Below are 72,089 nucleotides of genomic sequence, written 5' to 3' on the forward strand. Positions count from 1 at the left end.
CTTTGTAGTATAGTCTGACATCAGGGAGTGTGATTCCTCCAGCTTTACTCTTTTATCTCAAGATTGCTGTGGCAAGTCAAGGGTTTTCTCTTGTTCTTTCACCTGAAACAAATTCCTCTATCTTCTCATTTCGCTTAACTTTCTCTGTCTATATGAAATTAGGTGGAACAGTTACCCATTGCAGTCTTGAACAGGTGTCCTTGTATGGGAGCATCCTTATGCAGTCTGTATGTGCCCAGTGGCTTTGGTAGGAGAGCTGGATTTGATGTGAACAAAAGTCACGTCTTTCCTCAGAGTGTGCTGGCGGCTATCGTCTTGGTAGGAAGTGGGGCTGGAGATGGTGAGGCTGAGGTCAGAGCTAGGTATGAACTGGAGCTTCTCCTCTGCCCAGAGGCCATCGCTGCCTATTGGGTATGGGGCCAGGTCTTCAGAGTAGAAACCTTGAGGGTCAGGTCTGAGCTGGTTCTATTCCCTTTAAGTGTGTGCTCTCCCACTCCCAGCACCAGCATCCTCGTCCCAGAGGGAAGCAGTGCTGGAGCAAGAGGGGCTGGTGTGGCTGTTTGGTGTGGGTATGGGTATGGGCTGTGTGGCCCTGGCTGCAGTCAGCGACCCACACTGCTTCTGATGCAGTGCCTGTGTAAGTACCAGTATTGGCTTCCCCCACCCTATTCAGATGCCCCTCTGGGTCTGAGCTGCTTTTGTGCCTCACAGCTGCTTTTAAGCCTCCCCTTAGCCCCTGTGGCCTTCACCCTAGTGTGGAGCTACAGTCAGGAAGCAAGTGGGACCAGAATGGTTGCTTGGGGCAGGCGGGTCATGTGTCAGGGTGGTCACCAGAAACCTACTAGCAACACATGCAGTTTCAATCCTTCCTCTTTGCCCTATTTTGGGAGTAAGGAAGTATGTGTGCACTCCTCACAGCAGAGTCCAGGCTTCCCGCAGCCTTCCTATTAGTACCTCTGGCCCTCCAACCAGACAAGGAGACTCATATTCCCCCAGGGCTAAGGTGCCCAATATCCCAATATGAGGCTTGAACCACTTACTCCCCAGACAGAGGATGTCTACCCATATAACCCTTCTTCTTCTTAGTCTCTCGCCAGGGCACAGGTCCTCAACTAATCACCTTCTCTTCCCTTCCTACCTGATCCCATGTGTAAATCTTTCTTACAGCCTGGGTTGTACAGGAGTCTTTCTTCCAGTCTCCAGTTAGTTTTCAGTGAGAAGTGTTCCACATGTAGATGTAATTTTTGATGTATTCATGGAGGGGAGGTGAGCTCTGCTTCCTCCTAGACTGCCATATTTGGATCTCCCCGCTCAGTGATTTTATTTTATTTTGTTTTTGGTTAGAAGATTAGTCAAGAAGTTTATCAAAAAGAAGAAATTTGATTATAGTATCTTCATTCATGTAAGAAAGCACTAATAATACAGCTGTAAATAAGGTGGATGATGCCTAGCCACATGAGTTATTATCATGCTGGCAATTAAGTCTTTAAAAAACAAATAACTACACAAATAAGGTACACATATGGCAATTGTTATATGTATTAAGAGAGAAATACAGTGGAACTAATCTGGGTAGAAGGCAATGACTCATAAACTGAAAACTGAGGATGTATTAACTAGGTGCAGACAAAAAGCAAAGTCAGCCCAGATCTGCATGAAGGCTCATGTGATGTGAAGAAGCACAAGGTAAGTGAACCACTGAAAGGAGTCCAAGGTGACTATATCACAGAGAGATAAGTAAGATATGGTAAGATATGAGACTAAGATTGCAATGAGAGTGATATAATTTCAAGACCTTGTGGTTAAAAGATTTATAGAGGCTATTCTAGGAGCAATGGCAAACCATTGATGGATATTAGAATAGGGGCAACATGATAAAATCTGAGTTGTAAAGACAGACTGTGGCTGCTTAGAGAAGAAAGAAAAAAGAGGCAGGATGTTGAGGCAGCAACAGTGGATAAGAGGAGACCAAGTAAAATACAATATTGATTTAGAATAGGATGTTACATATGGAGAGATGTAAACAAAACTGAGGGAATGGCGATTAACTGAGTATGGTTGGAGACAGAAGGAGACATCAGAGATGATAACCAGGGTTCCACATTGAACAGAATATTTGATGATGGTGTAATCTATTGAGATGGAGAATCCTGGGTAAAGAGCAGGTTTGTGGTGAAAGAGAACTGATTTGATTTTGAAAAGTTGAATTTGAGGCATTTAACACATGGACCAAGTCAGCAGCTGAGTTTGAGAGATGTAGGGATAAGACATTGCCTAGAAAAAGAGCACTGAGGGAAGGGTCAGGCTCAGGGTGGAATGTCAACCTTTGAAGATTGAGCAGAAGAGGAAGAGACAGCCAGGGAGAGCAGCAAGGAGTGACCAGGGAGTTGAATGAAAGTGAGAAGTTTCTGGTGTCAGTGGAGTCAAAACAAGAAATTCTTCCAAGAACAATCAAATGCCTTGAATGTGGTTGAGATTTTAACTAAGATAATGAAAGATTACTTTTTGGATTTTGTGATACTGCGGTCATTGGTGGCCTTAGCGTGGTCAGTTTTGGAGTGGGAAGTGGAAGCAGAAGACAATTTGCAGCTCAGTAAGTGGAGACAATAAGTAGAGACAACTTCTAAAATGCTTGAGTGAGAGAGAAGATTAAAGAGCAGGAGTGGGAAGAGACATAAAATAGAGGGAGGTTTTTTTGATTTTTTTTTTTAAGATAAGAAGCAAGTTTATCTGAGATAAGAATGTTCAAGTAGGATAACAAGTTGAAGACTCTGTAGACACCAGGTAATGTAAAGTACAGTAGATAAAGTAAAGATTTCTGAGATGGCAGGAAGGGAAGGATTTGAGCAAAAGTGAAGCAACTGGGTGTGGACAGAAGATGGTGTATTACCCTCATTGTAAAAGATAGGTACATTTGGTTTCAGGAATTGAAAGCCTTCCTCTCTGGGAGCTTATACTTTATCTGTAAGGCAAAGAAGTAATCACTTATTGAGAGTGAAAACGGGTTGGAAGCCTAGAGGTTTGACAATACTGTGGACAGTAAGAAATAAACATTATGTTTAAATGGAATTTATAATTCATTTATGAAAAAGTAGCAGGATTGCCAAGCAACGCGAAGTTTCATTTAACTTTAGTGACCATGAATTAGACAGTACCAATCGGATAAGTTTTGTTACAGTGCTTTTAACAAAGTTCAGTGTGCCCAAGAATGGGAAGCACTGTTGCCCCAATGACAGAGGACCTCTCATCTCTTGCTACATTTCTGTGCGAATTTGTGTATATCCTGTAAATCACCACACCCATCCATGCACCCATGTACTGACACCATATAAACATGAGTCTCTAAGAGTCTTATCCTCAGAAAGAGTCTCGAGCCACTTTCCCTAAACCTATTTCTTATTCACAAACTATTTATTGGATCTTGGGATCATTTTGTGTTTGCAGCCACGGTTCATCTCTCAAAACATAATTTTACATTGCTTCCACTGTGATAATCATTCAGATTGTCCTTCAGATGTGCTATCTCATGCACCCATAAAGGAAATAGTTTTCATGTGAAAATTAGGAGTGCTCTTTAGTCACTGACTTAAGCCCATGAGCAGGGTAAATAACTCAGTTACACTGTCTGTACAACCCAGACTTCTTGTTTACCTTCTTCCAACACATCTTTCTTGTTACCTTAGGGTGAATAATGTTATTCATTATTTCTAACAACAAACCCCCCCATAGAAATGCCCTATCTAATATAGATTTTCCAATCCTGAAATCAAATTTGTGACCAATTCAAAGCTTGTCTAATATCAAGTGAGGGAAGGAGACTCTATAGAGGATTTGAATCAAGTTATTCTGAAGTGATCCTCTGGGACTTCACTCACTAAATCCAGGGACTAAATGGGACCAAGAAAGAGGAGCGCAGGTAAACCTTGTTTCAAGTAGACCCAAATTGTACAAATGTTAGCTTTTCAAGCCTTCTCGAGAAAGTGAACTTTAAACATTTAGGCACCATGGTTTCCTTTTGAAATCTGATGAAATTACAAATACTCTCCCTGAAAAATGCCACACACAAACTGCATATGAATTTTTATTACAGTTTAAGAGTTTCCCCGACATCCTAAGTATCATTCATGAGTATGGTTCATAGCTCTCCAAGTAAATGATCAGTATTCAGAGGAAAATCAGCACATTCTTTGAGATTTCTTCAATCAGGCATCCTAGGACCCTAACCCTGCAAACCACTCAGAATTAAATTTGTCCAAGGGGTGTGGGGAGAAAAATAATCACCTTCCACATTTTAGTAATACCTGTCCTAACAAAGTAGAATGTTTCTCATAATCCAGAACTCAAAAATTAGAGTAAACCTTTACATTTTTTAATGATACATATTGAAATTTTAAGTTTTTTTTACTTAATTATCATAATTCAGGAGTTACTCCATTGAAAAACTTGTAGAGATGGAAATGAAATTAGAGAATCACAAATCCATGCTGGAGGTGTAGATTCTGGGTAGGCTTACCAAGCATCTTGGTTTGTGCAGGTATAAGAAGTGTTCCCAGGAGACAGGATTTTCAGCACTAAACCCAGCAAATCCCTGGAAAACAGAGATGAACTGGTCATTCAAATAGGTAGATGACTTTGTTCACTCTTAACCAATGCAGCATGGCACGGAAAACTAGCCTCTGGCCTAATCAATTCAAATTTGTGCTTAGGAAAAATTACAAGGGGTAATAATAAAATTTATTGTAAGTTTACTTTGTGATAGGCAGAGATTAACACTTCCATGTGGAATATCACTTTTAAATCTAACTTATAATAGAGGTATTATTATTACTACATCTTAAGGATGAGATTCAGTAATTAGTCCAAGGTCATGTAGTGAGCAAGTAGAGAGTCCAGCATTCAAACACAAGAAACCTGACTTCTGGGCTTGAGATTTTTTTTTTTTAACATCTTTATTGCAGTATAATTGCTTTACAATGTTGTGTTAGTTTCTGCTGTATAACAAAGTGAACCAGCTATATGTATACATATAACCCCTTATCCCCTCCCTCTTGCGTCTCCCTCCCACCCTCTCTATCCCACCCCTCTAGGTGGTCACGAGGCACCAAGCTGATCTCCCTGTGTGATGCAGCTGCTTCCCACTAGCTCTCTATTTTACATTTGATAGTGTATATATGTCAATGCTACTCTCTCACTTCGTCCCAGCTTACCCTTACCCCTCCCTGTGTCCTCAAATCCATCCTCTACGTCTGTGTCTTTATTCCTGCCCTGCCCGTAGGTTCATCAGAATCTTTTTTTTGTTTAGATTCAATCTATATGTGTTAGCATACAGTACAGTACAGTATTTGTTTTTCTCTTTCTGACTTACTTCACTCTGTATGACAGACTCTAGGTCCATCCACCTCACTACAAATAACTCAATTTCATTTCTTTTTATGTCTGAGTAATATTCCATTGTATATATGTGCCACATCATCTTTGTTCGTTCATCTGTCGATAGACACTTAGGTTGCTTCCATGTCCTGGCTATTGTAAATAGTGCTGCAATGAACATTGTGGTACATGATTCTTTTTGAATTATTGTTAGATTTCTTGACTATTATTGTTTGAAAATACAATAACTAGCCTATTAAAAACCCAAGGTTGTTTTAAAAACCTTTGAGAACACATGAGGTTATTTAGGTTTGTGCTGAAGACTGGACAGTTTAAATATAAGGACAAAGGTATTCACCTCTATAGAGACAGTAGAGACTATTTCTAATTAATTCTCCCCCCAAACCTTTTTTTCTACCAAACACAGCATGAATCTCATGTATATTTTGAAAAACATGTTATTAATGTCCAAGCATAAACTGGACAACCATCTATTGGGCTGTTATATAGTAGATTTTTTCATCATGTGAGTATGAGTTGATGACTACTAATAACCTTTCCAATTAGAATTTCTCTAAGTCTGTGAATTTCTAAACTTATACAAACTCTTAATTTTCAAAATGTCATTTCCAATTCTGTACATAATTTAAGTGCAGAATTAAACCCTACTGGCATTTATGAATCAGGCTAGGGCATTCCACTTATTTCTACAGCAGCAAGTATTTGAAATGTTGGAAAGGCTTGGGAACTGTGTGAGATGAGGAGCTTCCCCCGACGCAGATAAAATATAAATGTTCTTTTAAAGTAAGGCCAACCAAAAGAAGACACCATCTGTAAAATTTTTAAATCAGGTATTCATCATTTCAATTTTAAGAATATAAAGGCAACCCAGATGGATGATTCATTGGGACAACATCACTGAAGGCAATCTGGTCTTATATTGAATACACCTGCTGGAACTGGAAGGGAGACAGAATAAGTAGAAGAATTTTTATCTTCCAATATTATCCAGAAATATTACAGTAAAAATAGTTGGCAACTTCTTTCTATACAGTCCAAATTGAATGAAGATGTCTGGCTTTGTTTCATTTTATTTCTCTTTGTAGGATGGGTCCACAATGGAAATATCCAAACTGACCTTTCTAGCTACAATAATAGTTCAGTCAAATGGTATGATCCACTAAATAAAAGAAAACAAAGGTTTAAAAGTGTTTGGTTTAATCATTCAAAGATTAAACTCATCAATCACTCAGTAGAATCAATTGTTTATGCATGTAAACATAGCTTTTATTTTAAAAATTCTCAAAGAGAATTGAACTTACATGAGGAAAAAGGATAGGCAACATTGATTATAGTCAAGAAAAAATGCAACTTTTAAGATGAGCAGTAAGTAAAATTATTAGGAGGTGAGAAGGGGGAAAAGGAGGAATTGATTTTAACTTCCAGCTCTGATTTGACTCTCCAATCACTTACCATTTCTCATACTCCTTTCCTCTTTCTATTATATGGAAATTAGAAGGAAAAAATGATAGGTTCAAAAGGAGTAAAGAAGACAAGGTTTCTAACATGTTATTAATGTCCAAGCATAAACTGGACAACCATCTATTGGGCTGTTATATAGTAGATTTTTTCATCATGTGAGTATGAAAGAAAAGGATAAATAAAGCTGGAGCCTTGTCCTGGAGCTCTCTTCCTACATGAAAAGTTTGAGGAGCATCATTTCCTTCAAGGAAACAGGGCATTTTGTCAGCATGGTGCTCCCTGATTTTTTTACTGTTAGAATTTCACTCACCACTGGCACCAGCTGGAGTCAACCCAAAGCATGCTTCCTCTCCAGAACCTGCTAAACTACCATGATGTTCCCAGCATGGCTCGTTCTCCTACCATCTACCTCCATCCTGGGTATAGATGACTTAGGAGCTTTGGGAAGCTGGGATAGAATCATATTTTCAGTTTTGTTCCTGCTAATCTTTTAAATTATGTCAGTTTACCTGCATTTTCATCTCCTTCTCTTGTGTCAGATTATTGCTAAAATGCCACATTCTCAGGGAGATTTTCCCTGACATTTAAAACATCAGCATCCACCACTACTCACCTTCCTACTCTTCATTCTGCTTGTTTTCCTCTCACATTGATTATTATTGAATGTATCATGCATGTTCATAAGTAAGTTTATAAGTAAATTTACCTATTGCTTTTCTCTCCCTACCCTGCTCATTTCCATTAAAATCCACAAGGCAGACACTTTCATCTGTCTTGTCTATTGCTGTGTCTGTGAACCTGGCACATAGTAGGCACACAATAAATGTCAGTTACTGGAATTAATTATTCGTCTTGTCCCATATGTCTGGGTCATAGCAGAAGCATCCTACTTTGGTTACCTCTATCTCTTTGAGGGCAACAGATAATATAATGATGAATATAGGGCCCATGTGTGACAGTGAGATACAGTCTGGATTTTGGAGGTTGGAGACCTGGTTTTGTATCACTACTACAACCTGAGCTTTGAACCCTGAGCTTTAGCTTCCTCTTCTGTAAAGTGAGAATTAAAATCATACCCTCTTTTCATCTCAAATAATTTATTTGAAAAATGCATACATAGTAAAATTTTATAGAAATATTGGTTATTTCTGTTTAACAAGAAAATCTGCCTGCTTTATCTGAAGTAGTAAGTAGCATATGGGAGCCTACAAACTGTATTAAGACATATCTTTCTTGGATATGATCTATGGTACTAATTGGCTGGACACCTGAAAGAATTTACTTATGTTCCCAAGCAGTCCTATTTCTCGAGTCTCTAAGTTTAGAGACTTAGTTGGCCATTGTAGCTAAATCATATAATATCATCTATCTTTTCTACATAAAGCTATGATGAACTAAAATACTTACAACTTTATATGCAGTATGCATTTTTCATATCATATAACCTGTTCTTTAGCAAATGCACTTTAAAATTTTGAGAAGGAAGTCATTCTTTGGTATGTTTATTGTCACGGGAAAAATTGGTGTGGTAAGCTTATTGTCTGGAGAGAAAATTGTTATTTGACGTTATAGAATATCCTACTTTTCATTCCATGGGTATAGCACTTCATTTTAGAAATGTGGCACTCTAATACTGTAGGAGCATGAAAAGGAGGCAATTTCAGTCACTACTTAAGAATCATGAGCTCAGAGGACATCTAAAAAGTCTTTAAGGAACAAAAAACCTGGAAATGGGGGGGGGGGCGAAATGGCTGGATTTTTTTTACCTTTTATTTGAAGTCCTTCTGACTTCCCTTCTCACTTGATTTAGATTCATTGCTCAGTATTAATTCTGAGGCTAAGGAAAAATAGGCTGCAGGGGAAGTTACAACAAGCTGAGAAGCAGATAAGTCTATACAACTACACTCTAAAGCTCATGGAAAATTTCAGTGTCATTTGCTTTCATGAGTCATGATGTCTCCTCCGCAAGTTAGTCCCTCAAAACCTGACACAAATAGTGCCTTGCTAGAGCTGTTACTTCTGCTGAGGACTGAATGTAGACTCATTTGATTCTTACCATTATCTTAGTCACTCTTTCTTATTGCTCTAGAAGCTCCTTTCACAAAGCTGATAGAGGCTTCCCATTCTGCCTTGTATTAATCTGAATGGATACAGAGTGACTCAAAGAAAAACAACCACAGATAGTAGCAGTAGGGTATATAGAGGTCACTGATCTAATCCACTCACCATAAAGAAAAGAAAACTAAGGTCAAAGAAGGATGAGTGATTTGTTCAGAGTGAGACGTGGAGACGAAATGAAGAATGACGTGTCTGTGTCATGTCTAACGCTCTTTCCAGATAATATTCTCTACCTTGAGTGTTTCTTTTGACCTACTTGAATATTGCTAAATGTTAGATTGGAGCAACAGAATAATTCATTTCATATTCATCAAAGAAAGGGCAAACTACAGAGTTGGGGTAATTAGGGTAGACGTTTATTCTTTAAATGGGAAAATACGCAGGAAGTATTTAGATCATTGGTTGGCACTTACCAATTACTCAATTAGTGTTAATCAACATACATTTATTAGGTGTTAGATCTGAGTTATTTGTGAACTGTCTTAGAATTGAACAACGGGAATCATTTATATAACCAGGCCTTAGCTCTTGTGACATTGGAAAATCTACATAACTTGTGCAATTCACTTTCCTCATCTATGAAAAAGGAAAGCCAATATGAATCATCCAGCGTTGCAAGAATAATACCTGGAATTTAAAAGATGTTCATAAATGGTGGTTGTTATTATTAAAATCTCTCATATCCTCAGCATGATAGCAACTAATGACTCACTATTTTAATCCATCTTTGATAAATTGAGACAGACTGCAATCGACAAACATCTCACATCCCTCTACCTCCTACCACAGGGAAAGACCATTTCCCTGCCCCCTTGATGTTAGGTGTGACCATGGGACTTTCTCTGACATATTAGCAGAAGTGATATGCATCATTCCTAGGTGGAAGCACATAAGAGCCACTGCATGATTCTTATACTGTCTTTCCTCTATGCTTTGACTGATATTCTGGATGATCCCAACCTACATCAACCTAGGGGCCTCAATGAGGACCGCATGGAACAGAGGGACCTGCCATTGAAAGATGGACATGTAACGTGAGCAAAACACAGCTTGTCTTATTTTCTGTCCTTGTAACTTGGAGATTTTATTTTCCTTACTGCAGTATAACCTAGACTATCCTGATAATACAAGAAGACATTTCAAAGTTAAATCTTTGATAATTATTCACCCAATGACATCTATGTAAATCCTTACTATTACTGAACTTTTCCTACAACAATTCCATATAACTTATTAATTCTGTCCCTCATATATGTCAACAGATTCATTCAATAATATTTTCCGAGAGCACACTGTATTCCCTCATTTCTAAGACAGTAGGTTTTGCATAGTAGCCATGTAGTAGATGCTTGTTAAATTAAACTGTCAAATTGAATTAGATCATGCCATTATTACTAAGAAGACCACATATTATTGTTTCTTTTAGGGTAAGTAATAACCAGTCTGCCATTCTGGATCTAGAAGAATGAAACAGACATCCATCAACCTAAAATGTTTAAGCCCAGTTTCACCTGTAGGTAGGTACTACTGATGTCCATCAGAATTCCCCTTTGTAAACTTTGAGTGTTATATATGATTGGGCTGAATGCAAAGTGGATATAAAAAACTGTATATATATATATATATATATATATATATATATATATATACCTTAGGTCAAAGTATGAAATTTATGTTTGGCTCTTGTCTGCCCTTCCAGTGTCACATTCTGCCTTCCTAGTACTCCCCAAACAACTTTGGATGTATATGTAATGGATTTTAACTGTCCATAAAACTATATGGTATTCCAGTTTTTCTTGTCCCTGATCCCCCATTTCAGTCCATGTCATTCAGCCCCAGGATTAACCAATCAAAGGTTTCTATCAACCTAATCTACATGCTTGATTTAGGAGTGGTCAACTAGAGCCAACCAGAGCCAATCAGAACCAAGGAGCATAAGTCCTGGGACTCCTGCTATTGTAAATAAGAATAAGAAATTATCTTTCTGCTGGGGACTGAACTGAGCCTGAAGCTTCTGCTGGCATCTTGCCACAGCAACATAAGAGCCTGCCTACCAAATAAACTAATACAGAGAGAGAGAGAGAGAGAGAGAGAGAGAGAGAGAGAGATTGAAATTATCCTTTTTAAATCTTCTCTCCTTTTTCAGGTCTCACCAATTCCTTTTCCAGACTTGGAGACCTGATGGCTTGGCGATTCTATTTACTGTACAACTTAAATCATTTCCTCTGGAGTCCTTTTGAGAAGTAGGGTTACTCTTCTTGCTACTCATATTGCACAGTAGGAAGGCTAAATTCGAGTCTCAAGCCCTCCACTTTCCTGTGACGTTGGCTATTAAGAATGTCTACTATTCTCTCCAAGAACCTCCTTTCTAATTTCACACCTACCTCTCCAGTCCCAGAAAATGGTTTTCTCTCCTAATTCGGATAAAAATATGAATGATTAGGAATGAATTCTTACAAATACCTATTCCCACATCGGATATACTTATGTTTAACCCACCTCTTTTCTTCCTGCCTCAGTGAAAGAATTGTCCCTTCTATTTCAAGTTAATTCTCCTACATGAACTCTAGATTTTATTCCCTCCTATTATTTCTAGGACTCCTCTTGTATTCATATTCTCTGTCTCCCTGTCTCTGTCTCTCTCTCTCCCTTTCTCTATCTCTCTCTCTTTCTCTCTCTCTCAATCTCAATCTCTCTCTGTCTCCATTCCTCTATTAACACATATGCACTCAGCTGTTGTGTTGCTAAACTTAGCCAGTAAAACTAAAAGATCCCCCAGTAAATTTCAGGTAAGCAATGAAAATTTTAATATAAGTATGTCCCAAGTATTTCATGATATATTTATACAAAAATTACTTGTTTTTTACTTCAAATTCAAATTTGACTAGATATTCTGCATTTATTCTGGGAATTCTACTTAGCTACAATGCACCACAATCCACAAAAGCAAGTAAGGCAAAGTGTCTCATTGCTTTTTTCTCATCTTCTGTATTGAGTCATTCTGAAAGAATGGTCTTGGCTTCAGTCTGGTATAATCTTACATCTCTACAGAGCTTTCGCTCACAAATATCGACCTCTCAGAGTATAACTGAGGTGTCATCATGTCAAAAGATTCTTTGCTTTTTAGGAATGAAGACTGATAGGAAAGAATAAGGAGACTGAAGGAAGCAGAAAAATCTGTCCTAATGTACATTTACATGCACTCTCTCACTCCACATATAAACTCTCATCATCTCTGGATCTCATTCTGGTCATTGCCCTGTTGTTTTCCTCTTCACAGAATTTTCTTTTACATCATTCAATTCTCAACCCTATGTTATCTGCCATCATTCCCATCATTCTAATGAGTCTAATGAAAATAAGGTTATTAACCAACTTCCAATCATGAAATTCAGCAGGCATATTTAGTCCTTACCTTACTTGTTCTCTGCTTTGTTTATTATGTTTTACTCACCTTTCTTCCTGAAACATTAATTATTATGAATAGAATTGTGCCCCCCCAAAAAAGATATAATGAAGTCCTATTCTCCAGTACCTGTGCCTATCACCTTATTTGGAAAAAGGACTTTGCAGATGTAATTCAGTTATGATGAAGTCATTAGGGCGGGTTCTAATCCAATATGACTGGTATCCTGATAAGAAGAGAGAAATTTTGACCCAGACATACACACAGAGAAGAACACCATGTGAATCTACAGACACAGAAGGTAGACGGCCACATGAAGATGGAAGCAGAGATGGGAGTTATGCAGCCATAGCCAAGGAATAGCTGGAGCTTCCAGAAGCTGGAAGAGCTAAGGAAATATCCTCCCCTACAGGTTTCAAAGAGAGCACGACTCTTCTCACACTTTGAATTTGTACTTCTAACCTCCAAACTGTGAGAGAATAAATTCCTCCTGTTTTAAGCCTCCCAGTTTATGGTACTTTACCAAGGCAGCCCTAGGAAACTAATAGACTCACCTACCTCAATGCTCATGACACTATTAGATTATTTTCTGATATTTTCTACTTTTTTCAGATTTTTTTCCCTATTTTTCTATTTAATACTTAAATGTTGTTACTCACCAGAGTTGGATGTTCAGCCCTACTCATTTTACATAATTTATCTAAATGACCTTATCCCTCACAAAGCTTTAACTACCATCTGTGTACTATCTATCACATATAAATACAACAATTTATTATGATTAATGTTAGTATTATTAGTCAATAAAGAGTTTTTGGTTTTTTTATACCTCTGGGTCCTAAACACAAGTAGCACTATCTTGAAAAGAGGTCACATTGAATTCCTCTTGAATTCGTGGAGGAATCCATGACTCAGGAAATGGATGCACCTTGAAAAGCTGTCCATTCTCCTTTAGTGTCCAAGAAGTGTTCCGATCAGCTTCCTCCACCCTAACTTTCCCAACGGTCATTAAAATATTTAATTCTGAAGTCAGTGTAAATACTTATTCTAACAATTATTGTGGGGCATAACAAGTGATAGAATGAGAAACTATTGAGAGAGACTGATTCTGGTTTCTTCCTAATAAGCAGAAACAGCACCAAAGAATCCAAGTTCTAATCATGATTATTTTATTACCACTACCTAAGCAATATTTATTTACTTATTTACTTATTTTTTATTCTTTTTTTTGTGTGTGTGGAGATTTTCCCTCCATTGCCAGGTTTATTTATTTTTTTTTTTTAAAAGAGTATTAGTCATTTTATTTTTATTTATTTATTTATGGCTGTGTTGGGTCTTCGTTTCTGTGCGAGGGCTTTCTCTAGTTGTGGCGAGCGGGAGCCACTCTTCATCGCGGTGCGCGGGCCTCTCACTATCGCGGCCTCTCTTGTTGTGGAGCACAGGCTCCAGACGCGCAGGCTCAGTAATTGTGGCTCACGGGCCCAGTTGCTCTGTGGCATGTGGGGTCTTCCCAGACCAGGGCTCGAACCCGTGTCCCCTGCATTGGCAGGGAGATTCTCAACCACTGCGCCAACAGGGAAGCCCTATTCTTTATTTATTTATTTAATTTCCATTTTATCCCTTCAAGGTTTTGAGGTGATTCATAAAAAATATATACAATAAAATAATAACAAAATTAATAACCTTATAAAATGCACTTACCAACTAAAGTTCCCAAGAGTGCTATGTTGCTTAAATGAGAAAACATGTGAAACTGGGCTTTATATTATAAAGTAATAAAAACATGTAAGGTGTTATTATTCTGAGAAAAAGAAAGTTGTTTTTTGAAGAAATAAACTATTATCAATGTATTACTACATGAGTTTCCAAAATCTAGTATGTTTACCCAATGTGTGAATCTAGCATGAATTTAACAAATGGCTCAACCTCTCCGTTCTTAAAAGACAGAGTGGAACAACCCGAGATCGGCTAACTTCTGGAAATAGGTGGAAGAGAGAATGCAATGAGAACAAACAATAGCCAGATAATGATTCTCTCTTTTGTAGACAACATTCTTATATTACCACGTTTATGAGGATTATAGAGGCCTCCATAATCCTTAATAGATCAACCTGTTTTTGATTTTTTAAAATTTGAGGTGGTACTTATTAACCTGATTTATATTTGAAAAATACCATCATAATGGAGCTGATGCACACGAGTCTTCACGGTGGATGCATTCCATCCCAGTCCCCTACTCATACCCCCAAGCACATGATTGCATTGTCTCAGGTGAAACACACCTGTGACTTTCCCGGCATTTGGCATGGAACTTGCCTGGTATAAGCCCATTTCTGAATGGCACATTACCCCTTTGCTCCTTTTCTCTCAAAATGTCTTCTTTTAGGAAAACAGAAAAACACACCTAGACAAATAACAAAGCATGCTGCCATAAAAGACCTTCAGCATGCATGAGGCAGCCAAGATCTGTACGTGTTTGATTACTGCCAGTACATTCATCCAGCAAACAGATGCAAATGGGACTTGAAGGGACACAGAGCAATAAAGTTTTCCATTGTGCTATGCTGCACAACACTGCAATTATAGGCACATCTGCAGTAACTCATATTCTGGGAATCTAATAGAAAGTCTTTGATTTCATTTTTCTACCTGCACTGAAAGCCAAATATTGCTATTTCATACATTTCAGTATCCTGGTTTTATGTTGATCAAAGCTGGTGACAAGGTGACTTCCTATTTTCACAGACTCCCCTCTGTCACTCCCCCATCCCTGTCATGGCCAGCAAATACTGGCCTCTGATCATCAAACCTCTGTTCACAGATTCGGAGAAAATCTGCTGACTGGAGGATATTTCTTCTACAGTAGGCCGAGGAACAAAACAACATAGAGGGAAATAATGAAATAAAGGATAAAGGAACTGGCAACCAGGAGCTTGGCCAGCAGAAAAGAATTTTCTAGTTAATAAATTAAGGTTGAACATGACAGAGCTGAAATGTAACCTTTACAAGTAAAATCCACAAGAATTCAAACTTGAAATTTTGGAAAATACAATGACAGAGCTGTCTTTGTTTAATGGTAACCTCAATGATTTAAGGAGAATTTTAAATTCCAGTGAAACTAGAAGAGAAGGAAAGAATTAAAAGAGTACTTTTTCAATGTTTCTAGAATAAAATGGATTAGAAAAATATTTGTGAGAATGCTCAAACAAATAAGACACATATGTATCTACCTTGAATTGATTTTCATAAAATGACTTCTGAAAACTATGCAATTCAAATATACTTCAGATCTGCCTACATTTCTAAATTTTAAAAAATCCTTATATACTAAAGTCAAAGTGTACAGACTTTGAATTACTAAAGCAACTCTTCAGCCTGCTTCTCTTATGTATGGGTTTCCTGTCGATTTTAAATTTGTAATTTTTGTAGATATTTTCCTACCATCTTGCATAAGTTATAAAGGAATAAAAGAAGGAATTTTAGGTAGCAGTCCCTTTACCAAGTGGAAAGATTATATTAATTAATGTTAATCCCATTAATCGCTGCATTTCTTGTTTCAACTATAAAATCTAAAGTTAATATCAGAACCATGGAAACATGTAATAGTTCATCAGAAGGAAGTAGAATCTATAACCTAATACCTTTATTTCATAGACGGGGAACATGAGGCCCAAAAAGAATGATTGTTACACAATACAGCACAACTTCAGACTTGGATATATTTAAACAAAATTGTCCCATCACAGATCCTTCAGACACATTGTCCACTAATCTCAGGTTTTATCTGTTTTACTCATGAACTGACAAAAATAAAGATGTCTTAGTATCTCAGAAATGGAAGGCCAATCAGAGACCAGCTTATCCCGCTGACTAGTAGATGGAGACATGAATAGTTTCAGAAACAAAAAATTATTTCCTATGCAAATCAAAACTACACTGAGGTACCACTTCACACTGATCAGAATGGCCATCATTAAAACGTCTACAAATAACAAATGCTAGAGAGGGTGTGGAGAAAAGGAAACCCTCCTACACTGTTGGTGGGTATGTAAGTTGGTGCAGCCACTATGGAAACCAGTATGGAGATTCCTCAAAAAGCTAAAAATAAGGTTGCCATATGATCCAGAAATCTCACTCCTGGGCATGTATCCAGACCAAACTATAATTCTAAAAGATACATGCACCCCTATGTTGATAACAGCACTCTTCACAATAGCCAAATCATAGAAGCAACCTAAATGTCCATCGACAGATGAATGGACAAGGAAGATGTGGTACATATATACAACGGAATACTACTCAGCCATAAAAAATAATGAAATAATGCCATTTGCAACAACATGGATGTAACTAGATATTATCATACTAAGTGAATTAAGTTTGAAAGACAAAGACAAATATTATATGATATCACTGATATGTGAAACCTAAAATACGACACAAATGAACCTATCTATGAAATAGAAACAGACTCATAGACATAGAGAACAGACTTGTGGTTGTCAAGGGGGAGACTGGATGAGGGAGGGATGGAGTGGGAGATGATTGGGGTTAGTAGATGTAAGCTATTATATACAGAATGGATAAAAAACAAAGTCCTCTGTATAACACAGGGAGCTATATTCAATATCCTGTGATAAACCGTAATGGAATAGAATATAAAAAATAATGTATGTATAGGTACAACTGAATCATTTTGCTGTACAGCAGAAATTAACACAACATTGTAAATCAACTATACTCCAATTAAATATTTTTAATTAAAAAAAGAAACTATTTCCTTAAGGCTATGTAATTAGTTAACTAGTTAATAATGGGAGTTGATGATCTTTTACCCTCTATTCTGTAGTTCATCTAAGCAAATAGAGTTCAGTCTCATTCTAAGTACAATGAACTCTGGGAAATGTGCTTAGTTTATATGGGGACTTACCTACCTAAACTAAGATCAAAATGCTTTATTATATAATGTGAGACAAAGGGTTCTACCCACCAACTTTGTGGATGACAAAGAAAGAGGGACTGTGGGTGGTAAATCCTCCTTCTTACATACACACACACACACACACACACACACACCCCGAAGTCCTGAACTCATTAAATTGCATTGGAGAGAGATACTTCATTGAATGCCCTCAAGTTCTTCTTTGTATTTAAACTCCTGCACTGGCACCCTCAACTTCCTCTTTATCAGGTTTGCAGTGCCTCTGCACTGATATCTCCACATATACTCTCAGAAAAAGGATTGCTATTATTCATATCTTAATGGACTTTTAAATATCAGGGTCCAACTTTTTCCAAAGGAATTTGCATTTTAAGCCATGTATGTATTTGTAGAAAGAAAGTTGTGGGGTTTTATTTTCTTTTCTCCTAGTAAAATCAGCGACAATTAGGTAGGAAAAGCATTTGGGAGCACATACAAAGTTTTCCCTGACATCCTCAAAATAACACCATATGGCTCACTTCCTTCGTTGCCTTTGAGTAAGCCAAAATCTGATCCCATACCGCCTGCTGGCTCACCAAGGCTCAGTCACATGGCCACGTATTTGTGGAGTACATCTTCCTGGTGTGGCCTGAAACCTGAAGGGTCATCTGTTTTTAGTGACGCTCCCAGAATTCCCTTTGTCAATATGTAACAGGTGACTGACTAGCACTGAAGGATTAGTATGACTGCACAGTTTAATTCAACTTTTTTCTTAAAATATCACTGGAAAGTTTGAGGTGAATGCCTGAAACTCTGTTATAATTACTTTCTGTACAATAATGTATTTTTAGTTTGCAAATATCAATAGCATACCCTTCAATTTGCAAACTATAAAACCGTTACCACCTTATTAAATATGTAAAAGAGAGGCATGTTCTAGAAATATTGTGTTACAATTTAGTTCCAGCTTTGCAACTAATGTATTCACTCATTCATTCATTCATTTATTCATTCAACAGCCTGTATTGAGCTCAAATTACATCTACCCTGTGAAAGTTGCATTCTAATAGAGGTGACAGCCAACAGAAGTAATGAATAAGTAAAACCCATTTTATGTTACAAGGTGATACGTGCCATAGGAAAAAAAAAATTTAAGTACATTAAGAATAGAGGAATGAAGAGAGGCCAGAATTTGGCAAGGTTTCAAGGGAAGTTAAAATTGCAATAACCAGGAAGGAAGGGGTAATTGTGGAAGACAAGACTTAAGGCATAAGCATGAGCTATACTGACAAAGCTCTGAGTTTTCTAATTTTTGAAAGGAGAACATTTAACTTAAAATGATGGCTGAAGGAGAGTAAGAATTATAATTAACATCTATCTATGTAAACCATGTTATGGAATGGGAAAGCTGTAGTTTTCTATCCTCACCAGCCTTACTCCATACCCCACTTCATTTTTAATTATGTGCCTCAAAACATAGCCTCATAATTTGTCTATTCTCTTCTGGGAGATATTTTAGTCCCTTTTTTTTAACTCTTTCACTTTATTCTGTACTCAATGGTTAGATTTACGCTCTTCAAAGATGACTCTGCACATGATTCACATCTTCAAAATGCTTCCATTGCTCCATTGCCTATAGAAATTCAAAAGTCTGAACTAGTGTGTAGGGTGTCTTAATTGCAACCAAAAGAACTTTGTAAGAAATGTCGCCCATGACTTTCTCAAATTCTGTCCAATTTGGACTGACCACACTTATATTCACCTATGGACTGCCTTGTCATAGAACTTGTTCCATATCCCGCCCACCGAAAATCGTAGCTCAAGTACCACCTCCTCCTAACAAACTTTATGATTTCCTTTGCCCTTAAAGCCAAAAAAACTCTCTCCCTTCTATGAAGTTTGTTCCATTAGACTATTAACTATATTTTGCTATGTAAAATAATTATTTGTGTGCGTGTGCATTTTTTTATCCTCCCAGAGTAAAACATGAGAAAACTAGGCCAAAGTTTGCAAAGCATCTATTTTCAAACTAAGTTGTATAGAGTTTCCCAGAGGGTAATCTGAGAACTACTGAGCACATAACATAGTCAATGAAGAGAAAAAGTGTTATAGTTAAAAATGATTACGAAATAAATAGATTAAATATGTTTAGGCCCTATGGTTTAAATAGATACACTGTGTATACTTCCTAATATTTATATAGTAGTGCATAAAAAGTTCTGAGTTAGAGTCTTGCTTAACTCTGTATATTCCTAAATTCATCTGATCATGGAACCTTTTTTTTTTTTCTTTGCCTTACTTATATGAACGTATTTTGAAACTATTGTTCAGATAAAAAATTTTTGATAAATGTTAAGGTAAAAATCATGAACTATGAGTTACTACACCTCCCATCTCCTTTTGTCTGTTACTTAATTTCTGAAATGCCGTACAAATAAAAAATTTTAATTCAGCTGCCTTGAAACTCTGTGTTTCAGGATGACATCAAAATTTCCCAGATGTTAAAACACTCTGTGATCATTTTGTAATGTATAGAACTATTGGGCCACTATGTTCAGCACCTGGAACTAACATAATACTGTGGGTTATTTACACTTCAATTAAAAAAATTAAAATAAATAAAGAAAAATAAAGGAAAAAAGTAAATGGAAGAAAAATTGTAAAGTAACCATCAGTGATAACATAATGCAGTTAGTTTTTATTTGAGGCTCAAATATTGGGTTAAGAATTTTATGTACTTATCATTTGGACACTGAAGTATACTGTCTGAGATTTATAATTTAGGCAATAATAATGTGCCCTAGTAAAATTTCACTGTACAAAGTCTAAGATAGAGGCTCTTTCCAGGGCCAATTTTACCAATAAATTAAAATATATTCAATTTAAAAAGAAAGCACAGCCTGGGCTCTCTGTTTGCCAATGATGACAGGTTGACCTGGTAGATGTGGCTACCTAAAGGTGTTTTATTGGTAAAGACAGCCTCCCCAAAGGATATTAAGTCTGCCGATTGGAGCCAAACACATGCCCAAATAGTGAGAATTGTACAAGTGAATGTAGGAATGAACAAATAATGAATTCTCTGTGTTTATAAGTGGTCAGAGGGGAAGAGGATAAGAAGACACTCTGCTTGTCATGAGTAGTGGCTGATCACTGAGCTGAAAGAAAAAAGTATAAAAAGCAGAGAACAGGGATAAATAAAAGAGGACAAACTTCAGATGTCCCATCTTTGCCTACTTCAGCAGCTCTTAATCAAGGGCAATATTGCCCACTAGAAGGCACTTGGAAATGTCTGGCGAAATTTTTGCTTGTTGTAAGTGGAGTGGGGTAAGGGATGCTACTGACATCTGTTTGTAGACGTTAGAGACGTCATTCAACATCTTCTAATGCACAGGACAGGTCCCCACAGAAAAGAATCATCTGTCTCAAAACGTTAATAGTGCTGCTGTTGAGAAACCCTTGACTATACTGAGTTCAGAAGTTGTGAATTGAGGTATATTTTGTGTAATGGAGAAGGTACATATAACATTGCTTCATGGAATGTATGAAGATTTTCCCTTTGTTTTAGTGTTTCTACACGGCATTTTTTGTATGAAGAGGCTTCTTCTCCAAGGGGATCATTGTTAGAATCAGCACAACCAAACATAAGGGCAAATAGGCACAAAGCAATTAATAATATGAGATACATGCAATGATGCCATTAGGTTCTCATGGTGATTACTCACAGCTTTGAGGAGAAGTTTTAAATGCTCAGTGAGGGTTTTATAATTCTTCCTTTAATTCATTGCCATTTCCTCAGATTTTCTCCTAAAAAATTTAAAAATGAGTCCTTAAATAATCTTATTGAAAATAAAATATATTTGCTTAATGTTTGTCAAAAGTCTGAATAACATGATCTCCCTTATTTAGGTATTGTGGATGTGTATGAATATGCTATCCTTAAAAATATACCTCTCTTCTCTTGAGTCTTCTAAATTGTTTCATGGTTGAAGCAAAAATTATAACACTGTCTGATGTGTTTCTAAATGTATGTAAAGGGACCCTTTATGACAATTATATTTTAAATAGGCAAGGATACAGAGATGAGGTAAGGTTGCTATACTTCATTTGAACTGGTAGTATGGTGACAATAGTAGACTGTGTTATGTATAAAAAGTAATACCGAGAACAACCATTATAAAAGACACACAAAGAGATACTCAAAAATACCATACATAAATCAAAATATTTTTTTAATGTTCAAGTAGTTCACCAAAAGGAAAGAAAAAAAAAAACAGAGGAAAAAAGTCAGAAAAAACAAATAGAAAACAAAAAATAAAATGGCAGACTTAAGCCCCAACATTTAATTATATTAAATGTAAATAGTCTTAATACACCAACTATAAGACAGATTGGTGGATCATATTTAAAAACATGATCCAACTATGTGCTATCTACAAGAAACTTATTTCAAATATAACAATATAAGCAGGTTGAAAGCAGAAGTGTGGGAAAGATACACCCTGCAAACACTGATTGAAGAAAGCAAGAGTGTGCCTACTAGTATCAGATAAAGTAGATTTTAGAGCAAAGAATATTACCAGAGTGGCATTATTATAATGCCATAATGCATTATCATAATCAGAAAAGTGTCAGTCCCCCAAGAAGACATAGCAATCAAGTGCATATGAGTCAAACGACAGAGCTGCAAAATGTGTGAACCAAAACTGATCGAACTGAAAGGAGAAATGGACAAACCTTATACTTGAAAACCTCAACAATCGCCAGAACAACTAGATAAAAAGTCAGCATGGATACAGGACTTAGAAACACCATTAACCAACCGGATCTAATCAACATTTATAGAACACTCCATCTGACAGCAGAATGCACATTCTTTTCAAGCAAGAGAGACCACATCCTGGGCCATAAAACAAAACTCAATAAATTTAAAAGAATTCCATTGTGTCTGGACTATATTCTTCAAATATGTGAGATGAAACTAGAAATCAATAACAGAAAGATAACAAAAATTTCCAAATGTTTTGTGAATAAACAAGCACTTTTAAATAATGCATTATCAAATCAGAACTCTCAAAGGAAATTAAAAAATACAGTTAACTGATGGAAAATGAAACTACAACATATCAAATTGTAGGACACAGATAAAGCAGTGCTGAGAGAGAAATTTGTAGCACTAAAGGAAATTAGAAAAGGGGAAAACATTGAAATTAGTCATTCAAACTTCTACTTCAAAAACCAAGAAAACAGAAGATCATAAAAAAACTAAAAGCAAACAGAAGGAAGGAAATAATAAAAAGTAGAAATCAATAAAATTGAAAACAGAAAAACAATAGAGAAAATCAATGAAGCAAAGGGTTGGTTCTTTGAAAAGTTTAGTAAAATTGCCAAGCCTACTATAAGACTGACACAGAAAAAAAAAAGAGTGCAATAGAGAGGTAACACACATGTTACCAATATCAGAAGTAAAACAGGAGATATAACCACGACCCTGAAGATAGTAAAAGGATACTTAAGGAATACCACAAACAACTCTACACAGGAATTTTAAAATTTAAAATACACAGGAATTTTAAAATTTAGAGAAAATGGATCACTTTCTCAAAAAAAAAGAAACAATCACAACTCATCCCCTATGAAATAGGTAATTTGACTAATTCTTATAACTATTAAGGAAATTGTATTTAAAAATCCCTGAAACAGAAATCTCCGTGTCTATGTGGTTTCACTGTGTAATGTGAGCTATAAAGTTTTTGCAGATGATCTTTATTAAGTTAAGAAAATTCCCTGGTATTCCTAGATTTGCTCTTTGAAAGACCCTGTTAATGAGATCGAAAGACAGGATACAGAGTGGGAGAAAATATTTGCAAACCATAAACCTTGATAATCATCCTATCCAGAATATATAATGAACTCTCAATACTCAACAGCAAAAGAAACCAAACAACCCAACTAGAATATGGTCAAAAACATGAAAAAACATTTCACTGAAAACGATATACAGATTGCAAATAAGCATATAAAAGATTTCCAATATCATTATCCATTAGAGAAATGCAAATTAGAACATCAATGAGATGTAGTTACACACCTATCAGAATGGTTAAAATTTTAAATATTGACAACACCAAATACTGGGAAACATATGGGGAAACTAACATTATCCATACATTGTTGGTGGCAATGTAAAATAGTACAGCCATCTGGAAAACAGTTTAGCAGTTTCTCAAAAATCTATCATACGCAACTACTTTATGACCCAGCCAATTGCACTTTTAGGCATTTATCCTAGAGAAATGAAGACATGTGTTTACACAAATCATGTAAACAACTGTTTATAGCAGTTTTCTTCCTAATATTCCACAACTGGAAACAACTCATATGTCCTTTAATGGGTGAATGATTAAACAAACTGTGGTACATCCATACCATGGAACAATACTCACAAAAAAGAATAAACTATTGACACAGAAACAACCTGAGTGAATCTCCAGAGAATTATGCTGAGTGAAAAAGGCCAATCCCAAGTTATATACTGTAAGATATATATATCTTACATTTATATAACATTCTTGAAATGACAAATGCTATAGAAATGGAGAACAGATCAGTAGTTGCTATGGATTAAGGAGGGGGTGGGTATGGGAGAAAAGTGTGAGTGGCTATGAAAGGGCAACATGAGGGATTCTTGGGTTGATAGAAAATTTCTGTATCTTAACTGCACCAATGTCAATATCTTGGTTGTGATATTGTACCATAGTTTTGCAAGATGTTACCATTGAACTAAACTGCGTAAAAGGTTCATGGGATTCCTCCATATTATATCTTATAACTGCATATGAATCTACAAATAAATTAAAAGTTTATTTTTTTTGAAAAAGCCACATTTGCCCTCTTTTAGGTTGTTTCCCTTAATCCAATTAATATTTGTCAGGTTTTGACCATCTGTCAATCTCTACTCTTCAGAGACAGTTCAATGACTTACTGGCAAGCATTTATAATCTCCCAAGCCAAATAGTCAGTTAGTGGTGGTTCCCTAGAGTAATTTGCTGAACTGTGTAGCCATCCCACATAGGCCAAGCAGGAAGAAGTGCCATAATTGATTATCAGTGTCTACAGTGGATGTGGAGATAAGGGATGGCAGGAGACATCTTTGATTTGTTGAGCAGCAGAAACACATAAACAGAATATTTACAATATTAGAGTGTAAATAGTAATAAGCAGAAGTAATAAATAATTCTGCCTGGTGATGTAGAGAAGACACCAAAATCATAGAAGCATTTTTTTTTTAATTTTTATTTATTTATTTATTTATGGCTGTGTTGGGTCTTCGTTTCTGTGCGAGGGCTTTCTCCAGTTGCTGCAAACGGGGGCCACTCTTCATCGCGGTGCGCGGGCCTCTTATTATCGCGGCCTCTCCTGTTGCGGAGCACAGGCTCCAGATGCGCAGGCTCAGTAATTGTGGCGCACAGGCCCAGCCGCTCCGCGGCATGTGGGATCCTCCCAGACCAGGGCCCGAACCCGTGTCCCCTGCATTGGCAGGCAGACTCCCAACCACTGCGCCACCAGGGAAGCCCAGAAGCATTTTAAAAAGGCATAATATAAGGGAAAGAACTTTCCATAGAGAGGAAATCATGCACAGAAGCAGAGTGAAAAGCACTCGTTGATTATAACATAGCAATCCTACATAAGGATGGCAGGAAGTGAAGCAGAACAGACAGCTTGGGTTTACCTGGTCTTGGGCTCCTTACAGCATGCTAAGGATTTCAATTATTCATAATTTTTAATGGTACTTAGAATTTAATGGTACTTATAATTTCAAAGATTTTTTTCTTTTTAGAAATGTATAGACTAGGTGTTTTTATCTGAAATATCATCATCATTTTTATATACATAAGCAGCATCACTTGCAGAAAATCAGATGGAGGGAATCTACTTCATCCTGGAGTACTGGCACCATTCCCTGAAGAGTCAATCCTTTTTTGAAGACTGCTGGCTTGTTTGAAACTATCATAGGTCAGAAAAATGCTTGAGAAGAATTAAACTGAATTGATTTTTACAATTGGTACATAAAGATGCAAACACCATGCCTTTGAAGAGTCACATATGGTGCGTCACACACATTAGTCTGGATTTCTTGGTATGCAGCATTTAGATACATGATAGAACAATAGCTCCTAACCTGGTTGACCATCATTCTTATCCAGGGAACTTTAAAAATCTAAACTCCCAGGCCATACTGCCAATTTACTCAGTGAATCTCTTAAAAAGGACCTAACTTCTCAAGTGGTCCTAACTTTGGGCAAGTTTGAAAAGCACCATATTAAAACTTAAAGCTTGTTATGTATGGGCTGAACTGTATCCCCCAAAATTCGTATGTTGAAGCCTTAACTCCTAGAACCTCATAATATAACTGTATTTGGAGATAAGTCCTCTAAAGAGGTAAGAAGTTAAAAATGAAGCCATTAGGATGGGCCCTAAACCAATCTGACTCGTGTCCTTATAAGAAGAGGAAATTTGATGGAGAAACACCATGAATAAACACACACAGAAGGACAACCATATGAACACGTAGCAAGAAGGCAGCCATCTGCATATCATGGAAAGAAGACTAAGAAGAAACCAAACCTGCCAACACCTTGACCTTGGACTCCAGAACTGAGAAAATTAATTTCTGTTGTTTAAGCCACCCAGTCTCTGGTATTTTGTTATGGAAGCCTTAGCACACTAATAAAGGCTGGTTTATGTTGAATAAAATGATGTTAGAGTACTTGGCCTAGTAGGAAAAGTGAAGCTCATGGCAAAAGTAGAGACGATCTAGCAACAGCCAGAAGATAAATGAATAGGGAATCATCTACTAGAACCAGAATGTGCAAACTACAGCCCACTGGACAAATCTGCCTCATCACCTATTCTTGTCAATCAAATTTTATTGGAAAACATAGCCATGCTCATGAACGTCTATGGATGTCTATGGCAGCTCTCAGGTACAATGGCAAAGTTGAGTATTTGAAAAAGAAACCATTTGGCCAATAAAGCCTAAAATATTTACTATTGGGCCCTTTACAGAAAAAAATTTGTCAACTTCACACTAGAATATAAACTACAGGAGGGCAGGGACTTTCTGTCTAGCATAGCATTGTCAATAGAACTTTCTGCAATGATCAAAATATACTATCTGTACTGTCAACATGGTAGCCACCAGACACATGAGGATATTTAAATTTTAATCAGTTATAATAAATTAAAATTGAGAATTTAGTTCCTCAGTCTCATTAGCCACTATCAAGTTTGCAATGACCGTGTATGTGGCCAGTGGCTACCATCTTGGATAACACAGTTCTAGTCTCACTCCTTATTGTATTCTTGGTGCTTAGATCAGTGCCTGGTAAATAATACACAGGCATTCCAGAAATATTGATAATTGATAAAGGAGTAAATGAATGAATCAGTGAGGAAGGAGAGTTTCTCACGCATATATAAGCATTAAAATTCACACTGAATTAAATTCCAAACTATGCCACTGTGGTGGGCAGAATTATAAAGAGATGTCCCCCAAAACCCCCATCTCATGGTTATTCAACCCTAATCTAGGTACTTTTTTGAAGGGACTTTCCAATTGTAATAATTAAGGTTATAAATCCTAAGATAAGGAGATGAAACTAGAACATCCACGTGAGCCTAATCTAATGTGAATCCTTAAAAGCAGAGAAATTTCTCTAGCTGGAGTCAGAAGGCAGATGTTGCAGAAGAGGAAGGCAGGTGAGATGAGGCAGAAGGGGAGCCAGAGAAATTAGAAGAGTAAAAAGAATTTCTTAACCTTCCATTGTTGACTTGAAGGAGGCCACAGCCCTTCAAATGCAAGTGGCCACTAGAAACTGAGAACAGCCTTCAGCCAACAGTTGCATAGCATTGAATTCAATCAGTAACCTGGACTCAATGAGCCTGGAAATGAATTTCCCCCCATAGCCTCCAGACAGGGACACAACCATGTTCTGAGTCTCTAAGCGTGGAACCAATAGAGCCACCTGTGCCTGAACTTCTGACTCACAGATACCGTGAGATCATAAAGCTGCTAAACTTGTGGTCATTTGTCATTTATATAGCCACAATGCAGGAATTAAGTCTCCAAAAATTAGGTTCTTGGAGTGACTATAAAGAAAGCATGAATAATTATACATCTGAGAGGAAAATAAACCCCCAGCCCATTCTCCACATATCCCTTCTGAAGGGATTTGGGGGAAAGGCAAGTACTCAGCTTATGTAAGGCAACCCTTCCTGGTTCAAAAATACATCTTTGGAGCCAGTGCATAAATCAGCTGTGCTGGCCAAGTCAGATGGAACACAAGAGCACCAGAAGACACCTCCTCTCAATTCCCACACCCCACCAAGTTCTACACTGACTAAAGGCTTTGTAAAGAAAATTTCAAGCCAAACTGGACTGGAGCACCTCTGTCTAAGGTGACGCACACACACACACACACACACACACACACACACACACACACAAAAAATATCACAAGCCATGTAACTATGCCCCCATCCTATCTTTTATCTTAATTTCCTCTGGAGTAGTTGATTTTCTTTCATATATCTCTTGAGATATGCAGTTAATCATGTTTAACACATAATTATGTCATTCCCCAGGGACACCAAACAAATATACATATGACAAAATCATCAAAAACACTTAGCATCTAGTAAATTATTTCCAAATACCTTTAAGGTAATGGCATATATTTAGAAATAGAAATGGTCTTAATGATAATCTGTCACTCTGATTCTAATTCCCCATCTTTCTCTTCCAAACACACAAAAACAAAGGGTGGTGGGTGTGGAACTCTGCCGCTGAGGAGAACTTTGCTCCTTGTGAGTCTATGAAAAGGGCATGTGAGCGGAATATTGGTGGAATTTGTAGACACCCAAAGAAGTAGAAGAAACCACTCATGTTGGAAACAGGGGAGGCCTAGGAAAAGATTATCCAGCATCTCCAGCCTCTGTAATGGAGCATGAGTTTGTCCATAAGGAAGAAATGAGAGGGGAATGGTTATCAAGTACACAGCCAAGAGGATCTAACCCAGATACATGTGTAGTTTAATTAATGTGTAGAGAGTCTTATAGTGGTTTCCCAGTTGTCTAGAGAATCTTAGAGTGAACCATCATCCAGCTCCCTGAAGAGAAGGTAAAGAAGTGGTAGATCCTTAAATCCTAATATTATAAAAGGAAAGGAGAGGGAAATAAATGTTTTACAAAGCAACAGAGGAAAATATAAACAAGGGGAGAAATGGTATATACGACTGAAGCCAGATCATGGGAGCCTGTGTACTAGATCCTATTAGTTGTCCCCCCACACAGATTCCCTTTACTAGTTTGGTGCACTCATCCTCTAGCTGGCATGACTATTGACGATAAAGGCTCACAGCCTCACCAATCTCTAGAAAATTGCCCATGGCTAAAGGGAGCCACCTCAGCTGAAAATGCCTAGGATCTGCAGTATTTGTGATGGCCTGCAGGTGTAAAAGGTGGTCTCCTTGCCTCAAGATGGAAAACTCACTGGTGCCATTTACACTTCAGAGCTCCCCATGGGATCAGGCTAAGGTTAGATGTCAGCTGAAACCACATCTTTGCTTAACTTCTTCCTTTATTTTCTCCTGCTTCCTTCTCTTTCTTACAGTTTTCTGCTAAAAACATCTCCTTAAATATTATTCAGGCATAAAAAAGAATGAAAAGTGCCATTTGCAGCAACAAGAATAGACCTAGAGATTATCATACTAAGTGAAGTAAGCCAGACAGAGAAAGACAAATATCATATGACATCACTTATATGTGGAATCTCAAAAAGTTTTTTGAATGATACAAATGAATTTAGTTACAAAACAGAAACAGACTCACAGACATAGAAAACAAATTTATGGTTAATAAAGGGGAAGGGGGGAGGGATAAATTAGGAATTTGGGATTAACAGATTTATATATATAGTATAGATAAACAATAAGGATCTACTGTATAGCACAGGAAACTATATTCAATATCTTGTAATAACCTATAATGAAAAAGAACAAGGTAAGTTTTATATATATATATAGGTAGATAGATAACTTATCTATCTATCTATATAAAACTGAATCACTTTGTTGTACATCTGAAATTTTGTAAATCAACTCTACTTCAATTTTTTAAAAAAATCTCCTTAATCATTTATTTGCAGAAGAATCCTTATCTCATATTTATTTCTAGGGGATCTGACCTAAGATAGGCAGGAGTGCCAAGATAAGAAGTTTGGATTGTATTATATAAATAATGGGGAGCTACTGAAGGTTTTAGAGAAACTGTGCTTTACAATGATTAGCCTGGAAACCAGCAGCCTGTAGAAAGAATTAAGGGAATAAATCCCCCTCCATTACTAATTATCACACAAAAGTCATGGTCTTAAAATTAAATATTAAAGAGAGAGAGAGAGAGAAGAAACACTCAAAATCCCTGCTTTATGACTATATAGATTTACTCAAAAAAGAGTTATAATATTTTTATTACAAAAATCTCTGATAAGAATTTCTATGGCTATTATTTGCCAGAAGTTTGTAGTTTGAAAGTTTGCTTTCGTGCCTTGTGTATAATCCTGAAGTACCTTTTTTTTTTCTTCCTGTGACATTGCCCACCCATATCCACTAAGGACTAAACAGTAGAAAATAAATTTACCTTTAGCAAGAATGACTTAAGCTAGATATAGATTTTTTAAAGGCAAGATTTAAACTCAAGAGTGAAAGTAGGCCCTTGTAGATTTTCTGACGCTGGCTGGGAAACCTTAAAAAAACAAGGCTAAAAATCTACCTGTGTTTGGTGGTTTGGGTGTAAATTAACCTAAGTTCATGACCATTACCAGAATTCCCTCAGGAAATTTCCTCTGATGGCTGATTCCAGGTAATCAGGGCTTAAAAGTCACAGAGCTTAAATGTCAAGCATAAGACAGATGAAAAAGGAATATATGTGACTTTCATGCAAAATGCTTACCGTTGATATGCTAAATATCTCTAAATAATGAATTTGCCAGAAACCAATGGAAGATAGAGATTTTTATTCATGTTCAGAGGGGTCGCAAACAAATTCTATTATTGTAAAAATCTAAAAATATACACCAATTTATTTTATCTCCCCTCAGTGAGATAAAACTAACTATGTAGCAACAAAATTTAGGTCTTCTACTTGTATCACGAAAGACTGGAAACTATTTACTAACGTGACCCTCTATTCAGATAACTTTCAACCCCATTGTCCTAGGAACAAGCCCTGATAGAAAGAGGAAAAACAACAAAAACAATAACATTCCCTTCTCTTATTCACTCAGATAGTCATGGAGTGTGATATTTAAGGTATTAAATTAAGGTATTTAAGGTATTTAAGATATTTAAGGTATTAAGCATCGTGCTTTTGGTCCACTCCCTAAACAAAATTTTACTAACCCCCTAATATGTACATAGTCTTAAATCTGGTGCTGTGAGTTTATATTACAGAGACTTACATATAGTAAGTACTTAAAAATTCACTCACTGGCATTAAAACATTATACATATACTATAAGGAATTTTAATTTTCCAAGCATGATGCAAAGCAAAAGAACTTTTTGATGACTCCAAATCTCCCGGAACTCCTAGTTTTGTAAGACATGGTAGTAAAGTGAGTTCTTGTTCATTCCTATATTTATTGCACAATTTTTTTTAAGTATCTATATATCTTAGGCACTGTTGTAGTCACTAGAGATAGAGCAGTAAGCAGAATAGACAAAAATCCTTGCATTATAGTAAGGGAAACAGACATCAATGAAAATGAATAAGGAAAAAAATACAAATAATATGATCAATAGCAACAAATCCCATTGGAACAAATATAATAATGCAAGAAAGGAGTAGGTTATGTCTGGGTTTGAGAGAGGGGAACAGTTACATATTTAAAAAAACAGTCAGGGAAGATCTCATTAGGAAAATTAGATCTTCTCAAATGAAATACCTAAGGGAGATAAAAAAGTAGTCAAGCAAATATCTGGAGGAAATAATTATTCAAGCAGAAGAATGGTAATTTCAAATGCAAATGCCTGGAAGCACAAAAAACAACCAGCATGCCACTAGGTCTTAGGCGAGTGAAAGTGTAATAAGAGAAAAGTAAGAGAGGTAATGGCAAGATCAAATAGGGCATTGTCAGCAACTTTGACTTTTACTTGTGTCCTATAGAAGCCATTGGAGGTTTTAAACAGAGTCATGACTTATCTTTAAAAAAAAAAAAGAAAGAAAAGAACTTCAATGACATTAAAAGATACCAACCCCACAATTTTGGCTGTAATCAACTAAAAAGATAACAGTGACATTGACTAGGGTAGTGGCTGTGGATGCAGTGAGAAACATGGAGATTCTAGTAAATTTAAAGTAGATCCAAAAGCATGTTTCAGATGGTTGGATATAGAGTAGGAGAGAAGTAGTCAAAGATGATGTCAAGGTTTCCTGCCAGAGCTTTGGAAGAATGGAGCTGGAAGGATTAACTAGGATGGGGAAAATGATTAAGGGAGCAGGTTTGGAGAGGATATGAGGAGTTTAGATTTGGACATTGTATTAGTTTGCTGGGGCTGCTGTAACAAAGAATCACAAAAGATGGCTCAAACAACAGAAATTTATTGTCCTAGAGGCTAGAAGTTCAAAATCAAGGAGTCAGCAGGGTTGGTTCCTTCCGAGGTTGTGAGGGAAGTATCTCTTCCAGGTCTTTCTCTTTGGCTTGTAGGTAGCTATCTTTTGTCCACATCTCTTCACCTGTCTTCCCTCCTTGGGTATCTCTGTCTAAATTTCCCCTTTTTATAAGGATGCTAGTCACATTGGACTAGAGTCCACTCTAGTGATCTCAGTTCAACTTGATTACCTCTGAAAAGATCTTATCTCCAAATAAGGTCACATTTTGGGGAATTAGGATTTAGGAGTTCAACATACTGTCGGTAGGGACACAATTTAATACATAACAGACATGGCAAGATCAGGTTGACAAAATGCTATGTTACCTATGTCCACTCTAGGTTAAATGTTAATATTATAATGACATATTATATATTCTGGAAACAGAATGTCCCAAATAATGTCAAAATACATTTCTTGAGGACAGGATTTGTCATTCTTTTTGTTTGTTTGGTTGGTTGGTTTTAAACTCTACATGCTTTTTAGCATAGAGGCTTTAATATATTAGAAAATATTATCTGAGAAATTCTTTAGCAGCAATTCACAGCTAATTGAGGCTTTTTAAATAAGAACATTTATAATATTCCCTAAAAAGAAGTGTGATGGCAGACAGATACAGGATTAAAGAATTCAGCCACTCAGTTATGTCACCAAGAACTTTGGGCTGTTCATTTTTCATTTCTGCCATTCACAGAACATTGTTATCATTATATGACTATCCCCTCATCACCCCAAGATGGCTGCCACAGCTCCAGGCATTACATCCTCATACAACCATGGCCAAAGAGAAGGAGAGCTACTTCTAACAGTTTCTTATTCATCACAGATTCAATCTTTCCCAGAAAACTTATATCCACCAGCTCTTACAGGCTTCCTGTCAGAGACCCAAGACTGTATCATGTTCTATTTTCAGTGGAAACAAGGAACTGAGAGTCTTGTAGTTTCCATTTTTAACAAGGAAAAGAGACTTTGTCCTTAAATTGCAAGAAGGATGGGAAGGACAATGTCTTCCACAATAAGTCTTCAATAAATATCTAATGGGTGAATGATATACAGTCATGGTTATGGAAGGTCAGTGATGTCAATGATTACCCGCTATTTTCTTAGAGTGAACTCTAGACTCCATAGGATACCTCTTTAATATTAGATATTTGACTTTATAATTTCCAACTAAAGAAGAGTAGCATAAGCACTACCTCCAGTTTACTTTACTTAGATTCCCAATTTAGAATTTCTGAAAAAAATTAGCATAGGAAAAGAGTCAAAAATGAAGCAAGATATCATACAACAAATAGAAAATTTGACTAGAAGCAGTAGTACCATGATGTTTCTAATTATACTACCATCTGATAAGTAATTGTTAGTCAGTAGGTAATACCAAAAAGAATGGATGAAAATTTTATGAGAAGGAAAACTTATGTACAGTATGAGAGTTGTAAGAGTGAACTGGTGGTGCTATCAAAAGTCCTCCAAGTAAGAAACAAGATTAATTGACTCAAGGACCGCTTCTTAAATTTTATAGTATGTTTTGGCTGTCCCACTTAGCATTGAATCATCTTCTTAATACTGTTACTGACTTAACTATTTAATAAGTGTACTATTTCTTTTCCCATTGAGTAGAAAACTCTTTGAAGATAAAGGATATATCTTTTACAGCAGCATCTCAACCAGAGATGATTTTGCCCCTCAGGAGACATTTAGAAAAGTCTGGAGACATGTTTGGTTGTCACAATTCAGGATGAGTGCTATTGGCATGTAGTGGATAGAGGCCAAGAAGGCTAATAAATAATCTTCAGCGCAAAGGATAGCTCCCTCCAATATCAACAACAAAAAGCTGTCTGAACCATAAGATAAGTAGTGCTGAGGTTGAGAAACCCTCTTTTTACAGTGATCCTCAAAATTCCTCATTTAATATTATAGACATTTGAATTGTGCCAATTCTTATAACTAAGAATTCAGCGAACAGCCACTAATGTTTTCTTCTAACACCTTGTAATGTGAACAGTTTGGGCTCAACAGATTTCTCCATGCATGGATATTTCAGTGCTCTCCAAGAATGTGGAGCCCTTCTGCATGCATAACTCAGTTCTAAGCTGACTGTAGATGTTCTGGAAATATTTGCTGAACAGAATTGAAATTAATTTGATGTTCAGACTAATAAAACATCTTTGGGCCCTTGCAACTGTCTCAGCTTGTGGTTCAAACTAGTTGAAAGGGCTTAAACTGAATGCAAAATTATGTTGTGAAGTTCTAACAGCAGTGCTTTTAAAAACTGTTAAATGATTGCAGATGACACATCTATTTCAGTTTCAATGAGAACATCTGAGAGAGATAACAAAGTGGTTTGAAGCAATTTCCACCAACAATTTGAGGAAATTAGAAAATATGCCAGAAAACTATACTGCAACAGAGGGAGATGAAATGCATGACTTCCCTGAGAAACCAGGAAAGGGAAAGTGCTGTGCTCTCTTGCTGTTCTAAAGGTCCTTTCAATGATTGGCCCCATATGTTGTAAGTTTCATGGAAATAGTATTTAGATATCTCATTCTGACCAAGCGTTACTTGGCTTTTTTCAATTTCCAGTGGAAGACATTAAGAAGGATGTGTTGCATGAGTAGCTGTTCTGTGTTACGATTTCTAGTAAAAGTTGTTGCATTTGTTTGCAATTTTCTTAAATTGTGAAAAATAAAAGGAAGAAAGATACAAGTAGAGCTTTTCTCCATTATGTTCAAGTGTTTGGCCAGAAGCTCCCCCGAGATTCTGTGATAGTTCATCTATAATATGGTACAATTGGATCATCATTATACTTACATACCATCTGCTCACTTCTCTAATTCTGCTTTTTTACCCATTTGTTTCCATTTCAACTATTTTCATCTGAAGTGATACACATTTGCTAAGAAAAATCCCAAGCATATTGGATGTAGGAGGACTTCTGGACAAGTGGCTTTCAGCGTGTTAGAAGATAGAATTTCATTTAACATGCCTGTATCTATTTCATTTAGAGCTGGTTTTTGAGGTCCTATATTTGGGAAGTTCATTAAACTGCACATTTCACAGTTTTGCTGTTCTTTTCTCTTTAATGATGCTATTTGGATTCAGGCACACATTCAGGAGAGTTGGAATGGAGCCAGTTTGTGAAATTTGGTATCTGAATTTCTAATCATTTTAGATTATGAATTCTGTATCACACATCACATTCTGCCCCCTGATACACATATGCTCTCCTTGCAGAGCCCCCTTGCCACGGTTGATCTTTCTCAACCCACTTTCAAATAAAAAAATAAGACTAGGAAATATGGCTATCTCATCACGCTTTCTAGTACAAATCCTTTCCACCACCCCACAAGAAAAATGCTGTATTTTCCAGTTGAGAGTAGTATTTCTTTCTATTGCATTCAGTAATAGTTGAAAAACTCTAGTGTTAAACACTAAATTCATTGTGTTACCTGAAAATTGACCAGGTGACAAACATGAGAGCAACTAACACAAGGCACTGTACTCTATATGCCTGCTCTTATACTAAGCACTTCATGTGTGTTCAGTGATTCAAGCACATAAGAACTTTAGGAGGTAGGTATTAGTATTTTCACCATTTTAAAAACATAAGTATATTGAGGTTCAGTGATAGTAAGAAATTCAACAAGTTTTCATGGCTAGTAAATCTTGGAGCTAGAGTAAACCAGATTTTTCTAATCTCAAAACCATGTTCTTAACAACTAAGTTCTAATTGGCTTGTGTGATACAAGGTTTCCTATCAATAGCAATGACACTATCACTATCTCAGGGAATCTGCCCCACAAGATGAGACTTACCTGGTCTCTTTCTTTCCCATTACCAAGACAGACAAGCATTTCCATTCTTCTGAGACTGAAAGCAAGTTGGTAAGAGAGGAAGTCCTTAAGGCAAGAACTGACTTAAATAAATTAGATGCTGAGTCATGTTTGTGAGTGAAAGAACCCTGAACTCAAAATGATAAGGTTATAGATTCCTCTTCAGGCAAACTACAAGAGAAAAAGAGCCCTATAATTCTAAACCCGTTTTCTGAATCTATGAGCTGAAATAGTCTTAAAAGTTATTGGACACAAAAATCAGCTGTTTCTATATACTAACAAGGAGCAATCCAAAAGGAAATTAAGAAAACAATTCAATTTACAATAGCATCAGAAGAGTAAAATACTTAGGAATAAACCTTATCAAGGAGACAAAAGATTTTACACTTCAAACCACAAAATGTTGCCGAAAGAAATTAAAGAAGACACAAATAAATGGAAAGACATTCCATGTTCATGGATTGGAAGATTTAATATTGTTAAGATGTCAATACTACCAAAGTGAGCTACAGATATAATGCAATACTTATCAAAATCCCAATGGTGTTTTCTGTAGAAAAATTCATTCTAAAACTCATATGGAATCTCAAATAGCCAAATAGCCAAAACAATCTTTAAAAAGAACAAAGTTGGAGGTTTCATACTTCCTGATTTCAAAACTTATTACAGAGCTACTGTTATCAAAACAGTGTGGAACTGGCACAAAGACAGACATATAGACCAAAGGAATAGGAAACAGAGCCCAGAAATAAACCCTCACGTATATGGTCAAATGATTTTCGACAAGGGTGCCAATACAATTCAATGAGGAAAGGACAGTCTTTTTAACAAATAGTGTTGCCACATGCAAAAGAATGAAGTTGGACCATTACTTTACACTAGTACATATACAATAGTAAACTCAAAATGGGTCAAAAAGGTAAATGTAAAACTAAAATTATAAAGAAGAGTTTTAAGTTTTATAAAACTACAAAACTTAGAAAGAGAGGTAGGGAAAAAGCTTCACAGCATTTGACGTGACAATGATTTCTTGGATATGATACCAAAAGCACAAGCAACAAAATTAAAAATAGATAAATTGGACTAGATAAAAATTTAAAACTACTCTGCACCAAAGGACACAATTAACAGAGTGAAAAGGTAACCTATGAAATGGAAGAAAATATTTGTATGTCATATATCTGACAACCAGTTAATACCCAGAATTTATAAAGAACTGTTACAAGTCAACAATGAAAAAACAAATAACCTGACTTAAAAATGGGAAAAGGACTTGAACAGACATTTCTACAAAGAAAATATACAAACGCCCAACAAGCATGAGAAAAGTTGCTCAACATTACTAATTATTAGCAAAATGTAAATCAAAATGACAATAAGATATCATCTCACACCCATTAGGATGGCTACTATCAAAAAAGAAAACAAAATACAAAATAACAAGTTTGGGAAGGATGTGGAGAAATTGGAACTCTTTGTGTATTTTTGATGGGAAAGTAAAATGGTATAGCTACTATGGAAAAAATTATGTCAGTTTCTCAAAAAATTAAAAATAAAATTAGAAAGTCCAGCAATTTCACTTTGGGGCATACATCCAAATTAATTGAAATTAAGGTCTTGAAGAGAAATTTGTACATTCATATTCATAGCACTGTAATTCATAATAGCCAAAACGTGAAAGTAACCCCAGGTCTCCATTGTCAGATAAATAGATAAACATAACGTGGTGTGTATATACAATGGAATATTACTTGGCCTACACAAGGAAGGAAATTCTGACATATGCTACAACATAAACGAATGGTGAGGATATTAGACTAAGTTAAGGAAACTGTTCACATAAAAAGAAATACTGTAGGATACCATTGATATGATGTGTCTAGAGCAGATAAATTCATAGAAATGGAAACTAGAATGGTGGTTTCCAGGGGCTGGAGAGAGAAGAAAGAAGGAACAGTTGTTTAATGAGTATAGAGTTTCAGTTTTGCAAAATAAGAAACTTTTGAGATTGGTTGCACAACAATATGAATACACTTAACCCCACTAAACCATACACTTAAAAATGGTTAAAATGGTAAATTTTATAAGTATTTTGCCACAATTTAAAAAAGTCTGGGGAGTTAATAAAATACCCCCCCCCAAAAAACCCCAGTAACAATGATAGGGATACGGCACAGGGATACAAAAGTCAACTGGAAGAGCTCAAATTGCAACAATTTAAGTAACAAAATAAAGTAGCATTAGATGCTAACCAAAAGTATAAAATAAATATTCATGAGTCTATAGTAAGGATGTAATATCTACATAAATTATTTGAAATTCCTCTGTACCGGTTATTTGTCTATTATTAGTTAGTTAATTAGTTTTGACAGTTTTGAGATATATTGGTCAGGTGTTTTGTAGAAGGTCTCTTAGTTGGGATTTATCTGATATTTTTCTCATAATTAGATTAGGGTAATGGGTTTGGGGGAAGAAAACCACAGAGGTAAAGTGCCATTCGCATTATATCGTATCAAGGGTACATACTATCAACATGACTTATAACTGTTGATGTTGACCTTGATCATCTGGCTTGTGATAGTGTTTTTCTGGCTATTCCACTGTAAAATTACTCTTTATATGTAGGGACATTCTACAAAATACCTGACTAGTAGGCCTCGAAACTGTAAAGGTCATAAAAAACAAAGAAAGTCTGAGAACCTCTCACAGTCAAGAGGAACTTAAGGAGACGTGAGGCCTAAGTAAAATGTGGTATCTTGGATGGAATCCAGGGACAGAAAAATGACATTAGGTAAAAACTAAGGAAATCTGAATAAACTATACACTTTAGTTAGCAATAATTTATCAGTTTGGGGTAATTAAGTGTGACAAGTATTCCATACTAATGAAGTGTATTAATAATAAGGGAAACTTGGTGTGGGGAAAACAGAAGCTCTCTGTACTACCTTCATAATAATTCTGGAAATCCAAAAGTTTTCTAAAATGAAACTTGTTGAAAAGAAAAGAAGAAAAAAATGTAACTGGAGTTAAGTGTGAGGAAAAGGCAAACATCATTGCTTGTTTAAATAATATTCACTCACCTCAAGCCTTCTTTCCCAACGTTTTTGCCTACCGATTTTCTCCTAGATTCAGATTTAAGGACCATTTAAAATGAAAATAACAAATGAACAAAAAAAAAACACAGTACATAAAAAGGAAATTAATATTTTGAAAGAGAAGAAAAACAACTGAAAATGGAATAATCTGTATTTAAAGATCATGGTGGCAGGTTGATTATGAATATGTTTAAATCATCCATGGCCCTGGGTCAAAGCCTCCATGTGTTTGTAAGTGAGATATACAAAAAGATCACCATCCCTGCTGTATGGAGCCATGTGATGAAAATCAGCACATTCAGCAGCCTTCCCACATGATTTCAGCTCAACAAGGAAGGAAGGCAAACGTCAAATTTAAGCCTTGTGACTCTGGACCCTCCGTGCAGTCAGATCTCTGTGAAAAGTAGGCTAACGCGGTGTTATTTCCTCCTCTATGACAACCCACAGTACACCTGCTTTCTACAAGCTATAAAGGGATGGAGTTTTGTATCAGAGCATCAACCCCTCTGCTATCTAGTTGTCCATCTTCAGTAATCCAAAGGGATGTCAAACACACTAATAACCACCAAAACAATGTCAAGGTCAGCTAATGGTCTGTCAGCTTGCAAAAGCCATAAGGACTGTATCAACTGGCATTTCTCTTCTCCCCATCTCAAGAAACAGCTGCTTTCCCATTTGCCTGGCGGCTTGCCAAAGAAACACAGTTAGTTAACACAGAGCTGTCAATAATCCAGAGTAGCTGGACTTGATAAAGTAATCAGGAGGGGATATCATTTAATCAAGGTCCTCGAAACAGGGAAAAGCAATTGGGATTGCTAATCAGGTAATTGCAGGAGGAATTGCTCAAAAATAATTTGTATTGAACTGATGGAACGGCAAGTCCAGCCTACAATCAGGAGGAAGGATTTTTTCATGCTAGTGTCATCCTTACTATGACTGCTAATCTTTGTGCACTGTGCAAATGAGATAAGAATCCATCTTCCATGGCACTCAGATCTCTAGATGTCACATTTCTGGCTTGTGCAAGACACAGATATTGACTAGACTGTCTCTGGAGAAAACAGACTTTGCTGTACCTTTGAAGGAAAATATAGACACAGTGGATCACATTCAAAGTCACTTACATATTGACCTGATTATATCCAAATATGTGATTATGAACAACATGAGCTTCCATCCCAACAGGGAATTTAACATACTGTGGATTTTTCTCAGAAATTTTGAGGAAGTGTCGTAAGTAGATTCTTCTTGATTTACAATACATCTTCAAAAAGGGTTACCAGGGAATATAAAAATTATAAATAATACAACAGTAAGCATTTCTGAATTATGCTCTGTAAATTGACTCACATGATTTAAGATTGAATATAATTGTTTACAACCCCTTCATCATTACAAAGATAATTTAAGGTAGCTTCCAATTCTTCATAAGATATAGCAAGATAAAAATTAACTCAATATCAGCCATAACATGAAAAAAATAAAATAAAATAAAATAGATTAACAATAGTAATGATTAAAGAAACTTTCCAGAGAGAGAAAATATTGAACACTTGATGTGTACTAGAAAGAGTACTGTTTTTCTTCACTGAATTTTTTGTGGATATTTTACAATAGTTGCTTTTACTCTTCCATTGCCCTAATTTGTCTATATTCTGTATATTGAAATTATTATAAATATGGAGTCAGAGACCATACATTAGAAGATTAATTCACTACTTCATAGTTATGTGCTTTAAGTTCTGATTATCTGATTATTTGTTTCCTCCTTGAAAAATTGGGATAAAAACAAATACTGACACAAAGTTTTCTTGTTTTAGAATACAAAGTGCTTAGCCCACTGTGTCGTAGAATGTAATAATCACTTAATAAATGATTGCTATTAATATCTCTTCCTATCTTTTGTCTTATTTCTTCCCAAGCTGTGCTTCAGAAAACTGCTATCCTTTCCTTAAGTAAAAGATGGAAATAATTACTAATGTCTTGGTCCTTTGACAGGGGCCAGTTATAATTCCACAACTTGATATGACCTAGACAGGATTCTATTAATCTGTACAAATATAAAAGGGAAAAATTATTTAATGTGCAAGTATCCTTAACCTTGAACTATCTCTGCCTTACCCATTCCATCTGTCAAAGAGAATCTTGTACTTGCCCATCACACTTCTTCCTCCCACCCCCAATCTTTACTCTTTAAAAAAGAATTCCATCTGATTAGTTTATGAAATCAGGTGATGCATGGGGACAAATTTAACTAGACTTACTCATTCTAGTTGGGTCACAAGAAATCTCTCACTGATTTTTACTTTTATAATTAAGCTGGTTGTCATCAGAAAGAGCTATTGCACTCAAACAAAACTAAATACAACTACAAGAATAGCTCAACTGGTGATCCGTTTGTAAGACAGGAGGAAGAGGAAAGACTGTCACTGTCATGTAAGATATGTGTTAATAACATTCTGTGTTATTTTGTGATATATAGGCACAAAGTCTTTGAAAACAAATCTGTTGTTATGCTGGATTTAATGTGCTATTCTCCTAGGATTCTGACTGCTGTAGACTCAAAGGGGGACTGATTTTAACTCCCCTTTCAAAAACTCACCCATCCATTAATAACTCTACAGAGAGCTACCCAGGCTTTAGTATACAAATATTTATTAACAGTTTTGTAGTGAAACTTTAGGAGATACATATAATTAGAAGATAGCTTCCTTAAAAAAAAAAACTCCAAACATAGCAGAAATAAAGTTATGTGTCCTTCGCTCTTCCTCAGACTGACTATTGATCTAAAGCAGAGAGCTTACCTCTAAAAGTTTCTATTTCTTTATAATAACTTCCCTATAATATGTCAGGAAGCCCTGCTTAACATTAAGGTCTCTACACTCAATAATGTATATTACTCCATACTTGTATTCATGTAGATTGACAAAAGATTCTAAATGTCATCTAAAAAATAAATGTGAAAATAGACATGAGCATTTAGAAAAAAAAAGTACAATGAGAGTGACCTTACCAGCTATTTATGATTAACACAATCAGATATCAAATTGATTATAAATCCAAAGTAATTTTAAAAGTTTAATAATGGCACAGAATAGACAAAACAGAAAGAACAGAAGCAAACTGTTGTACAAGAAGGATTACATTTGAAGTCAATGGGAGAAGAGTGGATGGTGCTGAAATACTGGGTAAATAACAGCCAAAAAAAGGTTAATTTATTTTTCATGCCCTTTGTTACAAATAATTCTTGTTGGAAAACAAAGTAAAATATAATTCATAAAATTAATAGAAGAAAATAGTTTTCTTTCAGAATTGAAATTATAAAGGAAGATATTGATAGATTTAACTACATAAAAATATAGTTTCTTTATTTTGAGAGTCATTTTAAGATTTATTTTTTTTTTTTTTTTTGGTTTTGTTTTGGCCATGCCGCACAGCATGGCATGTGGGATCTTAGTTCCCCAACCAGGGATTGAACCCTTGCCCCCTGCAGTGGAAGCACAGAGTCTTAACCACTGGACCACCAGGGAATTCCCCAAAAGGCATTTTAAATTAATGAGAAAATAATGACTTATTATGTAAGTTCTAATAGCACAATTGGCTAGCAATGCAGGGGAAAAAATGGGGCTGATCATTACCTCACTCATCAAAAAAATCCTTCCAAATGGATCAAAAATGTAATTTAAAAAAATCCATAAAGCAACTGAAGGAAATATAAATGTAGACTTTTATTATCTTATATTGAGAATTTCTATGTATAATATCAATGGAAGTTTCTGTAAAGGACATATTTATTTCTAAAAAAATATTTTATATTATAAAACTATAAAAAGGATCAAAAGATAAGTGATAAACTGAGGAAAGGATTTGTAATATATGTTCAAATAGTCAATAACATTAATATATAAAGCACTTTTGTAAATTAAAAAGACCAATACCCCAAATGAGAAATTGACATAAAACAAATCTTTTTTGCAGAAGAAATATAAATACTCAGTAAATTTACAGAAAGGTGTTAAACCATGTTGATAGCTGATTAAAAGCTCATTAAATAATTAGATACCAATAATTGCATTTTAGTTTAAAAAATTAAAATAAAACATACTTTGTTGAAAATGGTATAAATAAATAGTTCTATCATATATTATTGATGGGAATAAAATCTGTATAGTTTTTCTTGTGGGCAGTTTAGCAATCCATATCAAAGCTTTAAATGTTCATATCCTTTGCCTTAGCAATTCCATAAGAATTTATTGCAAGGGGGTAATGAGATAAATATACAAATTTATACGCAAATATAAAAATATATTTAAAATATATATAACGATGTTTTCATTATCTCTTATGGTCATCCATAAGAGATTGATCAAATATATAATGTTATACCATCAAAATACCATTTAGCTAATAAAAATTACTTAAATCCATTTATTGATGGATTTCCATTTATTGATATGAAAAATTCTATACGATACATTAAGTGAATAAAGTCTGTTAGCAAACATTATACATAGTATGATCTCATTGCAGTGTAATTTTAATATGTTCTTATGAATAGGATACTCATCCTCATATAAAATATGTTTATGAGTAGGCACACTAAACTTAAGGATTTATAACTAAATACTGATTATTCATGGGAACACAGATGATTTTCATTTTCTTTCTTATACATTTTTTGTATTATATAATCTTTTTAATAACATGTACTACTTTTGTACTCAGAAAACAATATCCATTCTGTAAACTACTAATTAGGGCATCAGGCAGTATTTGCATTTTGTTAACTTGTATTTTAGACCTTGATTTGTTGGGACTTGGTTTTCCTCAGCCAATTTATTTGAATTGATAATATATTCTTTAATTGTATTAAGGCTTTTTAACAATAATCTAGAAGTATTACTCAATTATTTTCTCTTTTCATGTTATGAAATTTGTGACTTGATAGGAGACAAAGAGAAGTTTAATATCTAAAGTTTCCAATACGCTTCTAACAACAGCAACTTGACTTTTCCTATTTATACTTACACACCTATTTTTTATTTTCCTCACTCTTCTTCCCTCCTTCTCATAAAAAAGGGCCACCATCCTGTTACACAGCTAACATTATTCCAAACATTTGTAGTCTCACTTTTTTCTGAGGTTGAATTCATCAACTTTGTATATTTCATTATTTCTTAAATCACTTTTTAGTGCTAGTCTAGTCTCTGTAAAATCATATAGCTTTGGCCTATCAAGCAAGGTTCTCTGGACTAGATGATGTAGTTCAACTTCATTGTTTTTCAGGTAAAAACACCAGAACCTGGAAAGGCTCTGTGAACTGCTATGGATCACCCAGCTTGCTAGGGGCAGAGCCAGACAGGCCCCTTAAGTACGTTGACATGGTCCCCTTCTTCATACAGCTGATCCACAACACGTAACCCAGGTAATAAAATCCTCAGAGGAAAGCCATCTTATATGTCCCTTTACTTTATAGATGGGAAAGTTAAAGCCCAAAGAAATAACTGGCAACTAGCTTAGAGTCAATTTATTATTTGTTGCCAGAGATAAGAAGAGAGATCTCACATTCTTTTCTCACCAAACTCACAGAGAAGTTCTGTATAAATCAGAGATAAGGCTTAGTATGGTGCAATGGAACCAAAGTATGTCTTGTGGAACACTGTTTCCCTGTAACAAATGACTTTGGAAAATTCTGAAAACTTTGTGCTGCCCTCTGGGATATGCACAGAACCCATTGGTGCGTTAAATTAAAGCTGAGAAGTCCTGCCATAAATGATCCAATTATACACTGTATAACACAGAATTGTCCAAATGTATGTGACAATGGAACTCTCTGTCTCATAAAAATTGTCATCATCTTGTAGATCTAGTGTTTCATTGAACATTTTGTGATATTTTTTGGTTGAGAGCAGAGAGACCTGAGATCAAATCTCATAACTGCCAGTCTCTGCATAGGTGTCCCCGGGCATATAATTTAATTTTCTTCATGTGTGACAAAAAGGGATGGGGAGGTGGTTAAAGTCTCTCTCATCGTTATTAGTGTTTTGTTGAACACTATATATAGTGTTATGCTGAATGTATATATCTTCAAGCTAAGATTACTCTTCAAGATCCATAAGAATGTGTGTTTATCTGTGTATATGAAATATATCCTCTCTTTCTCTTTCTCCCTCTTTCTCCTTCCACTTCACACCCTCTCTCCCTTGTCCTTTCTCCACCCTTCTAAAACATCTGATCCTCATTAGGAAGGAAGCATATAGACAGTGGTTATTTAAATTGAAAGCTGCAAACAACCTAAGTGTCCAAAAACAGATGAATGGATAAAGAAGACATGTTCATATATATATATATATATATATATACACATATACACACACACATATATCCACACAATGGAATATTATTCAGCCATAAAAAAGAATGAAATAATGCCATTTGCAGCAACATGGATGGACCTGGAGATTATCCTACTAAGTGAAGTAAGTCAGAAAGAGAAAGACAAAGATCATATGATATCACTTATATGAGGAATCTAAAACTGCTGGCTCATGCACTTTGAGTAGCAGGGCCAAATATATTTCACTCTCTCTCTCTCTGGTTCTAGGCTTTGGTATCTACTATTTCTGTCTTGTTTTGTTTTGTTTTGTTTTGTTCTATTCTTCCCTATCTGCTTTACCTACATAATTCCTAGATTTCTGCATGGTAGTCACTTGCTTCAGGAAGCCTCTCCTACTATTCCCTGAGTTTTAGAAAATGAAGCCTCTCTAACACACATAGGTTTTTAAATGCATAATGGTTCAAACACAGCAGAAGCTTAATTCTCACTTATGTAATTGTTTTAGTTCCTGTTTAAAGTATCCCTGGTTAGCTTTCTTATGTGGTGATTCAAGGACAGAGACTTCTTCCATTTTGTGGCTCCAACATTCCCTGTAGTCATCTTAACCCAGATGGTAGAGAGCAAAAGGGAATTGGAGATGGTGCATGACCATTCTATTCACATTCCATTGGTTGGACCTCATGCCCATGGCCATACCTAACTGCAAGAGAGCTTGGAAAATGTGGCCTAGTTGTGTGTCCAGGAAGAAAATATGGATATTAGAAGCAGGGAGTAACCTTTAACCTTCTCTGAGTAGAACTGGTATTCAATCCAATTGTGGGTCCCCATCGTAAGGTAACCCAGAGTGTCCTAACTGCACTTATCATGGGGCCTAGGGGGTGATAGATGCTTAATAAATCCTCTATAATAAACTAATTATCAAATGAATAGTGTGAGATGCTATGATTTGTACTGATATGAGACTTGAAATATTAGACTAGAATTCAGACACCTGGCTCTTTATTTCTAATATGTGATAATGCAGGAAGCTTAATCTGTCTGAGTTTCAGTTTCTTTAGATGGAAAGAGTGATAATAACTACTTTTGCTATTAAAAGAACTATTCTGAAGATCAAATGAGTTGTGTATGTAACAGTTTTTACAACAGTAAAGCAATTGTAAAGAAATTATTATGCAATCATATTTTTAATAATGGATGTAATATATTCTAGCCACATTAGTAGAAGATTTTTGGCCTTATGAACTTATCTTTGAGAAATAAATTATGAAAGAGTATTTAATATATATCACTTTAGCAATCAGCTGGCAAAGGTTACGCTAAACTTCCTGTGTTATGTTTAGCATTTTGAGAACCTAGTAGGGTTTGTTGAGAGGATAAAATGAGCTAAGCCACATGAAGTCCTTAGGACAACACCTGCAATAGTAGGTGCTGAATAATTGTTACCATCATTAGAACTAACATGTGTTGAATATGATTTGCCCCAAGTGCAATGCTAAGCACTTTATATATTATCTTACTTCATTGTCATAACAACTCTACAATGTAGGTATTATTATCCCATTTTATAAATTAAGATAATTTTCCCCTTTATTTCCAACTGTGAGTGTCAATATTCATTCATGTTCTGAACGTCAGACGTGAAATGGTACCTATGAAGCCACATCTTCCATCAAAGGACGTCTTTTATCAATCCTGAAGCCATTTAACAGTAGCTGACTAAACATATTATAAATACTACAACAACTTGATGCAGGAAGTTTGATATTGTTGTTTGCAAAACTTTCCTTTTTTAGTCCCAGATTCCTCTTTAGTGAAACTCAGGTTGCTTGCTCACAGCATCCTTGTGACAAATAAACTTCTTTACTTCTTTACTTTGACATTGCTTATAAACAAATGTTTTTCACAAATCAACAACCAATCCATCTAAATCCACCTAGATTCCATAATGATATATTACTGTCCTGTACTCTTTATAGTTCAGGTTATGATGAAAACAAATTCAATAGATGATCACTTTGGGTGATTTCTCAATTACTTTGTCTAGTCAAAATTCTTTATCTTGTCCTGGGTCTCTTGGAGGAACCGATAGAGGGCACAGAACACTCAAGAAGGTATCAAGTTAGTTGGAGGAGCCTGAAACCTTTGCTGATGAAAGCACTTTCCTAGGCTTCTTATGTTATGTGTAAAAGCAAACAAAATGCCTACTGCAATTGAATACGGGGAGGAATAAATTGTAGATAGAGAATCAGAAGGGAGGAAAACCTGTAGGATGTTAGATGGGAAAAGTAGTCTAGGAAAAGATTGTTATAAACAGTATGAATCAGTTCCCTAGATGGCAACTTTAAATCTCTTGATAAAGCTAAAGTCTAGGGAACCTATCAAATGGTATACTGCCCTTATGCTGGCTACACAGCCCTCCCATACAATCATGCATATATATCTAGTTTAAACATTATCTCCAGCACATAATTAAAATGTCAATGTAAGTACTTCACCTGGGGGAAAAAAATCATCAGTATACAAGACCAGAGAAGGATCTCAGGAGCTCTTGGATGTCAATGAAGGGCACCAAAGGTAAAATGTACATGAAATACGTTCAGCTGCTTGGAAAGAGCAATTGTTCCTGATAATTAGACTTAAGACTCAATGCTAAGGAGGGAAGCTGAAGGCTGTCAGCTCCTCTAGAGGGTCCCGCAGAGAGGCAGGGACATGGGGAGGATAGGAAGGACATGTGCACAGCTGAGAAACACAGAATGCATGTCATGGAGTGCAGGATCCAGTGGAGCTGTACCAAATAGCTACCAGATGTGCTCTTTTGTCAACGATCTCATCTGAAAGAGCTCTAAAATGGATACAACAAAGCAACATTTTTAGGGCTGTGAGGTTCATACCAGTTGAGCCAAAGAACTACCACCTTGAGAGAGATAATTCTTCCTCATGGGGGCAGTTCGTCTTAAGAGATATGTACGAACAATGTCATTAGCTTTGGAGATGTGAACAGAAAGTGGAATAGGCATTGCACCCTGTTGGCAGGAGATTGGGGTCCCCAGGGCACAAGGGACAATAGAAGTGTGGGTACAGATCTGCAGCACAAGTAATACATTATCCTACAGATTCAAAGACCATAGACCCATGACATGCTCCCCTGTGAGAAATTAGAGAGCGTGAGGTATTTATTCCTTTAAGCACTTAGAGGAGCAAAAATTACTGCCTAGAAAGACTTGTAGAGATGGAATTCCCATAAAACTGGTTGAAGAGCTGATTGAAAGCCAGGACCCTTATTTTTTCCCTCACTAGTAGTCTAGAAATCAAGACCTACCAATATTAAACATGTTATTTTCTCCTTCTCCAAAAAAATCTATAGAACGAAGTGCCAAATTATTATATTTTGGAAAAACTACCATTTGCAACATATGGGTAAACAATTACAGACTCAAACACTGATGTTGCCTCTATCAGCTGCAGTGCATACGTTCCTTAGGATCGACACTGGTATATATTTATTTTAATCTTTTAGCACCGCTGTATAAATATAGCCTGTCAATGTTACAACATACTTTATGCTGAATACCAGCTAAACCCCGACCTTTAGTTTGCTGACTACATGAACCATGAATGCACCATAGCATTCCAAAGGACATAAGGATGTTAAATCTCCCCTACATTTTAAAGTTTAGATGGATTTAACTTCCTCTTCCACTTGTATTCATTCCAGCCATGCAGATACTGCACAACTCAGTGGAATGTGTGAGGAAAGGGGTCAAAGAGAGTGCATCGTGGTGAAAAAAGTACTGAATGAGCTGCACGTTTTCCGGACTAGATTTTACCTTTCTCGCCATCATTTTGGTTAACTTAGGCAATCACAACTTTGGGGAATCACTTTTTTTATTTGTAAGGTGAAAAAAGGTAAACTTGGTGAGTGGGTTAAAATTCAAATTTTAATGGTCTAAATTCTCAAGTAAACAGAAATGCAGGAAGACCAAAGGAAAGACTTGAAGGAACTGAATTCTAACTGCTGGAGCAGAAGTGAGTCCGAGTAGACATAAGGTGTCAAATATGTGTTCCGTTAGTTTGCAAAACACACTGGGTTAAATAACATTGGTTAGAAAATCCTGAAGATTTTCTCCTTATCTAAAATCCTATGACCATAATATTATGCATGTCCAAGTCACTGACTCGTTAATCTTCCTGGTAACATAGGAACAGATCTTTAATGCAAAAAGATTGTGTCCCTCGATTTGTTTCTGTTTTTTTTTTTTATTTTAATCTGTACTTTCAATGTCTAAAATAATATCCAAAATTTGGAAGTGACTCTTTGTAAGAGAAGTTCCAAATGGGTTCTTACTTTTTCATTTTCTTTCATTTACTTAGAGAAGAAAGCTACACCCAGTCCATGCTGCCTAGTTTGCAGATACCACTCAGATTGCTCCCTTTAGGTGATTTACTTATAAACCAAGAACTCTATTTCTATTTTAGCAACCCTGGATGGTGTTTGATCTTTACTTGAAACCTATACAAGAGGTCTGTAGAGTGGAAGACTATTCTATGTGATTTGAACATTACCAACTTGCAGACGAGCCTAACACTTTCCTTCCCATCAACTCCACTTATATCCTGGTCTTGGGGCATGGGACCCTCACAATATCATCCTTTCCCCATTTGCCCGTGTATTCAACAACTATTCATTTATTCCTTTGACATCTATTAGTTGAGAACATACTGTTTGCCAGGCACTGAGCTTCATATTGAGAATGAAGTGGTTCATAAAACACAAAAGTTTTTGCCCTCTGAGAACATGGATTCCAGTGAAGCCAGGAAACAGGCAATGACATCAACATATGATAAGAATCAAGGAAATAAAACCACAAAGTGCTATGTGCACCCAGAAGAGAGTTACCTAAGCTTCTCTTACAGGGCCTAAGTAGGCTTTCCAAAAAAAAATGATACGTAAAATAAGAACCAAGGAACAAGTGGAAACTTAATTCTACTACTACTAGGAGTGGAAGGAGGCTTTCCTTCCAGGCAGAAAAACCTAAGGCCTAAGAGTGATATAATATGTTATATTCAGAAATATAAGTACAATTTTGAAAGAAGCATAGTGTTGGGGTATAGGGAGAAAAAGGGATGTGGTTGATGAGATGGGCAGGGCGTAGCTAACATAGAACCATTTAGGTATGACATATGTTATACGTTAGATTCTACACAAGGTTCCACGAGACTATTCATCTCATATTCAATATAAGTTATATATTTCCACAATAATGCTGAGTAACCAACTGTCCCAACTCTCAGTGGCTTAAAACAATGAATATTTATTTTGATCATGAATCTTCAGTTGGGTGATTTAGTCTGCGCTAGGCTGCATAATATCCTGGTCTCAGCTGGACCTCTTGACATGTCTAAGGGTTGACTGGACATTACGTGGCTGATCTAGGATGGCTTTGGCTGGGGAGGCTATTTCAAATGTCTCAATTCTGTCCACGCCTGTTCTCATGAGAAGACAGAGGAACCAAAGGAGAAGCAGAAATGTATAAGAGTTTTTTCAAGTTTCTATAAGAGTCATATCTGCTAACATTCTTATGTCCAGAGCGAGAAACGTGGCCAACTGAGAATGAAGAGCTTGGGGAAACATGTTCCTCCTATTTCAGGAGAAGCACTGCAAGTCATGTGGCAAAGAGAACAGTTACAGGGATAGCTGAAGAATCATGACCACTAATGCCATCAATCAATCAAATATGCAATTCCTGCTGGGCGCTGGAGTCTTTGCTTCCCAAGATGACGACTAATCTAAAAGATGACAATGATTTCATGGGATGAGATCATTTCCTAAATGGACCACTCACCCACACCCCCTCACCAGCACACACATGCCCTATGAATCTATATGCTTTGTCTTCAACTTCTCTGAGACAGTACCCTGCCTTCTCCTAAAAGAATCAAGTAATGGTTGCACTTGGAGGAAATTTGAGGAGAAGAGAAAAGTAAGATATAAGTCGAAGGGAAATATATTCATACAAATAGATGTTTTAGCAAACTTTAGAAAACTATTTAGTGTAATTAAACCTAAATTAAAAAGTGCATTAGTTAAGAATAAATAATGTACCAAACACTGCTCTAAGTACTTTTACCAAGATTTTCTCAGTTCTCTCTTTCTCTTTCTCTCTCTTACACACACACACACACACACACACACACACAAACACACACACACATTAGATAAATACTATCATCATATTATCCTCCTAATTTCACTTTTGAGAAAACTGAGTCTTAGTGAGGTTATAAAACACATAGCACCTGAATTTTAAGCCCAGCAGTTCGATTCCAGAACCCATTTGTTTAAATAATGTGTGCCAAATTGTCTTATCCCAAAATGTTCTAAATCCTGCCCTTAGAGAAGAGTATGCTTGAGAAGACATTCCAAAGTCTATTTATTATACATTTTTCCTAAAAGTAAATGCCAAGACCCATGAAAACTTCCTATAAATGAATAATGCAGTGAAAACCTCAGAAATGTATAGATTGGTGTCATGGAAAGTCTGCTTTCCTAACAAGTTTATCTTTGATTAGTGATTCATTTACATAGATTTTGTCTGTGTGTCAATCCTCATGATTTGTGGCACTGCATATTTTAGACCTTGACATATGCATTCTTTTCACAAGCCATGTTTCTCAGCAGCCTCCATTGTCTATGATAATGAAGAAAGCACGTCAGTAATATAGAAAGCCCAGTTTCTTTCCAAACTACATTAGGACAATTATTCAGACAAGTTTAACAATTGCCCTACCTTCCTGTGTGTTCACTAGACTGCCATGTTGACTGCCCCTTTCCCTGTGGATAAAATAGCCATTTATTCAAGAGCATATCTACTGAGCATCCACTCTGTGCCATGCACTGAGCCTAGTTTAAGAAGTACAATGGGGAACAAATCATTATTTTACAGTTAAGTAGGGGAAACAGACCCAAAAAACCCCATAACTAAGAATAATTACTATTTAAAATAAAACCTATAGAGGCCAACCTATACTGTACACCTATACCTGTATGCCTGTAACAACCTTACTTTTTTTAGAATGGTCAGGGGAATCCTTTCTAGAGTGGTAGCATTGAGGCTCACTCTAACAAGCTCAGAAGAATGAGAAGACGTGTGTGCAAGGAGTTGTCTTTAATCAAAATGCTGAGGAGATGTCAAATCTGGGATATTCAAATGCTGTGAAAATTGAGTTGACCAGGAAGCAACTTTTGTTTCTGCCCTTTTTATGGAAATATAATAGTCCTCATTCCTTCCTTGGCTACATGTACTGTATGATGAACTGTGGCAAGATGACCTGTGTTCTGGTTAATCAGGACCCCACAAGGCCCAGTGGCATAGTTCCCCTCCTAAGTCTGGACTTTGTGCTACCTTCGGGTTTGAAATGGGGCACACCTACCAGGAGGAGGAGGTGATGTGAATAAAGGCATAGTCGGGTGGCTGAAAGAGTTTGGAGCCCTCAGACCTACAGGCCAAGACCCCAGAACAGGGTCTGGCACATAACTGACACTCAATATCAGCTAAAAATAAAGAAGGAATGGATGAAACATCCTGAGAACCAATCCCCTCACTTGTGATGTCAGACCAATAATAAACAACTGATAAGTTTGCACAAGGCTTAAATTAAACTAAGGTGTTTAGTTCAGGGCTAAGCTCATGGAAAGTACTAAAGAGACAGTAGCCACTGTGATGAAGAGGCGGAGACTAGGAAGACATTTATGATGTCATTCATATGTATTTCTCTGCAGTGAGAAGCACATTGCCCTTGCTTGCAAGCTAATTAGGTGTTAGCACTTACAAGACATATACATGGGGTTTGAGGATTTCATTCCTTGTGGACAAGCCCTCCAGTATATTATTCACTTTTGTGTCTCAGGCACCTACATACACTACATGCTTAATAAATATCTGACACATAATTAGTTTATTTAGTTCTTTCCTGGTCCCTACAGAGTATCACTCTTCTGGAAAGTGACCTCTGTAGTTCTTTTTTTTTGGCTGGGCTATGTTTTCTTCGTCGTAGTGAAAGTACGTGGAAAGCATGGGAGTCTCTGTCCCCAAATGGAATTCACTTACTTCAATGTCATCGTCCATCAGTGACCAAAATGTACCTTGTAACTGCCACAGCTTTCCCCAAGCCCAGCTAAGGAATGAGTTACACTTTGGGTGGGTTGTGCAAGAAGAAAAGCCTGCCTGTTCCAGGAATAGCCATATCCAGGAGAAACGGCAGCAGCTGTGGGTGGCTCTCAGTGACTTGACTCTGGCCGTGAGGAAGACCGAGAGGCATAAATCCTGAGGCTGGCTTTAGAGCCAGTTAAGCTCCTGAAGGGGAAGCCCAGTGGATGGAAAAGACCATAATCTGTTGCTGCCTGATAAGAATATGAGTTGGGCTCCTTAGAAACTAGAACCCTGCTTAATTTACCTGTCAAATAGCCTGATGGATTTGTCCATAGAGTTTTTAAATAGAAGATATAGCTCTTCACTCTACATGCTTCTTCCCTGCAGTGGGGAACATATCTATCACTTGCCCAGATCGATGTGGCTAATTCAGGGTTTTAGCCCCACCCCGTTGAGTATCTCTACTGTGTAAATATCATTATTTGGAGTGGAATTTAAAGATGGCCCATTGTGCTCTCAGTTTGTTTTCCAATGAAGGTTCTCGGGAGCCAAATCCACAGTCGCCTCTCGTTGGTGGTCTGCTGGCATGCCCAGTGGTGGCAGCCTGGAATGCCACCATCAAAGAGTCCCAGACATAAAGACCTAGAAGGGCTCGGGGAAAAGGGAGAGCTTACAGAGGTGGAATGCTCAGCCCACATCATGGTTTCTCACTAATTTTCAAACTTCTTTAGTCCACTCCCCAAAGAATTCTGTACATTTTTATCCTCTTATTAGGAAGCATGCTTTGAGGGCAGGGATTAAAAAACAGACAATTCTTAGAGATTCCTAGTCTCCATGGAATATAAGGAAAAGAAACATGAACTCTGGGTGCAGCATATTCATTAATTTGCAACTCTTGGACTATGCCTTTCAATAGAGACTGAAGAATCCCATGTAAAATCACTAATAAATACTGATTTTGCCTGTTTGATTCATGGTTTTATAGCAACTGTAACTGTAAGCATGGATGTGAATTTATATAACATCCTAATCCTTCAGTTGTCAGCAATAATGTATAATTCTAGTTATTTCAGCAAGGTGAACTGAATATAAAAATTTACCTATTTAATAGAATATTTGTTTTGTTTCTTTTAAAAACTGCTTATTTTTTTAACAATGGAAACAAATAATAGAATTCAAGTTCTTCTGGCAGAAAAAAATATTGAGAACAAAACACTTATATTCATATGACTGATGAGTAATCGTTTTCAAATATCAACATTGATAGAAAATGAAAGAATTCAAAGTACTTTTTTCTCCTCTTTAAACAATAAATTAAAAGTTTAAAGGGTCCCCTACAAATTGTTTAAGCTTTAAAATCTTATTTCGATTACAAATAAAAAGATACCTGGTTCTAAGATGGCAATTTGAACTCAAATGCTCATATACTTAGCCCTCGTACCACTAATACACTCCAAAACATAAGCATATGTTCTTAATGCAACATAAGTATGAACTAAGATGGAATTTTTCTTTTATTTTTTTTAACATGACACCAATACCAGAAGTCATAATGGAAAAGACTGATTACATCGAAAATAAAAGTTTTCTAGTAAAAAAAAATTACCAGAAAGAAAGTCAAAAACCTAATGACTCACTAGAAAAGCATTGGCAATTTATGATAGAGTGATAATATCCTTAATATACAATTAATTTTTATATATCAAGAAGAAAAACAACTTAAAATTCACAATATAAAAATAGCACAGGAAGATGAAAAAGCAATTCACCAACGTAGGGCAAATAGTCATTATATTCCTGAAAAGATGTTTATACTCACTGATAATAAAGAAGAAAATCAAATTAAAGTTCAGATTAGCAAAAATGTAAAAGAATGATATTATACAATATTAGTGCACATGTGGGGGAATCAGTTATTTTCACATATTCTTGATACAAGTATAAATTTGCTATGTTTCTGGAGAGCACTTTAGAAACATGAAATAAAATTTTACCTATCCACATTGAAACAGAAATTTCACTTGTAGGAATCTATACTTAAATATTTAGGCAAATAATATTCAAGGATGTTCAGTAAAGTATTGTTGAGTACATCATGAGAAATAATACAAATATCCATTAAAAATGATTTAGCTAATTAATTGTGGCGCTATATAATGCTACAGGGGGATAACAGGTAGCCATTTGAAATGTCATGAATATATAGATATTGAAACAGATATTTATGTAGGGTTGTAACATAAAAATGCAATTAAGAAAAATCATGTATTGCTTTTAGTTTTGCTTTCTGCTTACTAAAAATATCCAAGAACTTTAAAGAACATTGAGAGAAAATGTCACGATGCAACTGATTCTTTTGTCTCTCTTATAGCCCAACCTTGAATATATATGCATAGTTATTTGCATATGCAATTTGTGTTCATTTCTTAAATACCTTATTTTAAATATATTTACTTATCTTTGGGGCTAAGGACAGATTTTTAAAGGTGGTTTTTATTTATTGCTTGTGTATAGTGAAATTTAGCTTTTATTTCTCAGGACCACTAATGACAGTGCTGTGCTTTCTATTTGAGAGTAATATGGCTGAACTTCCCCACCAAATTCTACTCCTAGGAAAGGGAAATCACCATGGATGCTATCTCTACTCGCAGATTAATGTTGATTCACTCACAGTTTCTTAAATATATGCATTCATGCATAAGTAAGCAGATAAATAGATAGGATGTAATTAGGTGATTCATGTTATGGGAAATAAAAGTGAGTGAAGGATGTGGGCACTCAGGGATGTGTATGGGCAATATTACGAAAGACTGGCTGATATATTCCCTTGCTTTGAAACTGAGAAGGCCTTAAAGCAAAAATACCCCCAGAGCAACAAGTATATCCAGAGTCCAGATCTTGGTTTCTTATCCCAGTCTTCAATAAAAAGGACCAAAACTCCTTTGAGAAATAGATAACTCTAGGGCTGGGGTAGAGAATACACGAGATAAGCCTGGAGCATATTATTGTGCCAAAAAGTAAGGAAGTGTTAAGCATTCCAACATACACACACACACAATGATGGACTTATCTCAAAGGGACGCAGGAGCTAACTGAAATAAGTCCCAATGGCCAAAGCTGGAACAATTTGAGCCCAATAAGTAACACAGTATCAGATTATAAGCCATAGTATAAAATACATATGGATGAGTTCACACAGATGTAAATATATGATCAAATAGATAGATATACAGATAATCTCCCACACAGAATTCCAGATAATTTATGTAGATACTCTGTCCTTAAGAGGATAGAGCATAACTCTTCACTTCTTCAGTGTGAGCTGAGTCTAGTGACTTCCTTTGGAGAATACTGTTTGGAAGGCAGGAACAAAAGAATAATTCTACACTGGAGAAACCTGATAAACAAGACCTTCACCAGGCGATGGAGTCAACATGAGAAGTGGTAAGTCATGTTGGTAGTATGTATCCGTGGTATGATGTGATGAAAATGGAACTTTACCTCTGTGGTTTTCAACCCCCCAAAAAATTTCTCCAGCCCAGTCATGAGAAAAACAGCATAAAAATCTCAACTGAGAGACATTCTACAGAGTACCTGACCAGGATGCCTCAAAACTGTTAATGTCTTCAAAAACAAGGAAAGTCTGAGCAACTCCCACAGTCAAGAGGAGAATCAGGAGACATGCGGGCTAAATGTAATGTGGTGTCCTGGAGGAGATTCTAGAACAGAAAAAGAGCCTTAGGTAAAAATTAAGAAATCTGAATAAAGTATGGACTACAGTGAATAATAATGTATAATAATTGGTTTGTTCCTTGTGACAAACTACCATACTAATATAGGTTAACAACAGAGGAAATTGGGAATGAGGTAGGTGGGAACTCTGTACTATCTCTGCAACTTTTCTGTAAATCTGAAAACTGTACTAAAATAAAATGGTTGTTTTGGTTAAAAAGGGTGGTCAAGGTAGACCTCATTTAGGCAATCATATTGAGCAAAGACTGAAAAACCATGAGAGCGCCAGTCATGTGGGCATCTAGGGAACAGGCCTCATAAAGGGAGCATGCTTGGCAAGTTCAAGGAAGAGCAAAGAGTCGTGGTCGGAGGTGAGAGAAGCAGGAGAAGGTAATGAGAGAAGTCAGAGAAGACCTAGGGTGGAGGTGGGGCACAGCATAAATATACAACCTGTAAGATACATGGGACTGTAGGTCATTTCAAAGTCTTTGACCTTCACTCTAAGATGAGCAGCCATTGGAAGGTTTTGAGCAAAGGAACCTAATCCTTTTGAAAGACTCACTGTCTGATGTGACCATGGGGGCAAGTATGAAATAACAGGCTGTTTCAGAAATTCAGGTCAGAGGTGATGGTGGCTTTAGCAGGTTGAACAGTGGAGGTGATAATAAGCAGTTGTATTCTGAGAAGAGTTTGAAAACAAAGTCAACCTAGTTTTCTGTCAGATTAGATGTGGGGTAACAGGAAGAGAGAAATCAAGAATAATTCAAGAAACTGTTATGCTTTGTGTTATGTATTTATACCTTCACTTATATCAAAGAAACTTTGAGGATTTGCCTCACTTCATGATTCTGTATTGTTGAAGCCCGTTAATAACCAGCCGGAAGGTGCACTCCCACCACTATTCCACCTCGAGTTTCGAGATGGCCTGCATTTGGTCTTAGAGCTTTCTCCTGGATGGTCCTTCTGTCCAACCTTTTACCTTGAGACTTCATTCCAGCTCACCCCTCCATCACTGCCACGAGTGGGCAGAAAGCAACTTTCCCACAAAGGGCAAAGCTTTGGGGTGCAAGGAGATCTTACTAGCAGGAAACTGTTCAGTTCCGAGGAAGGGAAATCACCATGATGCAAAAAACATGTTTTCTGCAAAGTGTCTCCAAATAAAACAATAAGTTAGATGTTATATTTTAAAGTGCAGAAACTTATGGATGTATAATTCCAATAACTATATTTGTCCATCAAGCACCCAATTGAGATTAATGACATCCATCCTCATCTCCATTACCATTATAGTAAATTTTCCCTTATTATTATTGTAAGTAATGGAACTTCTGTTTTTTCCAATTACTATTTTTATAAGCTAAATTAAAAGTAAAAAGACATTTAGAATTACACAAATAAGCACTGCTATATACACGAAAATGAAAATGTTCCGGAAATTGAACCATAGACATATACTTGGTACCACCATATTATAGTTCAAAACGTTCATTGACCACTGAGAAATGAAAGTCTGAATTCAACAAGTGAAAAGTGATCAGAGGCATCAGTGTAAGATGTAAAAAGTAGGGACTGCACAAAAGGAAGGTATATAGAAGTTGAGGATCGCCTGTGTAAATGCTATAGAGAAGTTTATCTTTGATAATGTCAGGTGAATCTTGGCTCTTTGCTCTGGCGTATTTGCTTCCCCCTGGGGGTGCCTGACAAACAATGAGTAACAAATTCACACTTCCTACGAGTACTTTAATACTGATCACCTTAACATAGAGAAAGTTATTTAAGTTTTCAGCCTAAATATAGCTTCCATACTTTGGAAATACAGGAAATGATACCTAGTTTTAAAATTGTTGTAAGGATCAAATGACTTCAAGCATTTAACACTATGTCTGCTACACATTCAACAGATGGTGACTTTTATCACTAATAGTTATTGTTTGTGAAATTTAGAGCACCTTGGGAAGCCCAAGAAAGACTTTCAAAACATACTGTATAGATAAGAACACACCTCTGCTAATTAAAACACTATCTTTAATATAAACTACACCTCCTTATTCAGCTTTGCAAGGACATCACAGGAACAGTAATATGAGAGACAAAATTGTTAAGGCACTGTAAACATGGCCATTGAAAATCCTAATTCCAGGCATTCTCTTTGCTTGTTTCCATATACAATATCTTAGTGTCAGCATCTCCCAGCTTGCCTCTGACACAAAATTCACATAAAACATCTTTGACAGATCATATGCTCCAATTTCTAGTTGTCAAATAATTGTTCCCCATAATATTAAGTTTGATGATTACACACCAAGTCAAATCACCTAACATAAATGTATTTCATTTAACACCCCATGGTCCCTGCAATGCAGAAGTAGACTCCAAGAAAGAAAGGAAGTCAGCCCACATATCCCAGCTTCCAGTCCAAAGACAGTGAGTGCAGTGCAAGCAGGAAAGGCAGCATGTTACTCACAGCCTACAGCAATCAATGCAAATCTATGCCACAGTTAGGTGTTTTAATTCCAATAATAGACATCCTGTGATTGATGAATCTTTCACAACTGTTTTCTCTGTAGCTGCTTAATTCAAGCCTTCTGGCAGAGGTGGTCTAATGCTTCAGTAAGTTGCTGACCCCAGCATATCATGCTGGGCCTCCAGCAGGTTGAAAGGAGTGTCTGGGCTATGAGTTGGGTCACCTGAATGTTGATGTAAAGTCAGTGCGCAATGTGATTGGTCAAATTTCATCAGCTTCCTAAAAAACACCAATCAACTGACAAATAGAGCACTACTGGTGGCTGATTCTATGGTCATTTCTGTCCAGCCTCAGACATGGTCACCTAGAAATGCTTTGCCAGTGACCACAGATTAGTCCCACAGGAAGTCCTTGTCAAGAACTTCAACTCACCTAGCCTTGGATAATATCGTAACCTCGTCCCTGGGAGATTCTGTTTTCTTTTAAATGACTATTGTTTGCATATAAATTTATTTGGAAACTGTCCTGTGCTTCAGATGGGAGAAAAAGTTCATACAGCCATTTTGAAAAACAAATTTAAAAATGTGTATGCTTCAAGCCTTAGAGATTCCAAATCTTGCGATTAACCCCAAAGAAAATTATTTGTGCTGTAAACCTGATAGTAACAGAGATTTGGAAACACTCTCAATGCTTGTCAGTGGAGGAATAGGTAGAAAAAATGTGGTATAATTATACCATGGATTACTACACTGCAGTTAAAAGAATCAAGTTACATTGATCAACATAAACAGCTGCCAAAAACATAATACTAAATGGGAAAAAATCAAGTTGCTGTGTGTATAATTCACACCAAATAATCTATTTGTGTCAATTTTAAAATTATATATTGAGCAATATTTATATGTTGATAGACATTTACATATTTTACGTCCCTGGTTGAAGATGGATGGAAAGGACAATGCAGAGGAAAGGGATAGAACTGGGAAAAGGGCCAAAAGGGGACAAATTAGTCATGGAGTTATGATTTGAACAGTAGTAATATTGTGCTAATAACAGGGGATATAATTGATGGAGTCAATTCAACTCTGCACCTGAAGTCTAGCATGGCCACAAAAAGTTAATGAATGTCTTGTGAAGAGTACAGCTTTAAGGACAAAAGCAGTACAAGAAACTCAAGCTCTGTCTAGGTCATTCCAACCACTTCCCTCCTGTGCCTCCTGAAGTCTGACCTCTGAAAAGGATGCCGGTGGCTTAGACTCTAAACACTGTTCAAGCTTTGGCCTCTCTGTAGACAATGCCAGTGAAGATTCCAGTTTCCAGGAGAGTTGGGTACTGCAAACACATCAAAACAATCTACTACCTAACCTATTAACACTGAGGACATCTCAATGCCTATTACACTAGACCTAGGCACTTCCTACTAATCCATCACATCATCCTGTCCTCTGTAATGTCCACCCCTCTTTCTCCTAAAAAAAAAAAAATGAATGAATGAATGTGAGAAAGCAAAGATGCTTCAATTTGCTTCAATTGACCTAATAAAAGATATAGCTCTTCTAAAAATGACCACAGTGGTCAGCAGCTGGCTTTATTCACCTTTTCAGCTCAGTGATGCAGACTAAGTGCAGCTGACAATCATGTTGAGATAATTGGAATGTAAATTATTTTCAAATACTTCTTTCTTAAAATAGAGAAGGGTCTGTCCTTCATATTTGAAAATGACATTAATTATGGTTACCCTCAAGGCTGTGTGGTGAAATGACTTTATAACACTTGTTATAGTTTTGTTTAAATACGTCTTTAACAGTTATGTTCTTGTACGAAATAAAGGCCCTTTAATGGAAATTTGTTTGCCTCCAAACCAAATTTGTAAAGTGGAACAGTAATAGTGCTGACTGAAAACACTCATTGGGGCAAATCTCCATAGAAAGGAAAGGGAATTCAGAAAAGTAACCACTGGTCTGTAGCTTGTGTGTGTGTGTGTGTGTGTGTGTGTGTGTGTGTGTGTGTTTGCTTGGTTTTGTTTTGTTTTTGGTGACTCCCTGAGTTACTTCATGCATTAGGTGAGTCACTCAAGATGTAATTGTTCAATACCATGTGGCCTTATGAAAAGTCACCTCTTCATAGCTAGGCTTCTAAAAGCCTGCCTACCCTCCAGTCATTGACTCTTAGCTAGCCTTCTCTCTTGTAATCACTCTATGACTACTAACTTATTGGATTATTTCCTAAAACGAGGCCAAGGAGATCCCTGTGTTAACCAGACCTGTAGAAATACTTACACAACAGTGGCTACTCTTGCTTCATCCCCTTGATCCCTTCTCATTCTGATAAAGTACATGTGACCTCATGGACCAACCTCTATTATACCCACACTGTCAGTTTCCTTACCAAAAATGACTGAGCTGTTTTTCATTTCTCCAGATTAATGTTAAGTAAACTCAGACCTTGATGGTTTCAATTGATCTAGGGAGAGGTGTAGAATTAAGGCCAGCAGAGTTGAAGGGAAAGGCATGATTGGCCATAAGACTCTGGCCACCTATGGATTCTTATAAGAAGACGAATAGTCTGTTGGAAACCAGAGTAGAACATCCACAGCAAGACGAAACATCTGAGGAATGGTGAAATTAGCTCTGCTCATTAAAAATAATAATGAAGATAATGGTAATAGTATCAATTTAATCGTTAATTCTGAATAATGGTCAAATCATTAGTTCTGAATGATAATCAAAATAACAAGGCACTATAGGGACTTCCCTGGAAGTCCAGTGGTTAAGACTCCATGCTTCCACTGCAGTCGGCACAGGTTCGATGTCTGGTTGGGGAAATAAGATCCTGCATGCTGCATGGTGCAGCCAAATAAATAAATAAATAAAATCACAAGGCTAAATTATACAGATTAATACTAAGTCAATTGTCTTTCACAGTCATCAAATACATTTCAGCAAAAAGAGAATAGGGGTAGAGGAATTTTATGATGAAACTGTGAAAAGAAGGAGAGCTTGGGGGGATACTGAAATCAACAATGAAACCTCCTTCCAAATTTTGCTCCATGCAACCTTAGCTTCATGGAGTTCACGATATTCTTTATTCTCTTTAAGCAATGTCCAAGAAATTTATTCCCATTGACCATGAGCAAGCATGTGAAGGTGTATTGGAATAACCTAAAATGGTTTTCACACAGAATCAGGAGCTCCTTGGTCATTTCCAGTCAGACCCACAAAACTGAAAGATTCCTGAGATGGGTCATAGCTTGCATTATGGGGCTCATTTATTGTAATCTTCTCCAAACAAATAAATGGCTACAATTCTGTGTATATTACAGAACTTTTCCATCTGTCACATCTAGGACAGGCATATTATCAGATAATGTTAATTTTTGTTAATGCATTAATAATTAACAACATTCAATCATTTTAATAAAGGTCCTTTTGAATTATTGAATACATATCATCCCCCAATACCTTTTAAGGATGCTGGATGACGTTAACCAGAGGGCATTTTGCTGAGCACTGTAATAATTCAGGAGAGGCGAATTCTACATATAATAGAGGAGTGAGAGACTTGGAGACCTGAAGAAGCATTTGAGAGGAGGAGATTGTATTTAGGGGAAGGTGGGTACTTTATGGAAGGAAAGATGAAAAGGGACTAGAGGAACTTGGGAGAAGAAAACAAGTAAAGGCCAATCCATGAACTTTTCTAAGTTCTAAATGGTTTATGCTATAACCCACTCCTCTTCTTTTCCTGGCACATCTTAGTAGATTCTACACTGATGAATGTTTGATTTTCCCTTATTAGGATGGGGGATGACATGGACAGATAGTTTCAGGAGGACAATGAAGGGACAACTGACATCTGGGTCACCTATGATGTATTTCAGTAGTTTCAGCCACATCCCATGTATGGTATTAAGCCTATTTTCAAAAAAAAAATACTCAAAACCCATTAATTGATGGATATTTTTTTCTTACCCATTGTCTTTGCATTGGCCAACTAGCATCTCTTACATATTCATTCAGCAAATATACATTGGACACCAACTCTTTAAGAAACACTTAGCCAGATCTTTGAAAGATTTAGTGTTGAATCAGATGTTCACCTTGCCTTTAAAAGGAACCCAGTTCAATAAGGACAATGAGACCTGGGCACTGTTAGCCATAATTCAGGGTAGAAAGCAAGAAACCCTATAAAAATGTAAGATTAAAAGATTTGCTCCAAGGGAAAGGAATTAAGAAAGAATATGTGGAGGGGTTAGCACTTCAATTGAATCTGAGAAGAAATTTAAAATTAACCAAAATAGATTACTCAGATGTTTCCAAAAAAACAAAATGTGATCCACAACTCAGCATTTTGTTGTGCTGATAGTTACCATGGTAAAGGATTTCACCTCTTTGTGAGGTTCACAGTACAAAGAATAAGATTTGGGTGATGTAACAGATCCATTATGCAATCCACACTCCCTCCTATAGGAACCAAATGTGACATGAAGAATAACAAGAAGAAAACCCATGTACTTGTGAGATGTTAATTGTAATATGTAGTCCAGAATTATTTGACATTTTGTCTTTCCTAAGGAACAGAGGGATAACCAAATTGTTGCTGAACCATTCATTAGTTTTAATCTCTACCTTTAGAAAGAGAAACACCGCGTGTTAGATCATCCATGCTACATCCTATAAAGCCAGAGTCCCTGTGACCCAGTTAACTCATTCTCATTAAAAGTATTCTCTATAAGGTCACCTGAAATATGGTGTCTCTTCCTTCCAAAACCATGACTTGCTCTTCAAGAGTAGGGGTCAAAATGGGAAATGAGGACTCTTAGAAGTTGAAGCTCAATAACTTGGCCCCAAAGATATAAAGGCTGATAATTCTCCCAAGAAATTTTAAAAACATGTTTTACTCTATCAACTGAATTATGAAACAAAAGAAAGAATTATATTCCACAGGAAGCCACAAACTCCAACAGAAAATATAACTGTAATGAGGGGAAAGCAGATTTTTAACAAGAATATTACGCCAGTCCCATATCCAATAGTGAGAACACTTAGATTTCTTTATTGTTGCTTAATCTGGTGCTGCTTTATGGAAGTATTCCCATCTCTAACAAGCCCTGAGCACCATCCACCAACACATCCAACTACAAGTTAAATCTAATAACTGAATATTAATGAAGTTCTTGTAGAAAGAGCTATTGAGTGTTCACACATTTTCTTATTCAAAGCTGTGTCAACATCAGCAGAACGCTACCATCTGTCTTGGTACCAAATATGACTGATCATTAGATAAAGAAATGATTGAAGAATTCATCAGGCTAATTCCTTCTGGGCTTCCCACATGGCAAGAGTCAAGCCAAGCCAATGTTAGTTTGCTACTATCTCTAACTTTCTGTTGTTCTCATTACCACTGCATTCCTGATAATTACATATTTCCTCATTTTGTTAGATCTAAGTTTGTGCTCATCAGTCATGCATCCTGAACTACAATTAAAGACACTTAAGGTCATTCAGAAGTGCCTCACATTGTATGAATTGTAGATAAATTTGAACTGATAATTGAGGTTGCCCCCTCACCAAACACACACACACACACACACACACACACAAACACACACACACACACACACACACAAACACACACACACACACACACTATAATTATTCACTACATTAAATCAAATAAACAAATTAGGTCAATAAAATTTAAGTCCCTTATTCCTCTGAATGGGACTTAGGAGTAAATAATATAATAAAGGATAAGCCTGGACCATGGGAGTATCCTCCCTTGAGACCTCATATGAGCTCACCACTTTCACTGAATTACATTTACATATCATGCTCTGGGCCTCTTCCGACGACACTCCTTGATTTTACCGCTCTGATGTTTTGAGAATATTTTTCATACTATTACATCAAGATATTGCTCTGAGGAACCACTGGAAATTTTTTCTCATTCCAAGTTCCAACAATAATTGTGTTTTTCATAAGTTACTAGCTTTGTGGCATTAATGCTTCCATTTTTGTATTTATTGCTATAAAACCCAGTCTAGACAAGTTCGTGACCATATCTTCTAGGAACAACCTCAGGATCAGAGCTATGGTGAGGCCAGTAAGATGCCTAGAGCACAAGAAGCAAGGAGCCACTCAGGGTGCCTCACACTAGCCCCGGCCTTAACGTCTTGCAGCAAGCAGCATGGTTATAAGGTTATAATAAGGTCAACCCTTAGCTTACCTTATTTTTTCTTAGTTCGTAATTTCCTCACTTACATGTATTTTTATCTAGTATGAGTTTTAATGTATCTATCTTTAACCTAAAGAATATAAGTAGATAAATAGTCTAAAGCTATAGAAAACCTAGTGCTAATCAAAATTGCCCAATAAAATTTATCTGCTATACTATCAGGAATTTCAGAGAGGTCATAGGTCTGACACTGGTATTTTTACAATGTTTGCAGATTTGTGCACATTTGGAAGTGTTTTGCTAACAGAGGAGAGACTGCACAAAGCAACATTTAAACAAGCAGATTCTGGAGGCAGTCTACTGGGATTCAACTTCCAGCTCTGCCTTTTAATAGCTGTGAGAACAGAAGCAAGTGGCTTAATCTCTCTGTGCCTCAGTTTCCTCATCTGTAAAATGAGAATCAAAGTAGTAACTACTTCGTAAGGTTTTTATGAAGAGTAAATGGATAAAAGGGAAGTATTGAGCATAGTTCCTCATAGTTAGTAAATAATAGGAAAGCATCTGTATCTTTGGTATACTAAAGCTGAATTCTTCCTTGTGTTGTATCTCCCATATTTAAAACAACTTGCCTCCTATGGGAGTATTGAGTATCCCTATGGATAATTAAAATATGGAAGTAAGATGAATGCAGCAAAAAAAAAAAAAAACACATGGACTTCCATATTCAGCCCCAACATAATAAAGACCTTGGAAGTTGTCACTACCATCCTTAGAATAAAAGAATGAACAAATTAAAAGCGACACTTTTTTCAGACCCATCAGAAAACTGAAGTTACATAGCAAATCATCACTCCAAAAATCTGGAGAGAAAGGTGAATTTAGAGTCAGAGCTGCTTCCCTAGAGCAGATAGATATGACCACTGGAGCCATAAACTAGGAAGAAAATTAGAGGATAGTTTTGATAAGTTGCTGGAGGCTGAATGTGAACTAGAATGAGAATGGGAAACTCCTGGGGGATGCAGACTTAAGGGGATCCCCACACTTTGGTGAGTTGTACTTCCAGGAACCATACGAGGTACTCACTGTGAAGATCCCAGAAAGAGTGCCTCCTGACCTTGGCAAGGGAAGGGAAAGAATAATCATTGTGAAATTCACCCAGAGCATACTCCACAAAAACGACCTGCTCCTCAGAGGAAAACAATTACCAGAACCTTATCCCAGCTGGCAAAGGCAATCCTCTCACTCTAATCCTCTATAGCTTTCCTGTCTCACCTAACAGGGGGCAACCACTGGAACAACATTTGGGAAGGTCACAGCCCAGAGAAACAAGTCCAGTAAAAGACTGAGATTTATCATAGATTAGAGAAAGTTAAACCCACCCTCACACTAACCACCAAACTAATGGGGCTCTAGGATAATAACAGTGCAAGGTGCATACTCTCTCTGAGGAAGAATGCAGAGGGAAGCTCAAAATACAAAAACCAAAGCAAGTAATGTAGAGAGAATTAAAACATCTGGCACCAAAGCTACAACGAACAAAAAACACAGCCCAATTCTTAACCATATCAACATAAGTCCTCACAATGAAGGCCTATTTACCTCAGGTTCTAATACCCAAAGCAACATATCCAGCTCTCAACAAAAAAGTATAAAGCATTCCAAACAAAAAGGAAAGAAAGAAGGAAGGAAGGAAGGAAGGAAGGAAGGAAGGAAGGAAGGAAGGAAGGAAGGAAGGAAGGAAGGAAGGGAGGAAGGGAGGAAAGGAGAGATGGAGGAAAAGAACAGTCTAAAGAGACATAGCAAGTGTCAGAAACCGACTCAGATATTACGCAGATGCTGCAATTATCAGATAGGTCTTTAAAATAATTATGATTAATATGTCAAGGGCTCATTGGAAAAAGTAGAAAAGATTCAAGAACAGATGAGTATTGTAAACAGAGAAATGAAAACAAAAAAATCAAAGGGAAATGCTTTCTTGGGCTCATCAGTACACTGGCTATCAGGAGACAGAAATGCTAACATCGTATTCAACAGTGAAAAGCTGAAAGCTTTTCCTCTAAGATCAAGAACAAGATGAGGACGCCCACTCCCACCACTTCTATTCAACATAGTACTGGAAGTCCTAGACAAAGCAATTAGGCAATAAAAAAGGCGTACAAATTGTAAAGAAAGAAAATTTTATTTATTTGCAGATAACATGATACTATACATAGAAAACCCTAAAGACTCCACACAAAACCTGTTAGAACTAATAAACAAATTCATTAAAGCTGGTCTTGGCAATGATTTTTTGGATTTGACACTAAAATCAAAGGCAATGAAAAGCAAAAAATAAACAAGTGGGACTACATCAAACAAAATCTTCTGCACATCAAAGGAAACTATGAACAAAATTAAAAGACAACCTATGGAACAGGAGAAAATACTTGCCAACCACATATCCAATAAGAGGTTAATATCCACAATATACAAGGTGACAAATACTTCACTTATGTGTGGAATCTTAACAAAAAAATTCAAACTGATAGAAACAGAGTAGAAAATTAATTGCCAGGGGCTGAAATGTGGGGGAAACAGGGAAAGGTTGATAAAAGGGTACAAACTTTCAGCTTTAAGGTCAATAAGGTCTGAGGATTTACTGCACAGCATGGCGATAGCAGTATTATTGTATAACTGAAATTTGCTAAGACAGTAGAACTTAAATGTTCTCACACACACACACACAAAGGAAATACGTGAGATGATGTATGTGTTAATTAACTTGATGGGGGGAAGTCTTACACAATGAATATGTATATCATGTATATCAAATCATTGTACTGTACATTTTAAATATCTTACAATGTTATTTGTCAATTATACTTTAATAAAGCTAAAAAAAAAACTAAACAAAAACTCCTTGGCAGAGTGCAAACTATCCCACCTTCAGCTCTCCCTACCTCTCAATCCCTCGTAATACATATCACTACCTGGTGAATACAATTATTATATAAATATAAAAGTGTTCCTTTCCCCTCCTCTGAGCCTGAAAAATCTAAGAAGGGACCACACAATATCCACTGGAATTTACCAGAATCTTTTGGTATTAGACAACCTTGGACCTGAAAGGATGAACAGAGAAAAATAAGCAAACACATAAAAAGAGACATTAATTCCAAAGAAATGAGCCAATCAAAGAAATCAACCAAATATTCCTCAACTTCAGCAGATTCAGTGCAATAAAAGGAGAAAGACTTGGTGAAAAGTTAAAGAGAATATTATATTTTTGTATCTGTACTAGTCAAGCACTAAGTCAAGCCATCTGAGATCTGGAAGAAATGTCTCTTTCCAAATTTAAAATTGCAATGCTGGCAGTAAAACCTTCATTAGAATCACCTGAAACCTCAGTCTATTACAGCAGAAGATGTGCTTCACAGATTATTCAATAACTGAGAGTTAAGAATAAAGATATGAAAATGATGAGAGAAAAGATAAGAGACATGGAAAAGGTACCAAAGAACAATGACACACGTGTAACAACAGTTTCAGGAGAAAACAGAAGAGAAGGATGAGAGGCAATACTCAAAATAACATTTAAAAAAAAAACTTTTCTTGAACAGGTTTGAGGTTTTGGGTCAAAGGGGCCCTTGATTGCCAGATAAAACAAGTGAAAAAAAGCCATATATTTTATGACATGTTTTTATTTCAAAAATAAAGGAAACAAAATTCTGCATGAACAGTGGCAGAATAATAAAGAGGTTACCTACCAAAAAATTATATAGTAGTTGTATATTAAAATTCTTTTCATAACATAAAATGACAGAAGGCAACGAAGCAATGTCCACAGAGTTTTGATGAAGAATACTGTGAAACAAGAAAGTTATAGTGAGGTGAGAGAAGAGAAACAGAAAGATATCAAACATGAGAAGTCTCAGAAGGTATTTCAACCAAATATATTTTCTGAAAAAAAATGAGTCTAATAACCTTGAAAAAGAAGATAAAACACAAATACAAAACCTTGGGGACCTGGGTTCCATTTCTTTGTCTCTATTGTGTAAAAGCAGTCTTCCCTCCTCATTCTGCCCAGGGTCAGTTACCCCTGGAATGAAGGCACCTCCTTACCTGCTGGTACCTGGACACACAGAGTCCAAGGTGCCCTGGAGGCAGGCATAGCTTATATTTAAATGGAAACTTAGTTGTGTCTCCTAGCAAAAGTGAATGCCCTTTGGAGATCAGAGCATCTAAGCCTGAAGAACCCAGCGTTGTGGGGATGAGAGTTAAAAATTATCCCATATAATGTCAATACATAATAAATATTCTCAATTTCAATAATTATAGCTATTAATTATCATTCTGTCATGTTATATACCATAATTTGACATTTCTCTTGTTCTCAATTATTTGCTATATAAACGATTCTGTAGTTGGGTCATTGGGAACAATGGCAAACAAGACCCTTTGGTTTTTGGACTCATGTATTCTTCTTTCCTTTTTTTGAATTTTATTTTATTTATTTTTTTATACAGCAGGTTCTTATTAGTTATCCATTTTATACATATTAGTGTATATATATCATGTATTCTTCTTGATAAGGACACAGCATTATATAGAAGTCTCTTATCTAGTGCATATACTGTGTCCTGAAAGATAGCACCTCATTTTGCAAAGGACTACTATCAGACTAGCATTTCAGCTCTGCCTTCAGGAAGTAGGTTGTTCTAATGTGCTATCAGACTGCCTCTTTCAGAATGGTATGCGATTTAACCAATGGATTCATGGTCACAGGCCCACTCCTACACCCTCTTGGCTGAAATGTGGGTTCCCTGGTTGGATTCTGTGCTATGTGGTATCCCATGTCTGTGGACTAGGTATTCCTAAGCCTTCACAAGTGGTTCTGGCTGAGTCTGTGGGTGAGAAAGGCAAACCCATACCAGAATAGGTCTCTGTCCCTGGAAGGATTAACCACTGGTTCTTCAGAATGGAAGACACTGAATATAGTCAACTTGCCACCAAGTTGCTAATTAGATTTTTGGAGCAAAGTGTCATATTGGGTATCAACATTAGCTCCTATTGCTAATAGGGTGAACATTCAACATACAGAGGCAGCTGTAGCTAGATCGACTATGGGAAGGAGGAGTCCACGTGTAGCCTTCGTCTCAGCCACTCAGTTCATACACCCTCATTGCCAGTTCTGGGCTTCGCCAATGATGGAGGTCGGCTAACACAAACTGGCTAAATCATCTGTCTCCTCAGTTTTCCAGCGCCTTTCAGAGCTAAGTGCTTTGCAGTGGGCATACAAAGTCTTCGCACACCATGCCCACCCCCAAATGTCCATCCACCTCCTTGTCTCCAACTTCCCAATCCTTTTCCTTACAGACTCTGACCACCTTTAGCTACTCCTCCTCTTTAGTTACTTTTTCTTCAACACGTAAACACTGCCCACCGCTCTATCTTTGGAAAAAATTATTCTTTACTGACTCTCCAGGTTACCCTGGATTGTAGCCATAATACAGCTTCTTTTTATTTTTAGCTCACACCAACCCACCAAGCTCACCCATCTGTAAATCCAATTTGGGCTTTTCTCCTCCTTCAGCCATATAGGAACTTCCCCCTATAGTATAGTCATAGGGACAAGCTTGAGAAGAGGTGCTGGTGCAATTTTGGTGGGAGATATGGGGATCTGAGCTATCTGCTCATGCTGCTTACTATTTGGTCCGTCTACACTTCCATTCTTAATGTATGATCTCCATCTTACAATGGATTGCTGCTGTGGCCACCTGATTGTATGTCTTGGTTGTCCAAGAGGACCTAGCTTATAATGGGTAGTTCTAGATGCATGATTGCTAGGCACACCGTAGTGAAATGTTCTGCCTCTACCAGAGCCCAATAAAACGTCGGGTTGTTTTTACAAAAGCCATATAATTCTCACTCAAATGGCATGACCTTGTTCTAGAACATCAGGGGCTTACACTGTAATCCTCCCAGTTTTTAGGCTTGCCATTTTTTCCATGCTTTATCTTTTTCTATCACTGACATTTCAAACATAGAGGTGGCTGGACTCTATGTCCCAAATAGCAGAACTGCTCACACCACCGCCTGACCTACTAAACAGAGTCCTTTCCTACTCTAAACCCCATTCAAAGTTAGCAGCCTTCCATGTCACCCAGCACATGAAACAGAGCTGTATTCCTAGGACCTGGGTGTAGAATGTGATGCCTCCAGAACCTGAAGCAGTTTACAAGGAGCTGTGCCCCCTGCCTTCTTACTAGTAGGGAGCACAAGCTCTAGCCAACTGACTTATACTTTGGAGGTTACGTACT

The sequence above is a fragment of the Balaenoptera musculus genome, chromosome 7 (genome assembly GCF_009873245.2).
Source record: "Balaenoptera musculus isolate JJ_BM4_2016_0621 chromosome 7, mBalMus1.pri.v3, whole genome shotgun sequence".
Lineage (NCBI taxonomy): Eukaryota > Metazoa > Chordata > Mammalia > Artiodactyla > Balaenopteridae > Balaenoptera > Balaenoptera musculus.